Raw genomic sequence first — 66853 nt, 5'->3', positions numbered from 1 at the left:
TAAGGGTCTTGTCAGCTTTGACATGTTCAGCTTGAGCAAGCCGTTTCCATAGAACCATCTGCATCCTTGAAGATGCTGTGGCCAGGGGACCAGGATGAGGTTTATAAGCAGGTGACACACCTGGGAAATCCAGGAACCAGAAAGGGGTGACATTTAAGATTCCAACGAGCTGAAAACCCATTCTCCCTATGGTGAGCTTGCTAGGGGAGCAGGGAAGCCCTTGCTCCATTCCCAATTTCTTGCTCCTTCAACCTTCTCGGTTCCTGCAATTCCACCTTTAGCATGCCATTCGTCTGGGCTAAGCAATGCCAGCTCCCTGATGCTCTTTCAAAGAAGGGAAGGAATAATGGATCAGATCACTCTCCTATTTTGAGGAGTCAGAGATGGGGGAGCAGTCGCTGACAGATGCATCCTGGCCCCCAGAATCAATCCCAGTTCAGCAACTCCCAGCCAAGATGTGAGTCTTCTCTCTCTAACTCCTGGGAGGTTCAAGGCTTTATAACAGAAAGCCTTTCTCTCCCTTCTGTACTAATTTCTTCGTACTTCATTTATTGAACACAAGAAGCAGCATATCTAGTGAAAGAGTATGAGCCACGAAGCAATACAGATGTGGATTCAAATCTCAACTCTTCTCCATACTAATATGTTGTAAGATTCAGGAAAGTGAGGCTAGTGATTGCTGTCATATCCCCAGAGCCCAGCACGGTGTAGGTGCTCAATAAAAATCAATGAAACTTCCCAAGTTTCACCAATATAGAAAAAAAGGTGAAAACAATTTGGAAACGGTGAATTGTAATAGCAGCCATTGTCATAAAACTCGATGATGATGATGATGATAAAAATAACATCAGCTTGTGCTTATTTCTTCATTCATTCCACAAAAATACTGTGAGCACTTTTTGTGTACTAAGCACAGCTCTGGGTGCTGGGGATACAGAGGTGGACAAGATATACACAATCCCTGCCTTTCTGAGCTCACCGCTCAGTAGGGGAACAGCCTTAAGGCAGTTAAACACAGAAATAAATGAAATTATTCCAGATGGCAATAAGTACCCTAATGGATATCTGTGTGGTTCTAGGAAACTTCACCTCTTGAGTTTCAACTTCTTCATCTCCAAAGTTAAGACGCTTTTACGCTTCAGGCTTCTAATGAGGATGAAATGGGATGATGGATGTGGAATTGCCTAAAATCCCATCATGAGTCCAACCTTCCCAGTAAAGCGCTGGGCCCTGAGCATCGTAAACTGCCTGCCATGAACCAGGGGCTCATAGGCTGTTACCAGCCACAAGCCAAGGCTGAGAGCCCCCTTTCCCACCTCCCTGTGTGTGTCCCTGCTCTGTGGCACCAGCATCTGGGAGCCAACCGGAAACTCATTCTATTATCCAGATGTTTGCTCTATAGGTGTCAAACATCTGTATGATGGAAACCAGGGAGAAGATAATCCGGATCCACCTCTCCCAAAGCTAGGCATCTGGGCTCCAGGGACACTTGGGCATCAGGGAATAATTATATGGCTCTGCTTCCTGCTGTAGTATCACCCAGTGCCCAACACAGACCTGCGGCCCAGTTGATTGCTCTATCCATGATTTCTAAGTGGAAGTTTGTGGTCATGGTTGTACCAGCCAAATCCTTAACAGAGTCCTGGTCCGGAAAAGAACAAAACAATAGGAGGAGGGGAAAGAGGAGGAGGGAGGCGTCTGGTTCCTTTAGTTTCAGGCTGCAATTAATCAGACAAAAGGGAAGGGAAAAAACCAAGGGAGGTAGAAGCACTTAATGGAAGCCTCCTTCATTTGTGACCGCTCCTAATGGTACAAGGGAAAGGACCGTGGCTTCTCCACTTCCAAACTAGGTGAACTGGGGCCTCAGTTTCCATGTCTGTGAAATGGGAGATAGTCCTACCCTTTCCAAGTTCCATCAATATGGGAAAAAATGTGAAAATACTTTGGAAATGATGTATTGTAATAATGATTGTCATGAAATTAGATGATGATGATGATGATAAAAATAACATCAGCTTACGTTATTTTTTCATCCGTTCAACAAAATACTGTGAGCACTTTTTCTGTGCTAAGCACCACTCTGGGCGCTGGGGATACACAGGTGGGCAAGATGGGCACGGTCCTTGCCCTTGGAGCTCGCTGCCCAGTAGGGGGACAGTCTTAAGGCAGCTAAACAAATAAATCAAATCATTCCGGATGGCAGGAGGTACCATGATGAAAATGAAACAAGAGATCTGATAGACAGTGAATGGGGACGGAGGCTACTCTAAGTGGGGGAAGGGGTCAGGAAGGACCTCTCTCAGGAGGTGACACTGAAGCTGAGACCTAAAGGAGGTGGAGGAACCAGTCATGCACACAGAGGTCCCAGGATAGCAGACACGAAGGCCAGAAGTGGGAACAGCCTTGGATGTGTTAGCTTTGTTGCCGTTGTTAACCTGCCTCTTTTGTTTTGGGGACGCAGAGAGGAATGCCTGACTGGGGAGCATCACGAGATAAAGATGGAGGAGGTGATGTCAGTCCTCTAGGGCCTTGTAAGCCACAGCGAAAGGTCTGGATTATTGTACTCTGTGACGGATGGATGCTAACTCTGGCTGCTTCGTGGTGAGTGGTTGTCGGGGGGCAAGGCTGGAAGTGGGGAGACCAGTGACGGGGTGGATGCATGTCTAGATGAAAGAGGGCAGTGAGTGTGAGCCCAACACCTGCTAAATGCTTACATGCCGCATCTCCTTTAATCCCCATGGCAACCCCGTGAGCTGCAAGTTCCTATTATACACCTTGTGCAGATGAGAAAACTGAGGCTTTGGAGATGTTGAGTAGCTTGCCCAAGGTCATAGAGCCTTAACCTTAGCCCTAACCCTAGCTGATGTAAATGGTGGAGCTGAGATTCCAACCCACTCATTCTGACTCCTGAGCCCATGTGATCCTGGATCTTAACCATCAGAAGCCCTCTGAGTCAGGGGACAGAGCTGGGCAGGGGGTGCTCAGTCTTTCCTAAGGTCCTGCCTCTTTGGATGGACCCTGCAGAGATTACCCCCCTCTGAGTTGCTCCCTTGAATCAGAGGGAAGCCCCCAAACCTGGGTCTGTCTATGCTGCCAATGCAAGTGGGAAGTCATTCCTGCAGACGCCATGAATTATTTTATTTTATTTTAAAAAATACTTTTAATTGAGGCATAACTTAATTACTTTGAAGTGCATTAGTCTTACATGTACAGAGAAATGGGTTTTTACATATGAAGGCAGCCATGGAACCACCATCTACATCAAGATAGAGATCATCTCTCACCCATACCCAGGACAGTTTTGAAGGGTAGAGTTTATGCCCCAAACACAGCCTGTCTCTGCCCTGTACCAGGTTTTTCCAAGATCTCCTGTTTCCCCTGGAAGGAAGACTCCGCTGGAAACTCCCAGTGACTCCCAGACCTTAGGCAGGGGTCCTTCAGGGCAGACCAGCACCAAAGCCCTTGTCAACAAACTAAGAAGTGAAGAGGGTAGCTTGGTGAATGTCCAGGTCTCTAGAATAATGGTATTTAAAAATGATCCACATGAGCATTTCCACACACATCTCATTTCACAGCAGTCAGTGAGGTAGGAAGGAGGTCCCAATGTTATTACAAAAAAGCCTCAGTTTCACAATCTGCAAAAAGGGGGGATGGGAAGGGATGAACTTGATGAAGCAGAGTTCCTTCCAAACTCAACAACCCTAAGATTCTCAGGCTCAGGAGGAAGTGACAAGCCCACCCAGACACCACTTCCTCCCTCCAAACAAAAAACCAATCTCTCAGATTCTCCCACTCTTACCACCTCAAAATCTGACACTGGAGAGAGAGCACATGCTTGCCATCCTTATCCAGGGAGGAGTCTCTTCAGAGGACAGTTTATGTTTGCAAGTTGCTTTAGGGTCCAAAGAGACTGGGGTTTGAATTCTAGCTCTACCACTTACTAGCTGTGTGACACTGGGCAAGTCACTTCACCTCTCTGAACCTCAGTTTCCTCATCTGTACATGCAGATAGTAATGGTCCTTACCACAAAGATCGCTGTAAGGATTCAATGAGTTAATGACAGGAAAGTGCTTGGAGGGTGTCTGGAGGATCCCCCAGGGCAGAACCCGGTGACCTCCGAGGTTAAACCCCAAGTTCAAGCACTTGGAGTGTCATCTGCTAAAATTCCCCTCAACCACCACCCACAATTGCTGCATTAATATGCTTCCATTCCTCTTAGGTTAATATATGTATTATTTACAGGGCTTTATTATCTGCTCAGAGGGCTCCCCTGAGAAATATAAGTGTGCATTGGGAGGTACATTTGAATAATATTTACAATTAATTTCCATCAATAAAGCAATGCACCGAGGTCTCTCTGCAGCTGAAACGAGCCCTGGGTTGGTTTCCCACTAACTGGTCCCTGGAGAAAGCTTGGGTAGCTTTTAACTATCTCTGGAATAGTCCACTTCTCTCAAGCTCCACCTTGGCTCCCAAAGTCCAGGCACCAGGGCATTCACCTGGATGCCGCAGCAACCTCCCGCTTCCCCTCTCGCCCCTCTCTAGCTTGTGCCCCAGAGCAGCCCTGGGCATCGGGCATCCTTTTAATAGGCAGGTCTGAGCACGTTACTCCCTTAAACATGGCTTCCCCTTCACCCCCATCCCGCAGTCTGGCCCTGTCTCCTCTCCATCCTATCTGGTCCCTATTCATTCTACTGGCTCTGCTGCAGCCTCCACCCCCTTTCAGTCGCTCAGAGTCATTCTGCTCCCTCCCACATCAATGCCATTGCCCACGCTGTTTCCTCCACCTGAAACACCCTCTCCAGCACCTACCCACTGAATCAGTGCCTACCCATCCTTCACATCTCAGGTGTCTCTTCTCCCAGGAAATTTCCTTGGCCTTTGGACAGGGTCACATCCCTCTATAATATGTGGGTAGCATTTACTATGGTTGTTTTCCGTTTGGGGTATGTTTTTTTTAATAGGCTGTCACCACTGGCCAATGAATGTGCTCAGGAGGACAGAGATGGTGTATGTACTGATCATCCCCGCATTCCCAATGCCTGCAGGGCCTGGCAAAGAGGACGTATTAAATAGATGCTTGTGGAGTAGATGAATGGGTGGATTTATAAACAGATGGTTATGGAAATGGATGGGTGTGTGAAAGGATGGCTAGATGAATGTGTAAATGGAAGCATCTGTCCTTGGGTGGCCCGATGCACGGACTTAGGAGTAAGGAGTCCTGGGTTTCAGTCCCTTCTCTGCCATGGCTTGCTATTTTGTCTTGAGTAAGTCACTACCTGCCTCATATCCTTGGTTTCTAGGAAAATTACATGAGTGGAGGGAATTTTTTTCGAGATGTGGATTTCTTGAAGTTCAAAATTTGGGGAATGGGAGGTCGGGAATTTCAGGGCTTCTCCTGCTGTCTCACAACATAGCTGTGTGACTTTGGACAGGACATTTCACCTCTCTGAGCCTCAGCTGGTATTCCACGAGTTGGGCGGGGAAGGCAAGGGTCAGGACCCTCCAGCATGGAGCCCCACGCTTGCTTCAGTTTCTTTATTTAAGAGAAATGTTGTCCTCAAACAGGGGAAGCAAGCAAGCCCCCTACCTCAAGGTCTGACAAGCGGCTTCCTGATTCCCCTGGTCTTGGATACCAGCCCCAGTGGCAATTTTCCAAAGCCAGAGCATCACAGCATGTCAGGGAGGAACGGGAGAGGGAGGCCAGAGGCAGGAGTTGGGGAATCAATGACCATTCCATCCAAGCCAACACCACCTAATTTTGCAGATTTCTCGAAGGGCAGCTCTTGCGACCTCAGTTCCCTCATCTGTAAAATGGGAAAGACCTGGGTGGTTTGAGTTTGAATGGCCCTGTGGCTCTCATGATTGGATTCTCTCTTCTCCCACCCATCCTGGCCCCTAAGCTCTCCAAGCTCAAGGGCTTAAAGCAAACTCCTCCCCCAGCCAGCACCTGGGTTGGTCTCCCCTTCTGAGCCCCTCCCTCTTGTCTTGCACCTCCTCCTTCTTCTCTCCCTTCCCCTCCCCCTCCCCCCTCCCTCTCCATCCTCCCAAGGGCTGAAGAAGCTGGGAATTCAGGCAGCAGACCCAGTTCCGTTTACTACTGTGTGACCCTGAACAAGTGAGGTCCACAATCTGAACCTCCCTTTCTGCACCCCACAAGGTGAGTCTGATGGTCCTCTTCTCACAGGACCGTTTTTGAGGGTTTGATGAGATTTTGTGCCTGACACATGGTAGATGCTTGATAAATGCCAGATCTCTTTTCTTCATTGTCGTTCTCTGTTTCCTTTGTGCTTCCCTCCTCCCTCCCTCTCCCCGACCCTCAAACAGCATCTTCTCCTCTTGTCCCTCTGCCCACAGCCCCGTGCCCCCTCCACCCACCCACCAAACCCAGGAGGCAGCACTGAGGCTCTACTGGCGGGTCCTGGCCCTGGAGGGAGGGCTCTCGGGCACAAAGCGTGTTGGCTGCCTGTGGAGTCATTCAGGTGAACGCGCTTTGTGAACTGCAGGGCCTTTGTGTGTGTGACCTGTGGGGTCGTCAGAAGAAGCTGTAGGGACAAGGTTGAAAAGGGTGTTATGGTGGCACTTAAGCATTTGATGGGGAACTACAATCGGAACAGGAAGACTTGGTGGGGCAGCCAGAAAGAGCGAGCCCTGGCTCCGAGGAGGAAAACAGCTGGTTTTTATTTTGCTCCTGTTCATCAGCTTTTCCAATGACAAAATGATTTCCTGGCTTCCCCAGCCTGGCCTGACCTGCACGCAGCCCGGAAGGAACAAGAAACTGAGCCCCAAGAAACAGCACAATCCTCCCCGAGTGGCTGGTGACTGTCTCTGGGGCCTGGAACACGTCCCACTCCATCTTGTGCCCTGGATGCTTTCCCTGTGAAGTTGGGAAGGGGGGTGACAGGGGCCGCTGGGCAATATTTAAAGCTCCCTTAGCTCAAGCTAAGTTCAGATTGCTCAAAACAATCGGAGGCCCCAGTGGGGTCAATTCAGAGCTGCCTCACAAACACAATGACCCAACAAGGGAAGGAACAGTTTGTCTCTTAATGAGGTGTGATTCCAAACAGCCCGTGGCCTCGGGAACTTGCCGTGCGGCTGTGTATACGTTACATCTGTTCACTGTATGTTGTTGAAGTGGCTTCGCAACAAAGAAACTTGGAAGAGAGCAGAATATGGACACTTGGAGGCCAAAGGGCCCTCCCGCCAGGCCTCTCTCCCCACTGCCCTCCCCCGGAGAGCTGGGGGGACACAGGAGGTGGGAGCCAGGGTGGGTGGCTGTGAATGGATGCCAAGGGAGCTGAGAGCCAAGTACATTTTCTTTGCCACGTTGGATCGTTTTTGAAAACTATTTGCAAAGCTGCCTTTAAAGCCCTTAAGATGTTTACATTAATCTGCTGAGGGATGCATATATATTTATGGTCAAAACCCCAAGCCTCTGCGGCCTTATTTGAGCCAGACAGACCTAGGTTCAAACCTAGCCAGACTCTAACAGAGACCTGCTGGGTGCCCTTGGACAAGTTACTTAAACTCTCTGAGCCCCAGATGCCTCATCCATAAAAGGGAAGTGATAATTGTACTTAACTCAGGGCTGCTGTGAGGGATAAATGAGATACACATGTAAAGTGCTTAACATAGAAGTGCTAAATAAATGTAGGTTACCAGGATAGTCTAGAATATTCTCAGTAGATACATTCTCCATAAAAGAACAGAGTTTCTGGGACCAGACGGAGCTGGGTTCAGACGGGTAACTGTGCCCCTGGCTAGCTGTGTGACGTTGGGTGCGTAACTTCCCTTCTCTGAGCCTCAGCTTTGTCGTTTGTAAATGGGACAATGACATTGCAGCAGAGGGAGGTGTGGATCCCAGAAGAGACAATGTGACTGCACATAGGAGGGGCCCTAGGCCTGTGGGCCCCCCTCGGCCCTGCATCTCAGGAGCACAGTCTAGTGAGCCAGGCTCCAGATTCTGCTTCGAGCTCGGGGACTGAGCCCTCGGACTCAGATTCAGCCCATGAGGTGCTCCCAGGTTGCTTCCTGCAGCTGATTTTGGACTAGCCTCCAGCCAGGCTTTGAGGAAGTTGAGAAGGAGCAGATGTCCCCCACCGTCCTCCCATCTGCCTCCTGCCCTGGAGTGTTTTCTTCTGAGCATCTCCAGCCAGAACCAGTGGATCAGGGAAGAGGGAGGAATCCCTGTGATGGGGTGGAGGCTGCTGGTGAAGCTGCCCACCTCGAACCAGCCCAGGGTGACAAATGCAAAGTGAGAACAGGGCTTGGGGCAAGGGGCTGGCATCACCCCCACCCCCAAAGTAGCTACGGCCCAAAGCACCATCGCCCTGGGTGGTTCGAGGGTGAGTTGATTCATGTCACGCACCCTTTGAAAGGTCTTTTCTTTCTTCATTCCTTCCCCAAAACCCGGAGTCCTCATCATAGCCCTGCTTCTCTTGCCCTCACAAAGAGCCCCATGGCTCCTCAGGACCTGTTGTCTGTCTTTTCAGCTGATCTGAAAGTCAAATGCATGGTCCCGGGAATTCCTGTGCTCATATGTCACCTTCTCTTCCCAGGGAACCTGGAGAAGGTGTGTGCATTTCCACACGCCCTAACCCAGAGGAATGGCTTGAGTGGCAGGATTTCTGGCCAGCTATTGATAGAGGGATATGAGCGAGGCGTGACCTACATCACACTGGGTTTGCTCTGACCTCCTCTGCTCACACCAGGAATGGACCTTGAAAAGTGTTTGTGTCATTCCTGGGAAGCACTCAGGTAGGTAACTGATCCCTCTGTCTCATGCCCATCCCAGTTCATGGCAGTGCTTTTGAGAATTCTCCCTTTTTTTGCTTTGCATCAGTCAAGGCTGGTCTCCCAGGATGCACGGGATGCTGGTCCAAGGCTGAGCCCCGTGGCATGCTCTGTCCGCCGTGCCCCTGGAAGAAAAGAGTTCTGAACCCTGGATTCCCAGTTCAAAACACAGTTCAGCCCCATGCAAAATACAGCGGGCATCTGTGAGTGCCCAAAATGTTCTTGCCGTGGTCTCGAGGAGGCGTAGCTTTGAGCCTCCAAGGTTGGGAGTATCCACGGGGGGGTGTTCCAGGCGAGGCTCAGAGCATGCTGGTCTCCCTCTCGTTCATGGATGACATCTTGGTGAAACTTCTGTGGCTGGGATAGGAGGAGTGGCCTGTGTCCTCACTCAGAGCATTGACCAGACGGGAGAAGAGGGCCACCTTGAACTTCTTGAAGTCCTGGCCCACGAAGACGTACAGAATGGGATTCATGCAGCTGTTGGCAATGGCGATGGCAGTGGCCAGGGGCACACCCAGGCTGAAGACGGAGCCAGGCATGGCGCTGTGATGGAGCTCCAGAAGGTACAGCGTGTGGTAGGGGCACCAGCAGAGGAAGAAGGTGATGATGATGGTCACGATGATCTTGAAGGGCTTCTTGGTCTTGGCCAGGCGGTTGCGCCGCAGCTTGTAGACGATGGTGAAGTAGCAGGCGGTGATGATGAGCACCGGCATCAGGAAGCCGCAGAGGAAGCGGGTGATGGTCACCGCCACGTGCCGGCCAAAGCCCACAGGGTCCGCCTGGGGATGAGTGGGCCACGAGGAAGAGCTGGTGGCGGACAGGCTGAAGTTGTTAAAGCAGGATATCTTCCCGTGCAGATGGGCTGTGTCCCGAAAGACGAGGGATGGGGAACTCAGGAAGAAAGCCAGGACCCAGATGACCATGCAGGCCATGTAAGCCAGCCGGACGCTGCGGTGGTTCTGGGACCAGACGGGGAGGAGCACGGAGATGCAGCGGTCGAAGCTGATGACAGTCAGCAGGAAGACGCTGGTGTACATGTTGTGGATGAGCAGGAAGTTGCTGATCTTGCACATGGCTGTCCCGAACACCCAGTGGTAGTCCATGGCGGCGTAGGTGATGTGGATTGGGAGGAAGACGTTGAACAGGAAATCCGCAATGGCCAGGTTGAGGAACCAGACGGTGTTCACCGTCTTCTTCATCTTGCATGTGGCAATGATGATCACCAAGCCATTGCCCAGGATCCCGAGGAAACAGATGATGCTGTAGACCACCACCAGGAAGATCCTGACCACCCTGCCTTCCAGGGGAGATAACTCCTCCAAAACCACGATGGGGTCGAAATCATCAGAGTACACATACTCGTAGGTGAGGGAGGTATTGTTATCCTCGTCCTCCATGCTCTGCAAGTGGAGGCAGGGGTCATTAGGGGAACTTTGATTAGAACTGGCTTTAAGAGGTTGACCACTGCCAGCGCGACTGACAGTGCCCTCCCTGGCTGTGAGCAAGGCCAGTTGGGTGGCTTTGCTACTTTATTTACTTGACTAACACCTCTCAGGCACCTCCTATATATCGGGTACTATTCTAAAGGGTTGATGTATGTAAACTCTTTTCATCCTCGTAATAACTCAATGAGGCTGTTACAAACCCCATTTTACAGATGAGGAAACTGAGGCACAGAGGGCTTAAGTCACTTGCCCAAAGTCATACAGCTGGGAAGAGGCAGAGCCAGGAGTCAGGCCCCAGCTTCAGAGTCTATGGTCCCTCTGGACCACCATGTTTTTGCTGCCTCTCTGGGACCCTCCCCTTTCCCTTACAGTCTAGTGGGAGACAGATATTCATCAAAAAACTCCTCAAATCATGGAAAAATCGCAACAAAGGAGAGGTGCGTAGTGCTGTGAACTTGGTTCCGACCATATTTCCAAAACCCAGGGACAGCTGCACTGACAGTGCACCCACCTCGTCCTCGTCCCCCACTGATGCCCTTTGGAGAGATGAGTTCAGATCCCGTGTCCCTTACCGTTCACTGTTACGATGTCCAAAGCTCTCCAATGTGGGTCCTTGGCCAATCAGTCCCCAAACACAGCTGGAAACACCTGCAGGGAAGAATGAGGAACAGCAGTTGGCTCTGGATCTAAGAACCAGAGGTTTGGGAGGACCCAGAGCCAGTGGTTGAATGTATCGCTGTTACTCCCACTTTCCAGAGGAGGAAGCAGAGGCTCAGAGAAGCTAAGTGATGTGCCCGAGGTTACCCAGCTGGAAGGTGGTGGAGCCCCCTGAACCCAGATCAACAGCTGAACCCTTCATCCCAACCCCCATCTCCACCGACCCCCCACCCCAGCACATCCAGAGATGAGAGCCCGATTCAGGGGTGGGTGCAGGGGAAGGTGCAGGGGAGAGAGTATGGATGGCTCGATACAAATCCACTGCCAGGGCAGGACCCAGGAAACACCATTTCAGGCAGTGTTGGGGACACAGGAGACAAGAAGAGGAACTGCCCAGAGCACCTACTATGTGCCAAGAACTATAATTCCCTCATCACATTAAATCTTCCCAGAGGTTCTTCTAGGCAGGTGATACTACTCTTGTTTTGGAGCTGCGGAAACTGAGGCTCAGAGAGAAGCATCCTTCTCGCTGGGCATCCTCTGGGCCCTTTGGTACCAAGAATTGGGCCCTGGTGTCACAACGGTACAATGAGACAGACACAAATACATTCCCTGAGCATCTACTGTATGCCAGACTGCCAGACAGCTGAACTGGTACTTCATACAATCCCCATAACAACTTTGTTGGGTATTTTCCCAATTTATGGAAGAAAGAACAAAGATTGGAGAGTTCGCAAGCTTCGGAGGTCTTGGAGGAGGTGGTCTCATGCATTGTTCACACCCAACCTTGGCCACCTGCCAGCTCTGTGGCTTTGGACACATGATTTCTCCTCTCTGAGCCTCGGTTTCCTCATCAGTAAAATGGGAATACTCACTACTTCACAGAAAGGATGTAAGAATGACAGGCAATCAGGAATTTGGAGCATTTGGCTCAGTGCTGGCACACAGTTAACCCTCGATAAATATTAGTGATTACATTGCAACCCAAGGGTAAACAGCTGAATTCCAAGCTAGAATTCAAACCCAGGGCGCTGACAACCCAGAGCCCATGCGCTTTCCACCACCCATGTTTTCCCCATCTGACAAATGGGCTCTAAACCAGATGTCTCAGCCTGGCGAGACTGGCAATCGACACTTCATTATAAATAAGTCCAACCCTCCATATAAATTCATCATTGGTGCTTGATGGGCTTGAGGTGGTATTTTATTGCATAGAAGTCATCTTTTGCTTTTTATTAAATAAAAGCCGCTTGGAAATTTCCATTGAGGACTCTGGTCTCAAAGGAGTGGGCACCATCCCACTCTGCAGCCTGGGAGAAGAATCCAGAGGTGTCCAACCAGGGGTCCCCAAGGACTTCCTGTGGGATGCGGAGAGAAGACGGGGAGGCAGCAGCTGCCAGTTGTGTGGAGTTGTGACTCCCACAACTGGGGGAAACATGACAGGTGTTCACGATAATAATGTATGTGCTGAGCATGTAATTCAGATGGTCTCACTTTGACCCAGGAGGGGCCACAGCGAGGCTGAAGGAGATGAAGACCCTTGCCCAAGGCATCTGGGCAGGGGGTGGGAGAGCCTGGATTTGAACCAGGTCTGCAGAATGTGGGATCTTGCCCGCCACTCCACGCTGCGAAATCGTGATCTCATGACAGCCACCGTGTGTCCTTGAGGAAGGAAGGAGCATGTCCGCGTTCCCTATTCCGGGCTGTGCAGGATCCAGGGACAAGGACATGGCTTCCCAGGGTCCCTTCCCACAGGAGCTCACGGTCAGTCACAAGGGGCAAGACAGAGGTGGTGCTGTGTCCTGAGCAAGGCCAGGCTGCCCCCAGGGAGCCCCGCGGAGGGGCATTCCCTAACCTGGGCATTGGAGGCTTCCTGGAGCAGGGGGGCTATGGGCTGAGCTTTAAAGGACAGTTGTGAGTTAAGACGGGAAGGAGGGAGGAGGGAGGGCATGCCAGGCCGTCTCCCCCGCCCCCGCATCCCCCCCTCATTAGCGGGCGGAGGGCGGTGTCTGAGCCCCCAGAGGAGGGTGAAGAGTAGCAGGGTCTCAGGACCCAGCAATTGGCACTGAAGCAGCTGCAGAAATGCGACGTCACGTCTGGCTCTCCCGCTGGGCTGGAAGCAGCTCGGGGTCAGAGGTCACAGGTCTTTTCATCTTTGAGCAGGGTGGAGGCCAGGCTGGGCCTGCACGGGGTGGTGCTGACATCGCCCGGCATGTCTGTCCGACTACTCCTCACCCCTCATCCCCCCAGGAATGTCAGTGTCCCCCATAGATGTGTGCCCTTCCCCTCCACTCCCCCCTGCCTGAGCCCCTGGGATCTCGCTGCAGGGGGGCGCCAGTCACAGGTTTGCCCTCAGCCTCGGCCTCTGCTCTATCCCGACGTACATCCCTCCTGTCCTGTACTGCCCCCAGCCTGGGCAGTACAGCAGAGCAGTCAAGGACACAGACCCTGGGGCCCAGCCTAGCTACCAGCGTCCAAATCCTCCTCCTTCATGAACTCCCTGTGACCTTGAGCCACTCAGGTATCTTCTCTGTGCCTCAGTTGTCTTACCTATAAAATGGGTATGATCGTAATAGTTCAAATGGTTGAGAGGATTAAATGTCACATGCAAAGTACTGAGAACAGGGCCTCGTATGGGGTAAGCACTATGTTTTTACTGTCATTATTACTGTTGTTATTATTATCATCATTTTTCCCCCTCAGTCTTCTACTCTTAACTCCCTCCTGAAATGGCCTTTGCCATTCTAAAGTGGCGGGAGGGGCCAGGAAGGGCAGAGGACCTGTGCATCCTGCCCGCTTGTCTCCCCAGCTCTGGGTTCAAGGGCAGGTCAAGGGCGATACAGGCAAGAATTTGCTTCTCTAAGCTCCAGTCTCGTCATCTCTCCAGTGGGGTAAGAACCCTTCCCTCATTGCTGTTGGAAGGGTCATAAGAAATGACAATGACTCCCTTGCCAATTGTAAAGAGCTGTAAAATTCTCATTGTTCATATTCCTTAAACCCTCTATAACCAGGAAGCTTAGGAAAAAAGTGGGTATAAGTACATATACACAATATGTGTATACTAACATTGTATACATAATGTTAGTATACATTATGTGTATACTAACATTGCATACATAATATGTGTATGGCTAACATTTATTTGAGCCCTCCCTATATGCTATTGTGCTCTGCGATAGCCTTACAAGGATACATTAGCTTGCAGGTAAGAAAACTGAGGTTCAGAGAGGTGAAGCAACTTGCCCGAAGCCACACAGCTGGGAAATCTGACTCCAGAGCCTGACTTCCAAGGATCCCAAGTGAAAAGTCTCTTGTGTTCCCCCTGCTTCCCTGAGAGATTAGGAGTCCCAATCCCACCTCTCTGAGCTCTCTAAGCCTTAGCTTTGAACCCTGAGAGCCCAGACCTTCATCACATTCTTGATCCTCCCATGGAGCTGCCTTCCCCGGTTTCCCTTTGCCTTGCCTTCAAGGTCCCTACAAGCAGCTGCCACAGGGAAATCACCTCTATGATGCTGTATTAGTCCTGGACAATGATGCTACCCACTGCCTCTCTCAACGTGCCCTTTACGAAGCTCCCTGCCCAGTGAGAAATGCCCTGGAGAATTCAAGGTAAGGAAAAACATTGTTTCCTCTGAGGAACTAGGCTGCTTCCTCAATCTTAATAAACAAAGCTCTACAAAGGATCACGTTTCCCTTTTTGATGTGGCCATAAGGAAGCTCAGAGTCACATCTGCAGGTCAAAGGCAGCAAGCCCATTCATCCTGCTGGTCTGCAGTTTCTGCGTTGGTTTGGGTTGGCTCTGATGTCTACATCTAGCTACACTTTATGTTGGTTTTAGTTCCTTGTGATAGATAAATCGGGGCACACTCTAGCCCAAACATTGTACCAAGCTTTTTAATGACATTCACTCATGCATCCCCAACAAACCCCAGCAGTAGTACTGCTATTACTCCCAATGTAAAGGTAAGGAAGTAAGGCTAAGGCACACAGTCAGCTAGCGGCCAGTTCACGCAGGTTGCTGTGACTCTGTGCCCTGCTCTTAACCATCTTGCTTTCCAGGAAGTGGAGCCCATCTTTCCATGTCTGTTCACACCCTTGCTGATGCCCCAGGATCCCCTGCTCCACCCTCTCGGGAAACCTCCTCTTTGCTCCCCTTTTTTAGCCCCTCAAGGAACCCATGTTCCCCAGTTTTCAGGACAATCTGGCTGAGGTCTGAGGCACAGATGGGAATCGTTTGCCAAAGCTGACATTGTCCGTCACAGCCCAGGCAGGCAAGCGAGCCTGTCCAGACTGTCCTTCTTTCTGCCCTCGGCTCCCCAGGGAGCCCAGGGGACAGATGAACTGTCCTGGCTCGGCTCCCAGATTCTTCCTGTGATCCCAAACTTATACCCATTTGGAACCGGGGCCTAGAGCTGGTCTGCTCTGAGGCTCCTGACACAGACTCCCCAAGCCCGTCTTGGCAGTCCTTTCTTTGGGACAGTTCCCATAGGTCCCCAGAAGGGGATGCCAGGGAGGAGGTGGTAGGGGAGGCAGGAGACCCGCTATGACAACGGAGCAAGTTGCTTCCCCATCTCTGAGCCTCAGTTGTGCCATCTGCAAAATGGGAATGATAATAACCCCTGCCCTGCTTACTTCTCAGGACCGCTGGGAGCACGTGTTAAGGCCCTTCAGCTTGTCCCAGGCTTGGTGAGGATGATGGAGAAGGACCCAGTCTGAGTCAAGGCCCTGGGAGGTCTGAGAGCTCCACTTTGTGGAGAGACAAAGCTTCCCAAAGTGAAGCAACACATTTGCTACGTGGCATCTGCCAAAAATCAAAAGCACTCTTTTTTTCAGAGTATCCCCGTATCTCAGGTCAGAGCAGAATGTGGGCACCAAGTGGGTCCTCAGGATATTGCTGTGTCCTCACGTGGTCTTCCCTGTGTGCGTGTGAGTGTCCGTGTCCTAATCACCTCTTCATACATGGACATCAGGCAGGTTGGATTAGGGCCCACCCTAATGACCTCACTTTTCCCTAATCACCGCTCAAAAACCCTGTCTCCAAATACAGTCACATTCCCAAAGTACTGGGATTTAGAACGTCAACATATGAATTTGGGGGAGGGGATACAATTCAGCCCACAACACCTACATAGTTGTCATTATTGTTAGAACTTAACATTGCTATTTGCTGTTCCTCCAGATCGCTCCCTCTGTACTGGGATTGCCATCTGGAATGCACAGGGAACGCCTTCCTGCAAATCCGAAAAGACAGCAACCCCAGCAGAAAAATGGGCTAAAGATATAAACAGGTAATTTACAGGAGGGAAACCTCCAAACCCAGGTATTAGACAAACTGATCATCAAAGACATGCGAATGAGAACTGTGGAAAGGTTTTAGAAAGCTGGGATGGAGACCCCCTGGGGCTGGCACAGGCTTCATGCCTTGTTGCGGGTACCCGTGAAGCCCTGCGTGCCCCCCAGCCCATGTGCGGTGTTTGGAGGGGCATGCCTTAGCTTTGGTTCTCCAGAAGCAAACCTCACATAAGCCTTCCTGCAAAAAAGGTGATTATTAAGGAAGTGTTCCAGGAAAAACCCAGTAAGGGAGTGGAGAAGTAGGATTAGGAAAGGGAGGAGGTCCGACAAGGGGGCAATGCCAGGCAAAATCCTGGGGAAGGCGGCCTTGGTTCATGCTGGGGTCAGGGAACAATGGAGGTTGAATTCCAGGAGGCTATTTATATCCTTCCATCCTGTCCTAGGAGGGGCGCAGTCCCAGGCCCTCCCAGCGCCTGAGGGGCAGTCCTCTGACAAAGAGCCACAGGTGCGGGCTGTCCTAGCGAGAGCCCACCGGGAGGCTGTGTGCCCAAAAACAGTCAAAGATCCAGGGGTCTCAGGCGGTGCAGAGGCATCTGCTGACGGCTGGAAGCTGGAAGCTGCTTATGTCCGGTGTGGGAGAGGCAAAAAGCTTCGCAGCTGTTAGAGGCAACAGATTAGCAAGTGTACACACAGCAAAAGAACACAGCAATTTAAAACCACCTACCCAAATAGCACGTAAGTACACTGAAAACAAGCATCCAAAAGCAGCAACACTGTAACACACGTTTTGCAAGAACAGGGCCAAATAATGAGATACACACTGAACAGATTAGAATGGCTCCTTGGGAGCGGGGGTGGGAGGGAGAGGGAGAAGGAAAAGGGGAAAAAGGAAATGAATGCAGAGAAGAATGAAAATAAGACAAATGCGGAGGCCTCTGAGACAGATGGGGATGGGTGGAGGGGTGTCATTATGTCAGCCTTCCCTCCCCTCCTGAGGTCCAGAAAAACCCAAAGCAAACAAATACACACCCCAAATTCCTGCCCGGGGTTCAGGCTTGGGCAGTGACCAGCCCATGCCTGGGTCACTGAATCCCTCATAAAGCCACATTGGGCAGGGGAAGGACCAAACAAGCAGCCTTGTCCCTGCCCAGGGCCCTGAGAGCCCGGCCCTGCCAGCTCCCTCCATCAGGCTGGGAATGAAGGTGGACGAGCCCACAAAAGGAACAGCATCAACCCAGTCAGAGGTGGCTGTGCGGTGGCCAAGGCCCGATTCCTCCTGCCGGAGACCAGATGGACCAGGCAGAAGATACTGCGCAGATGGTCCTGCCCTGCCCACCTGGCCAGGGCAGACAGACCTCTGCTGGGGAAGGGGCGGGAGAGCTCAAGGCCACATCTGGTTCCTCCCACCACAGAGAGCAGAAACCTCAGGCAGATGTTCTTTGCTTAGTTTTTATTAAGCAAACGTGTATAGAGCCCTCACCAAATTCCAGGCACGTTTCTAAGCACTATTACAGAAGAGGAAATTGTCCCAGAGAGGTTAAGTGCCCAAGGTCACACAGATAGCTCAGGTACGCAAGATAGGCCAAATTCGTCATTCCAGACAGAGGAGGAAGCTCAGAGCCTGATGAGCTGCCAAACCCACTCTCCTTCCTTGTCCACTGCCTCGCCTCCTCGGGATGTTCCAGAATCCTCTAGTCATTGCCCCAGGGGAACCTCCCAAGAGTCCCCACGAGGTCAGGGTGTGCATTTTATAGGTGGGGCAAGACGAGGCTCCCCTGGGTTTCCCCCAAGCCTCCCTGCCTCTAGGTAATGGCCCTAAGGGGAGCATGTCACATCCCAGGTGCTGCAGGAAAAGCCCTTTGGAGGGGGGGCTCATTCATTCATCCATCCTTCAAGGATGTGTGGAGCCCGCTGACCCCTGGCCCTGGAGAGGAGGCTAGGGTGCCATGGGCATGGCTCTTCTCACCTGGACCTCCCCCTAACCCTGCAAGGTCACTGTCATCAGTCCTGATTTACCGAGGGGATGTCTGAGGCCAGGGATCAGTGGGAGAAGGGTCATTTGCCTGCAGTCACACACCTGGTTAGTGGCAGTGCAGGGATTTGAACACGGGTCCTTAGGAATCCAGGGCCCCACCTCCTCCAGCTGCCACCTGCTGGCCTATGTCCCCTGGGCTCAGGGGACAGCAGGGCTGAGAGCCATCTGGGCGGCAGACGTGGCCTTCAGCTTCCTCTCCGTGTCGTTGCCACGCCCCTCTGCCAGAGTCTGCAGAGGACTCGCTCCCTTTCTGTCCGAGTCTGGTCTCTCCCTGCTTGCTTCTCCGTCAGCCTCTATCTTGGTCTCTCTCCCTTTGTCTCGTCTTGTATTCTCTGTCTGTCCCTGTCTCTGTGTCTCGCCCTGCCTCTCACCACTCTGTGCAGTCTCCTTGTCTTCTCTCTTTGTCTCCCTGTTCCCTCCCTCTCTCCCCACCCTCCCCCCGAGAGGCCAAGCCACCCCTCACCTCCCGGCATCACTCACCTACGTGCCTCGCGGGCCACACCGCAGGCTGCCACCCTCTCTCCCAGCCCGCTGCCTTCCGGCTGCTGCCTCTCCAGCCTATGGCTAACCGTCTCCTGGCCGCAGGCCCCAGGCCGAGGGCAGGGGCTTTATCAGGGCCCGTGGGCGTGGGAGCCCATCGGGGAAACTGGAAACTCTTCCCCCCATGTTTGGCCTGGCTCCTGTCGCCGTCCCCCCCCCCCCCCCCCCATGGCCCACCCTGACAGTCCGCCGGGCCGGGCGGCCCCGGAGGCCTCTCCTCCAGCTTTCTGAGCCTCCAACAGGCTCTCGGGAGCTGGGAGGCCCCTCAGAGGGCATTCTGTTTTGTAGCCGGGGAAACAGAGGTCCAGGGGAGGGACTGACCCTCCCTAAGCCTCAGAGAAGGGGGCCTCAGCCTGTCTTGCACGTGATGTATCCCAGAGCCTGGAAGTTGGCCTGGCGCCTCACACACCTTATGCCTCACCACTCCGCGTCCCCCTCGTGGCATAGATTTGCAAACGAAGCCTCACTCAGAGAGGTGAAGGGACTCGCCCCCGCTCACACAGCCTTTCAGCATCAGCCCAGGGTTTGAACCAAGGACTCTCTGACCCCCAAACCTTGGCTATTTCTACTTGCCCAAGATCACAGCCTCAGCCAGCAGGTGAAACGTAATGGGGCCTTCCAGGCATCATGGTCCCCATCACAAATGGCCCTCCTCAGCGGCGTCCCCACCTCCCCCAGGCCCTGCCAACCAGCTTTGGTCCTGATACCTTGGCCTCTGCCACAGTCCCCTGGCTGGTCCCATCCACCAGTCCCTCATCCTTCAGGGCAGAGAGAAGGGGGCCTCCCAGCCCCACAGCCGGCTCCAAGAGATACTCAGGGGTTACCATCCCTGGATCCCTAGCCCTGAGAGACTCAGGAATCTCGAAACCACACAGCAGCAGCCATTCCAGCCACAGCCCTGGCTGCCAGCGCTAGGACAGAATTAGCTCTGTGTTGGGAGAAAATTTCCTCCCTGGTCCCACGCCCACACCCGGGAGCTCTGGCTGAGTCACCGTAGTGGGGATCGAAGGCACTGGCTGCCTAACAGCCTGCCCCATTTTCTCTGGGTTGGGATGGGGCTGCGCTTGGGCTTAGGACTCTGCAGCGGTGGGCAAAAGCAAGGAGCTTATGCCCTTCGACGTGGGCAACCTGCTTGCTCAGAGGCCCCAGGAAACCTCCAGTGCCTGATGGGAGCACAGAAACAGGAGACCACCTCCCCCCCCCACAAATGTCCACTCCGCTGCCTGGATCCCCCCCATTAGAATGATCCATGCCTTCTCCCCAGTGTGCTCTGTCCTCAAATTCACTGCTCCCTGCTCTGTGCCCTGCAGGCTGAGCTGTAGGAATAATATTATTAACTACCTGCCCTCTGACCTCCAGTTGAGTTAATCCATGAAGGCCCAGCAGGGGCTGCAGGACAGGAAGAAAGCAAGTCGGGTGTTTATTGTCCCGGTGACCTCCCTGCAGGGTCTCCATGAGTCGGTCACAGCTACACAACCTGGGTCCCAGTAACCAGTCCCTCCCTGACCCCTCGGCCTAAGGGCAGGAAGGTCTCCTTGTATCTTAGACCTGGGGTCTAAGATACAAGGATACATCATTTATGCTGTCCACACTTTCTAAGTCCTCCCTTGCCTAAGCACTCATCAAGTCCCCATTTGAGTGGGCCATCTGTTTCCCGCTGAGACCCTGACCCAGAATCCAGACTCTCTGTGTCTCCCCGTCCGACACCCACACGTCTGTTTCCTAAACGGCTCACAAATCTGTCCATCATTTCTGCCCGCCTGGGTGAGTGCTAGAGACCCCTAACCAGCATGTCACTTCCGCTATGATTTCATTTTCCACCTAGTAGCTGGAGAGACCGTTTCAAAATGCAAACCGCATCACAGCTCTGCCCGCTTAAAAGCCCCTGGCAGCTCCCCTTTGTTCTTAGAACAATGCTCACTCCTTACCAGTGTCCCGGAGGCCCAAGCAGTCTGGCCCCTGCCTACCCTAGGACTGAGCCGAGGCTGGCCCCAGAGAGAATCCTGACTCGGAAGCAGATTCCTGGCCCAGGTAGAGTGCGGACTCTTCCTTGCAAACCCAGCCCCACTATTTTACTGCAGACCCAGCAGCTATTCCAGCCACAAAACACCCCCAAGATTATTTGGATGTACGTCTCTCTTTGGACATATGTCCAAGATTGTTTGGACATATGTTGTTTGGACGTATGTCTCTCTTTATTTGGACGTTTGTCTCTCTTTCCAGGCCAAAAAGCTACTCTGGCCCCCACCGTGGGTCCAATGCACAAACACTACGAATTCTCCCGGCCACTCAGCTTACATCCAAAGCGGTCAGGGAAATAGCCTGGGTGTCTCCCCCATAAACAGTGCCCCAGCCCCTGGAGGTGGCCTGTAAACAGATTTTCTCCCATGCTTATAACCCACTGGACTGGGAGGACCGGCACCCCATTCGCTTAATCCCCTGAAGTCTGCCTTGAGTCCACTCACGCAAATAATCCCCGAGCTGTGTACACAGAGTATCTGGAAGGCAGCAGGCACAGGGGTTTTACGTGAGCCGCTCAGGATGTGGTCAGAGGAGGCTGCCAGTGGTGGTCGCCGTCTCCCCAATGCTGGCAATGCCCTCAGTGTTCTGCTCATGGCGTGGGCTTGGAACCCAGACTCTGAGTGGCTCCTGGGTGCCCTGCGAGTTGTCATAGTTCCAGCCCCTGTCCCCCTAAATCCAGGCCAGCACAGCCCACCTTCAGCCCTGAGGGCCAGGCTGCATCTGATACCGCCCCAGAGCATGGCTTCTCCTCCGGGTACCTTGGGATGTGTGGAAGGGAGCAGCCAAAGGAACTGTCCCCATCTTTAGTGCCCCAACCTGCTGTGGGAGAGGAGGGCAAGGAAGCTGAAGACTGGCCTCATCTGCTTCTGCAGCCCTTCTTTGCAGCCCCTCTCTCTCTCTCTGTTACTCTGAGAACCTTACCAGGCCCCTGAAAGTCACTCCTGGACATTCCGGTAAAGAGCTTTTGACCCTAGAATGCCAGGGTTAAATATTATAATAATCACCAAAATATCAATGTTTTATTGAGCACCTACTATATATGCCAAGACATTGAGAAACACCTTATGTGTATCATCTCACACAAACCCAGGGGGATTATTATGGCCATTTTAGAGTTGAGGAAGCCAAGGCCAGAGAGGTTAAGAGTCTTACCCAAAGTCACGTGGCTAGTGAGAGGCAGAGGTAGGATTTGAACCCAGATTAAGAATACAGTGCTCTTTCTTTTATACCTTACAGAATCTACTTGGCAAATGTCTTTAGATAAATCCCTGACCATTTGGGGCCTTGGTTTCCCCAACTATAAAACAAGGAGGTTGGAGTTGATGGTGTCAAAGGCTCTCTTCCAGCTTTAAAATATGCCATAATTGAATGGGCCAAGTGTCTGTCTATTCCCAGCCTTGTGCCCATAAAAAGACAGCATGGCTCAGCTCCACACTGTGTGACCCCAGACAAGTTGCTTTACTTCTCTGAGCTATAGTAGGGTTGCCTATAAAATGGCAATAATAAAACCTTCCTTTCAGAAAATCCAGGGATCTGGATGAAGCGATCTCTTGGGACCCCTTGCAGGTCTAAGATCTCTGGGATGGAAGTTCAAGGTTAATTTACAAGCCTCCCCACCACCAAGACCCCAAGTCTGGGGTCCTTACTGACTGTGACAGTGTTGTCTCAGACTCGCCCCCCCTCCCCCTTCCCAGCTGCACAGTGGCTAAAAGCCCATACTTGAAAGTCAGCCAGACCAGGTTTAAAGGCCCTTCCTCATTCAGTGACTGTGGACATATTACCTCTCTTCTCCAAGCCTCAGTGTGCTCATTGGTAAAATGGGGCTGATATTATTACCTCCCTCCTAGGGTTACAGTGAGCATATCACGAAACGATGATGTGAACGTGGTATCTGGTGCACAGCAGGTGCTCAGCAAACGTTTGTATAGAAAAATCAGATGGTGACGTGTCTGTGAGATCCAGTAGCATCCCTGTCTCATGGAGGGGAGAAAGCCAGGCCGGATATCCAGTTTGCAGATTCTGAACCAAAGCAAAGGGCTGTGTTACCAGGAAGCCCACGGAGCTCAAAGATGAGCCTGGATGGTGTCTGGAAGCAGAGGAGGGCTGGGAACCAGCCAGCGGTTGCTCTCAGCCTCCTCCTTCCAGACCAGATGCCGCCCGGGGCCGGATGAGGAAACGGTGGCTACTGCCATTCCCTCCCCCTCTCGGCCCCGTCTCCCTTCCTGGCATCCCCACATCCTCTGCCAGAGCTTCTGCAAAGCATTTTTCAACTTGACTATAGTCCCTCGGTTAAAACAAGCATTGTCCCACTTCTGTCTGCACAGGGCATTAAAGCTTAACAAGGAAGTGCCTGGGCTATGTGGCCTCGGGCCCATTCTCCACATCTCCAACCTTCCGTTTCCAACCTGGTGCATAGAGATGGCCCAACATACTGTGAAGATGAAGGAAAATGATCTACATGAAGCACCTAGCAAAACAGCCAGCCGCTCATAGGGCCTCAGATGATGCCAATTCCCCCTTATGCCCATTTAACAGGTAAGAAAACTGAGATTCAAACAAGTTTCATGATCTTTCCCAAAGTTACCCAGAAAGTGAGCAATGGGTATAATCAGGAGCTCTAGGCTGGACTTTGGGCTTCTCCTCTCCTGGTTTTCCCTGGGATCATGTTCCATATCACTTAGAACTAGATTTCAATTCCAGCTCCAGCACTTAGAGGCTGTGTGACTTTGTACAGGTTGCTTCACCTCTCTGAGCCTCAGGCTCCTCATCCATAGCATCTTTCTCTAGGAGTTGTGAGAATACAATAAAACAAGGCTGGTAAAGTGCTTGGCATTGTGCCTGCCATGATCACAATCACCAATACTATTAATACCAGTAATTAGTAATATTACAGGAAAGGGGGGGGGGATTTATCTCACAGTGGTGAAACTGGAAAATATGTTTCCACCCTCTTGGTGCGGTCCTTTATTTTAGGATCCAAGGAGAACTTGGCAGGACACAGCCTTTTCTGGAATCCCCAGAATGTCAGGGAATGTTGGGTAAATTGGAGACACCAGGAGGCTGCAGTGTCAGGTCATGGACACCTTTCCAGCCTTCTCCCGTGTCCCATCTGCTCGTCGCCTGAGCAGCCCTGAGGCCCCAGCACATCTAGACGAGAGCAGCCCTGCCCAGGCCCCTCACTGTCTGCCCAACAGCCCTGTTCACTCCAGGCCACTTTGTTTCGGAGACTTCCTGTCTCTGGCCTGGAACGTTCTCCTCCATGGCCCTGTCACAGGAGGAAGTGTGCGCAGCGTGGGCCTGGGGTTCCAGGAGTGCGGTTTGGCACCTTTGCCTGGGAGAGGTCAGAAAACAGAAGCCGTCTTGGAGGGTGAGGGAGGGGAAGGGAGGGCGAGGTGGGGTCCCTTCCAGACAGGCTGACTCAAACCCTCCAGGAGGCTGAGAAACTTCCGACAAGATGGTCTTGACATTGGGCTAATGGAAAGCTTAGAAGGCCAAGGATTCTTCCCTCCAATTCTCCAATCCTCCTCTCTCCCTTCCTCCATCCTTCCAAGAAATATTTATTAAACACCTACTGTGTGCCAAGTCCAGATCCAGATCAAGATCCAGGGGCTACAGCAGGGAACAAAATGGACACATCGCTTCCCTGGAGGGGCTGGCATTCTCAAGGGTGAGGATTGGGTAACAAACAGATAAACAAATTTGTAATAAAGAAGACAAACACCTCTAGAGCCAAACTGCCTGGGTTTGAACCCCTGCCCTGCCACTCACCAGCTGTGTTACTGTGGGCAAGTCACCACACCTCTCTGTGCCTCAGTTTCCTCATCTGAAAAATGGGGGTGATAGCTCTTTCCTCATAGGGTTGTTACGAGGATTAAATGAGTTTATGTTGGTAATGTTTAGAAGCATGCCTGGTTCATTGGAAGCACCATGTAAGTGCTGGAAAAATGAAACGAATATAACAGGTGGTGATATATGCTATGAACTAAAATATAAAGAGGAGTGGGACATAGAGATGGGGGCGGGGTGCTATTTTAGGCAGAGTGTTCCGAGAAGGCCTCTCTGATACGGAGACCTTTGAGCAGACTTGAATACAGGGAGAGGGAGACATATCACTACCTGATGGAAGAGCACTTCAGGCAGTGCGAAGGGTAAGTGCAAAGGCCCTGAGGCAGGAGCAGGTTTAGCAGGTTCAAGAAACAGCATGGATCCATTCATTCAAACATCCATTCAATAAGCAGCTAGTGAATACCTTCTAAGTGTCACACTCCTTGTTGGAGACTGTGGGAGTCTATGCCCCCAAGTAGGGGAGGTGGGTGCGGGAACATGGCATAGTCAGTGCTCTGAGATGTCACCTAAAATCCAGACTTCCAGCAAACCAGCCCTATTGGGCCTGCATCACAGACAGGATGGGGTTCTTGGCAGCCTCCCTATCAACCCCTTGACTCTGGGGCAATGAGTCTGCTGTGATTCACCATGGAGCCTGCCCTGGCTCCCTACTGTTGTCAAAACAAGAGCAAGATGAGAGAAAGATGAACAAAGTCATTCTCACTTTCAGCTTTAACGGGAGAGTGTGGATTTCTTTGTGGAAGTGGAGGATGTTCCGATGTTAGTCAATCGTGTCTCCTGCCTGACCTTGTTGCTGGCTGAGTTTGTGGCCCTGGCTCTGTACAAAGCGAAGGGAAGGTAGCCAGGGAAATCAGGAGAGGCTTCTGGGAGGAAGTGACATTTGAGCTGAGGCTTGAGGGGTACGAAGCCTTTGCTTAATGGAGCAGTGGAGGGAGAAGGCATCTCCGCAGAGGAAACTGTGTGCAAAGGTACAGAGGCTGGGTAACGTGAGGTTAGATTGTGTGTGGGTGTCTGTGCGTGTGTGTCTGTGTGTGTGTGGTGGGGATTTTGGGGGGATGGCAGGAGACGTGGCTGAGAAAAGAAGAGGGGTTCAGATTATGAGACCTCCTGCAATCTACCAAATTTATCCTGTGGGCAATAGGGAGCCATGGGTGGTTTTTAAGCAGAGGGATGTCCATTTTTCTAAACAACCCCAGCTCTAACCCAGATGGCTCATACAGAGACTGCATTGGAAGAGGGGAGACTGGAGGCAAGAGGCTAGCAAGAGACCTGATGAGCTGAGTGAGAATCCCCCACCAGCTCCAGGTCCACTCAGAAGCGGCAGTTTTTGGAGGCTTCAGAAATCAAGGGTCCCATCACAGAGCCGGGGAGTCTGGCAATCTCCCCATTTTCTTGAGGGAATTCTTCCTCAGCCGGCATGGGCACATTTGCCTCAAGAGCCGTTTCCATGGCAACTGCCAATGCTCCAAGAAAAATCTTGGATGAGCAGAGGAGTAGGGACAGGATACACCAAAATGAGTCTTCATGGAAGAAGCCAGGTCACACTGGCCAGTCCCAGGGGCTGAGACCCAACCCCAGCCCCAGAATCCCGGATGCCACAGACGAAATCTGGTCACCATGGCAACACTGATTCCACATCCTTGGGTATCACTGGGGATGGGGAGAGACAGGAGGGAGGAAATGCCAAGGGGCAGCCAGACCAGTAGCTTACAAGGTATGCTAATCCTAGGATGGGTGTGAGAGGCAGGTAAGTGAAGAACATGGGTGCAGATGAAAGAGCAGCCTCTGGGGTCTGATTTTTGGATTCAGAAAGGCATCCCCTACCCAAAAATGATGCCTGGTAAACCCTGTTGCTAAGCCTTGAATTCCACCATTAGAGTTCTACTTTTAACTCCCCCACAATTAACTGCAGTAAAAGTAATAATGGCCTGGGCCAACACCCCCCCCCCCCACCGCCATTCACTGGCTCAGGCTGGTTGGGGGCAAGGCTGGAGCAGTTGTGGGTGTGGAGAGAAGCAAGGGAGAGAATAGTTTATGCTAAATGATGGGGGTGGCGGGACATCTCAAGGATGCAACCTGATCCCCCCCTCCCCGTCTTCCACTCCAGCAAACCTGAGGAGTGCATTGAGGGCTGAGCTTAGAGACCAAACTGACAGAACCTCCCATCGTGTCCCTGGTTTGCTGTGTGACTTTAGGCAAGCACTTTCCCTCTCTGATCAGGCCTCAGTTTCCACATCTCTATAATGGACAGGTTGGACTGAGAGAGGAAGACTTTGGAGTGGAGGAAAGAGAGAGTAGGAAAGCAAAGAAAGTTGGGGTGCAGTGTGGAGGAATTATGGGGGTTGCAGAGCTATGAAAGACAAAAGGCAGAAATGTTGCTATTATGTAATCATTAGCTATTCCTTGAAATAGGATTTGGGGGGAAGGTTAGACATCCAGCCCATCAAACTCAGGCTCTCACTGAGGCCAGACGGTGGAGGGGCTGAGTGCCCAGCTGGGGAACCAGGCTGCCTGGGGTTAATCTCAGCAGTGGGACTAGGGGAGGATCATTTACCTGCCCTCTGCCTCAGTTTCCCTATTTGCAAAGTGGGGGAAATAGTAATACCTCTTGCACTGAACTATTCTGGGATTAAATAACTTGACATACGTAGAGCGCATAGCATAGGTCCTGGTTCTTGTTATCTCACTATTGATGAAATAAGGCTGAAAGGATTTACTTGTGTGCACGTGTGCCTGATCCTGACGTTACCAAGTTCCAGGGAAGGGATGTTAAGGGGAAAAGGCAGCCCAGATCAGGAGGCTGGGTGGAGATAAGCTGTAAAAAGAGGAAGGGAGGGCCCCTGGCTGTGAGCACTGAACTCTGTTCCCCTTAGCCAGCCCGAGGGAGGTCAGCGACACGCACACACCCACCCAGGACAGGGCGGCAGGGTTCATGGGAAGCCGCCGGCTGGGTTCAGGGAGGGGCCGCAGGGGGAACCTTGGACCCCAAGTCCTTCCAAGATGACCCACTCCCTTGTGCCCCCAGGAGCCCAGTGTCCCTTGAACGCGTGGCGGTCAAGGCCTCTGGGCATTTGCTCTTACAGGTTCCTCTGCTGGGGGTTAGAGGAACCTTTTCTTGTCCTCTTGCTCCTCCCAGCCTCACTACGCACTGGACAAAAAGATAGGCAGAACAGAGGGCAAATGGTAAGAGGACAGAGAATGATCCTGCTGGCATGTGCCAGACGTCCGGCTGGATGCTTTGCCTTCCTTATCCCCCCATCGCCTGACCAGCTCCCCACCCAAGGCGGGGATGGTTATTATCCCCACTTAACAGGTGTTGAAACTGAGGCTCTGAAAGGAACCTGGTCAGGATCACCAGACAGCCCTGGTGGAGCCAGGACTTGAACTTGGATCTGTGGTCTCCAGAGCCCGTGCTCCAGTGCACCCCAGCTGCAATCCACACAGCTGTTCACAATGTTCTCCTGTCCTTATCGCAGTGCTTCTAAGCGTCCTGGGTGGGCTGCTAGCCTCTTTCACTGCTAGGCCGTGGCAAGCCTTCAGGCCGCATCCCTTCCTCTCCCTCCTTCTTCCCCGGGTTCCCGGGTGCAGCCCTGGTGGGGGAGGAATCTAAACCACTGAGAGGCTGAGGGTGGGAGGTGGTGATAACAGTGGCCCTTACTTGTCAGGCGCCGACTGTGTACCCAGTGCCTCTACTCAGAACAAACCTTTCAGGTGGGTATTTTCATTGCCATTTTGCAGATGTGGAAACTGAGGCCCAGAAAAGCAAAGCCACTAGCCCAAGATCCCACACCTAGGAAGAGGCAGAGGTAAGATTTGAACCTGGGCTGTTCTGACACAGGGGCCCACATCTTCAATCACCGTGACTGCCCTCGATGTTCTGCGACTCGCCGGCTGGGGACTCCACTGTGTGCAAGGCCCTCTGTTTTTGCGCCCGCTGACTCCCCCGTGCACAGGGCAGGCAGGGGAGCCGTGTCGCACATAGCCACAACCCCACCTCAAAGAGCCCTCAGTGACCCGACTCACCCACCTCTGGCCAGTGCAGTCGCCACACGCCAGGCTCCAGGGCAGGGCAGGGGGCTGCAGAGGCATGTCCAGCCAGGAGGACCCCGGAGAGATCCTGCAGGCCTGAGCCGCCCCAGCCGCGCCCCACCCAGGCTGCCAGCACCAGGCACAGGGCCCCTGGGGCACTCAGGCAGGCTCTGGCCCCTTGGAATTGCCTGGCTCCAGCCCAGGCAGCTGACGGAAGGGCTGGCATTGGTGGAGTATGTAGGAGATCCCCACCCTGTTCCCAGGCTTGGGGGGAGGAGGGACAGGCTGCCCTCCCCCTTGACCCTGTAACTGTGCTGTCACCTTTTCCCAAGGAGAAGCTCAGCCTTGCCCCAGAAAGGGTCTCGCTGGGAAAACTGCCCCCCACCCTCAGTGGAAAAAACAGACAGTTGAAGCCCAGAGGAAATGTCAGAATCCTTAAAAGCCACTGCTGGAGAGGCTATAGGATCGAGGGGTCTGCCACCCCCATGTTACAGAAAAAGGAAACTGGCTCAGAGCAGCGGAGGGCTTAAGCCTCACGTAGCTGCAGCAAAGCCAGGTGCCAAGGCCAGCCTGACCCCTGAGATCTCGGGCCATGACTCAGTCTCTTCATCTGCAAAGCGGGCCGGTGTAAAGCTTACATGAGATCACAAATGCAGGGTATATAGGTTGACCAGTCATCCCAGTTTGGGGGTGTCCTGAGAAATAGGACTTTTGGTGCTAAAACCAGAACGTTCCAGGCAAATCAGGACAGGTAGGTGGCCCTGCCTATATAAAAATCCCAGGTCCAAAAAACACACCCCGTGGCTGTGATGTTTAAAGGAAGCTACTTCTGGAGTCGCATAACACTGAGTTTGTATTCTAGCTCTGTCATCATTTAAAAAAAAGCAACAACTTCGTTTTATTTTTTCATTCAGTTAAATTCGACAAATCTCTGCCAGGCACTGTGCTAGGCGTGGGGATGCTGTAGAGAGCAGAATGGGAAAAACCGGTGCCTGGTAGAGCTTAGAAAGACACAAGACATCATCACACAGGCAGCAGGAAGGGGAGCCCTCCTGGTAAGCTGCTTGGTTTCTGAGGCTTGGTTGCACCTTGAAATGGGGGACCATCCACTTAGAACCTCCTGTCGGGCATCCCCTGGGCCCTCAAGTCATCACTCAGAAATAAAATCATCAGAAAAAAACCTCTCCCTGGGTTCTGCTATTTTCCAGAGAAGGTTGCCCTTCTCTCTCTTCCCCCATCCCCACAGCAGAACTTTTAGAAAAACCCATCAAGTCATTAGAAAGCTCTTCCTTTTTTTACTAAACTGAACTCCAGCAACCTGCCACATTCCCCTCAGCCTGGGTCAGCCCCCTGGAGTCACACAGGATAAGCCAGCCACCTCCTTCCCCTGGCAGCGGCCACTTCCTCACTTTAACCTTGGCCAGCACTTCCTCTGCATCATTCTTAACCCCTTACCTGCTGGTCCCTACAGCTGGGACCGCTCTTTCCCCGGGCAGGGAGATGGGTGTTTGCAGGCTGCTTTTGCTTGCAGGTTTGTCAAATTTTTTGTTTGCTTATGTACCGGCTTGGTCCCAAGGGTGAGATAAAGCTCCAAAGAGGCTCATGTATCCAAGGGAACGTAAATTAAAAGTGAGAGTGGGGGCTTCCCTGGTGGCGCAGTGGTTGAGAATCTGCCTGCCAATGCAGGAGACACGGGTTCGAGCCCTGGTCTGGGAAGATCCCACATGCCGCGGAGCAACTAGGCCCGTGAGCCACAACTACTGAGCCTGCGCGTCTGGAGCCTGTGCTCCGCAACAAGAGAGGCCGCGATAGTGAGAGGCCCGCGCACCGCAATGAAGAGTGGCCCCCGCTTGCCACAACTAGAGAAAGCCCTCGCACAGAAACGAAGACCCAACACAGCCATAAATTAAAAAAAAAAAACAAAAGTGAGAGTGAAAGGAGGAAGGGAAACATGGGTGGAGACAGAAAATGGAGCCAGGGCTGAGGGGAAAAATGCAGACAATAAGTAATGTCCTAAATACTTAGCCTGGGTGGGCCACACAGTGGACTCACAGACTCCTGGTCTGGAAAAGAAAAACCAGTGACAGGAGTCACGTGCCCCTTGGCTCAAAACAAACCCACTTCGGGGAAGGCGAAACCTTCGGGGACCCGGAGCAGAAGGACCCTGCCCGGAGCTCCGTGTGGAGAGGACCCAGCGTGATGTGCAGGCCAGCATCCTCAGCGACGTGCTGACGGACGGCAGATGCAGGCTTGAGGTTCCAGATGTTTCAGGAGAGGCTTCCAAACACTGGCTGCCTGAATACAATACCCCCTCCTGTAAGCTGGCAGCTCTGCCCCAAAAGGCCATTCAGTAGGAGCTGCTTTCCCCAGACGTGCCAAGGAAGGAGTGACTATTTGCTTTGGTCTAGACATCCAGGATTATGCATTGCTGGCTTAATGGGAAGAAATTTCTAGAATGTCTGGGAAAGGGCCTGAAGTGTGTGGCCCTCAAGACATTCTCACTGATGCCGTTTCTCTGAACTGATGTCTTGATACTATAAGCAGCGGAGAGCAGGACATTATTCTCTGTGACAAATGCTAGAACCCAGCCATGCTCTCCACCAGCCGGAGACAGGCCTGGGGTGTCATGACGCTCACTGCCCTGGGCTTGCTTGTCTGTTACCCTGTTCTATGGTGAAAGGATGCTGACAAGGACACTCACGACTCCTACAAGCATGGGTTTTCAGTCATTACCTTCTCCAGAGGATCTCTGTGTCCACTGAATATTAGCCCACGAGGACATATTTCTTTCCTACAAACACTTCATCGAGGGGTCAAGCATTCAAGGATTCTCTTGGAATGAGATGGCAAATCCACTGTGAGACATCAGCTGGACCGGCCGTGGCCACAGGGGCCACTGGGAGCACATATCAGCCACCAGGATGACATGGATGCTGGAGGAAAGAGTGGGTCCTACATAAACCTCAAACAGGACCCTCTCAGGCCAGGTTCAAGGAGACCAGAAGGCACTTTCTCCTTGTGACATCGAGGAAGCTGGAGTCAGGTAGAGTAGGCTTAAAATCCCAAATATGTTCTTGTGGTGGTCAAAGAGATAACGGTGATGAAAGCCACGGACATTAGCGTTTATAATATCTCTTCACAGTGGCACTTGCTTTAGCCTAATGGGCATCCATTCACAATTCTAAGTTGGCTTTTTAAATTTAAATTTTTGACTAAGCTACACAACTCCATCTACTTGGTGATGTTCAAAACTATCTAAAATTATAAAAAGGTTAGAATGCAAATCCTCATTCTATCCTGCCACCATCTACCCAGTCCCCACTGTACCCAAATCCTTTTGTTTCTTATGTCTCCTTCCAGAGTGTCTTTAAACAAATACAAATATATATCCAAGTTCTTCCCTCTTTTGCATAAAAGTTGGTCTATTACACACACTATTTTACAACTTGTCTTTCTTACCTAACAATATACCTTGGAGATAATTTCATATCAGTGTGTAAAAAGCACCCATCCTTTTTGATGGCTGCATAGTATTCCATTATTGGATTTGCCTTCATTTACTTAACCAGTCTCTTGGGCACGGGCACTTGGCTTGTTTCCAGTCTCTTACTGTTAGAGTTCACCATCGTGTATGTGTTACAGTATTACATGAAATCATTGTGTGTGTGTGTGTGTGTGTGTGTGTCATTCCCCACTTATTCTTAATGGTGTCTGGGGCTCTCAAACCCTTTCTTTTATGATGAGCAAACAAGTCTTAAGCCCTTCCTTTGCACTGGCTATGCTGTGATTTCATCCATCAAAAAAAAAAAAAAAAAGCTTCAGAGCCATGTAGACTGGGATCAGAAATGAATTCTGCAGTGTATGAAACTATCTGCAGAGTGTGGGAGACAGATTTAGGCCCGAGGCACCCTCAACAACCCCAAAGGGTAGATCTGGAGCCTGTAGGTTCCCAGAGAAGAAGGCACTCAGGCTAGAGGAGGCACAGAACAGGGTAGTGACAGACCAGTCAGCAGATTTCTGGGGTCGACCCCGAGCTCAGAGCCTGGAGCCTGAGCCCATGGGAAGCCCTTTTCTGGAGCTGGCTTGGCCGCCTTGAGCAGCCCCCAGCAGCTGCCGACTTGAAGCTGTTTTCTGCTTTCATTCTGTTTTAAAATAAGGCCGTGATCGCATTCCTGGAGTGTGGAGAAACCTCTCCCCTCCATGAACGGGCCCTGGCCATCTCCGCCCCTCAGGAAAGGATCCAAAATAATTTTCCACCCATTTCTCATGAAGAACAAATCTTGGCGGGCAACAGAGTGCCCACCCCACGCCCAGGCACTCCTTGTCTCTCCCTTATAGGACTCACATCTTCCCAACTTGGGACGGGCCCCAAGTGGCTGACAGAAGAGCCTTTGTCTCCCTCATCCCTCTTCCTCACCCTCCTGCCAAGAATCCTGGCAACGTCTCACTGGTGTAGGTTTCCAAGGGCCCCCGCAGTTTGTAGCCACAAGTGGGGACCCTTGAAACCGCCGTGATGCTGAGCCGTGGGAACCATCACCGTGAGCCCTCAGGATCCTTCCCATCTCTCACTTTGCTCCAGCCTCCCAAGGGCCCTGATACTACCCTCACCTCACAACTGAGGAAACTAAAGCTCAGAGGGGGTCAAGCAACTTGCCCAAGGTCACACAGTTAAAAAATGGAGGAACCAGGACTTGAACCCAAAGCCATGCTCAACGTGTGATAGTGAAGAGGGCAGGCTCTGGAGCTGGGCCATCCAAGTTCAAATCCCAGTTCTTCCACTTACGACTTGTGAGACTTCTTTGTCGCCTAAATTCTCTGTGCCTCACTTTCCGGATCTGCAAGACTGCACAGTAATACTACATACCTCACAGAGTTGGTATTAGAATTAAATAAGAGAAGGAATACAGAGCATCCAGAACAATGCCTGGTCCACGTTAAGTTCTCAGTAAATAATCTATCACTGTTTCTATTATTAGTGTTGTCAAGTATGATTACGATTCTTACGATTGCCTGGCATTGCCCCAGACCTGAATGTGGTACAGTCATAAGGGAGTGTGAGTATACAAAACCTCGTCTCAGAGCTTCTTTCACACTGAGGTGTAAATATCTGCTCACAGATTACATATTTCTCATTCATACATTCAGGAAACCTCACGGAGCCCATATTATCTGCCAGGTAGCAGGCAAGCAGCTAGGAATACAAAGATATAATTCCAAGTCCTAAGAAACCCAAAGCCAGTTTCCTCCTCCCTCTGCTCCTCTTTCCATGGCCAGAATCATAGATACTTACTCCACTTTGGCCTTCCTCTCCCCAGCTCCCACCTTCTAAGGAAATGAACGAGCAACTTGAAATGAGCCCACCCCTCAGGTGAGGTCCACAGCCACACTAGCTCCGCCCACCATCCTGCTCCCCTCCCCCCAAGCCAGGACACCCTCCCTGCTGCAAGCATTCATTCATTCATCCATTCTATAACAGGAATAGAAGCTGCGCCCTGGAAGCTCTAGCACAGTCACATTCAAAGAAACAGTCCAGCAGCCATAAGCACTTCTAAATAATTCAAATTTTACTGCCATCTCTCAAAGAACCACAAAGAATATTGTAGTAGGTGTTGGTAGCCCAGATCCCCTTTACCAGAGGGGGGTATCCATCCCACAGCTGCAGAGAACGCTAGATATCACAGCTCACCGTTGCCCCCTTCTCCTGAGAACTGCCCTCAGCCAAGCAGGAGCTGCTTCTCCCCGACTGCCATGGGGTACAATTCAGGCTCCAGAGTCCACCCACCCCCCCGGTATCAGGCTGAGGCTAGTCTCCACCTGAGACCGTATTCTTGCTGACCTCCTCCCTGTGCCCAATCCTTGAATGCAAATTTAAGGGTGTGCCCCCCCAAAACCCACTAATCAGGATAAATAATACTTTCATGCAGTATTGAAAAATCAAAGCTAATGCATAAAAGGCACGATGAGCAAAATATCAAAATGTTCAATAAAGATGAGATCCAACCCTGAAATGGCATGACCCTACCTCCCTTCCCTCACCAAATCCCAGCCCTGCCTGAGACACACCCTCACCACCTCCCCTTCACCAAATCCTCACCTCAGGCTCTGCTTCTGGGGAGCCCCTGCCTAAGACAGATATCCAGCTCAGAAGCCACAACAAGCCTCTTGGGACTGTCTTTTACTCATTCCTCTCCTGTGTATCCACCACCTCGACAGAGGCCCTACGACCCCTTCTCAACTCCTCCCCACTCAGCCCCCTTCCCACCAAAATCTCGCCCTCTGTCCCAGCCAGAGCAGGCTCCCTTCACCCCTTCCCAGCCCCCTCCTGTGTCCTTCTGACCCACGATCAGCATCTCCCCCTTTCATTCTCTCTCCCCCAGTCCTCTCCCTCCCCGCCCACTGCCTGGCCTCTGAGTCATGACGGAGGCCTCACATGGCAACCATTGCATCCTGCTGCCCCCGTAGGGAGCCCATGGTGTGCCAGGTGCGTCCTCCTCTCTGAAGTCCAGCCCTGGCGCTGGCAGCCGGAGCCTTCATCTCCATGCCCAATTTCTCAGTTCTTTCTGGGCGCCCCACCTCAGCTGCACCCGTGCCCTCCCTCACCTCAAAGGAGCCCAAGAGACCCTCTGAGCTCAAGCGAACTCCTGAACCAGTTACATTTCCCAAATGCTTCTGAGACTGTCCTAGACTTACCACTTTTCTAGGTTTGCCAAGTAAGGGCACGGCAGAATTAAAACTGTCTTTGACCATCTTCACCATTTCAGAAAACAAACAGTATGTTAATACTGACAAAAATCGATGGGACATGGACTCATCCTTCTCAGCTGAAAATATTTCACTTTGTGAAAAAAACAATCACCCGATTGTCTGTGTTCTCTCTTTTCGTTTCTCTGCAGGCTGGTAAAAAGTTGGCCACAGACAGGTTCCAGTGGGCCGGGGTTCTCAACCCCCCTTTCGACATCAGGGGAAACTGAGACCCACAGAGCAGCTCTGTCTTTCCCGTCCAAACCCACGTCCTTGAATCTTCCCCAGAGGGAAACCATGCTGAGGTAGGAGGCCTGGGTTCCAGGCCCAACTCTGCTCCTAATTTTCAAAGAATCTGCACAAATCTCTTCCCCTCTCTGAGCCTCGAACCTGTAGATATTTCAGATGACCCTGAAGATGCCCTCTGGTCCAGCATTGAGGACATGGGACTCAGACCCTGCCCAAGCTCAGGAGCCAGCACGGCTGAAGAAATGGTCTGGACACCCAGGCTTCTTTCTCTGACATCATGTTTGGGCCTCAGTTTCCTCTTCTGGGAATGCAAGTGTTGTGGTTAATGCTGTCTGGGTTCAAACTCTGGCTCTGCCTTTACCAGCTGTGTGACCTTGGGCAAGTCACTTAACCTCTCTGTGCCTCTGTTGCCTCACCTACACAGCGGAGAAGCAAGGGAAGAGGACTCAATTGTCTGTGAGTGTCCCCCCTCAGACCTGACGATCCATGCATTCTCTACCCCAAGTTTCTCCAAATGAACCACAGAGATAGGAATCAGGTGAGGGCCCTCTCCCTGGAGCTGAGCCAAAGATTTCCAAGGGACACAGTTTTGGTCTTTAAACGGACGGGAATATTACGATGTTGAACACAAAAGTCCCATGCTTTTTTTTTTTTTTTTTACAAAGTGTATGTCCTCAAAAGAATTATGTGTGTTTTAAAAATAAGGCACACGACCGCAAAATAACTTTAGTCAGGGTTGGTTTTCCGTAAGGGAAAGAGGGGGCTTCAAGTGATGCCCCAGATCCTGTCCCCCAAAATATCAGGGGGTGGCCCTCTGCTGTTGGGGCTCATGTGTTCATTCCCTCACTAAGGGTTAATGAGGGCCCATGATTCAGGGTGCAGGTAAGTGCTTGGTTTTGCCCAAAGATGCTCCATCCACTCCAGCTCTGGAAGATGTCCATTGGCTCAGAGCACTGGCTGCCGAAGAAAGGAGGGGGGAGGGGAGAGGAGTGGAGGGAGAGCCAGAAGGGCTGGAGGGGTCCCGGGGGCAGGAGGTGCATTGAGAAGGCAGGGGGCAGGCAGCCAGCCTTCTACTCCGTTCCCCACAGTGGCCCTGCTCTGCACCCCCTGAGCTTCAGAGACCCCTAAGGAACCTGAGTGTCTGGGGTGCCCCCAGCATTTCCATATGACATCCTAGGGGAGAAAGAAGCCAGCCACCGTCCCCCCACCCCGACCAGGGGAGCCAGATGACGCCCAAAGAGGCCTTTCAGATGCTTCCAGAACTGATGGCTGCCCCAGGGCCAGGGCCGCCTTTGACGTCAGCCCTGCATCCTTACAACCACCAGAGATGGAGCTGATGCAGCCCCAGTTTTCAAGAACATGGCTCTCAGCGAGGCACAGCGACTTGCCAAAGCGCCACAGCAAGAAAGCAGAGCTTCTCACTAAATCTGCCCCATCGCCAGGGACACGGACACCTAGAGACAAAGTCGTGAACGCCACATGCTTACCGAGCTCTGGGCCCCCAGCTAAGTGCGTCCCCCACATGAACGCCCAATTCCAACTTCCCCAACCCCAGGTTCTTTCCTTTAAACAAATGGCATGGCAAATACCAAAATAACAAAGATAAAAAATAAAATAAAATGTGCCCTCCCCTAGATCCATGTCCCCCCCACCAAAGGCCCTGTGAGGCAGTGTCGTTCCCATTTCACAGATGAGGAAACCAAGGCTGCAGAACTAGGAAGGCGAGGAATTTGAAGCCAAGTAGTCGGATTCCAGAAGCTCCAACCACCATACCATCCTGCCTCTCCAAACACACCTTGACGAGCCATGCTTCTCCCCCTGGTCTCCCGGCACCGGCTCCAATGCCCACACAGGGAAGGAAGGATGCCCGAGTGAGGGAACAGTTTTACCAGTTCAGCAGAAGGTGACAGGGACCCCAGTCTCTTCTTCCAGGTCACAGGACACAGCCTTAACCACCCTCAATCACCACGGCCCCTGGGCTCTGGCAGAAAGCCGCAGGCAGGCAGGCAGGCAAGCAGTGTAGACATGGGTGTGCCAAGATTGCAACACTTACCCTCATGGCCTCCCAGTCCTGCTAGGTTTCTCTGAGCTCTGATGATGTGCAGCTTTGTCACGTTAAAAAAAAAAAAAAAAAATGTCAACACAATTCTACAAGAAAAGGGAGGAACAGAGAGGTCCCAGTGGAGGTATGAGGAAGTGGTAACACAGACGTCTATGGAACTGACTCAGTCACTGCCTGTCATCAGGTCCTTGAAGCAGGGGAGGCTGCCGCTTACTAACCTCCAGGAAGATCCCGGGCCAAAGGCTCCCCTCACCTGTGTCCACAGAGCCTGAGGGTCCGCCACTGTGGACACGCTGTGCTGGCTTAAGGCACCAGGCTCACAAACCCCTCTCCTGCGAGCTGTCATCAGCTGCAAACACCTCAGGGTGAAGGAGTGGATCCCTTTGGTTTTCAGTGGAACATCTGGATGAGAAGAGTCTTCTGAGGGATGGGGCATGAGATTCATAAGTTTTGATCGAGCTATCAAAGATAAATGAGATAACCCTGACTGGTGCAGGGAGAGTCTGTGGCATCAGTGGAAAGGCCTGGAAATCACAGAGGAGGAGGGTAGGTGAGCTCTGGAGAAGGGACCAGGAGAATAGGAACAGCCCTTGTGGTGTCCAGGTAAACGAAGGGCGCGGCATCAGGAGCCTGACTCCTTTCGTTGTGAGCTGTGTGGCCTTAGGGAGCCAATTAACCTCTCTGAGCCTCAATCTCTGAGCCTTATCCTTCACAGGAAAAAAATAGCTGCCAACAGTCTGGGGTTTGGAGCAGAAAGGGGTGATTAAAGAATTCAATCTCATTTCAGGAAGTATTTACCAAGGACCTGCCACATACCCCATTTTCAGGGCCCAGAAGTCTTTGCAGGGACCCACTAAGTGTGGGACCGAGTGCTAAGCCCTTTACATGGATTATCTCCTTTAATTCTCACCATACAACTCAGGGCAGAACCTGCCAACACTCTCATTTACAAGTGGGGAAACCAAGGCTGAGAGAGAGGAACCGACCCGAGATCACCCAGCTGGTCATCAAGCGACTCAGGATTCGAACCCAGGTCTGCCTTACTCCAAACTGAATCATTACTCTGAGGGCCCCATCAAAGCACAAAAAGCCAGGGCCACTGGAGACGGGACGTGTTCCCAAGGCAGAGAGGGAGGCTGTGAATTAGGGAATGGAGGAGGGGTGAGCACACATGTTTTCTCCAGGCCTCAGTTTCCTCGGCTGTAAAATGGGACCGTTTGCCCCATCTCCCACATTTCTGACGGGTCTGTGTGATACCAGGAGAGGAATGACTGGCCCCCGAAGAGGATCTTGGAGGCGGGAAGCAGGATTGGGCAGAAGTCCGGCGTGGTCTTGGCGAATGAAAGCTACCTGTCCCTTCAGACCACTGTCTGAAACAATACAAAAACTCTTGGAAGGAGAAATTTGGGGGCGCTGCTGGCTTCCCAGCCCCCTGGAAAGCGTGAGCTGCCAGAGCTGGGAGAGGGCCGAGAATATGGAGCAGACAGGATGCGTGGAGCGAGGGCCAGCCCAGTGGGACGGGGAGGAGGCCCCGGGCCCCAGCCTGATGAACCCCCTCCCCCCCGGCCCGCTAGGAGTCAGTGATGGGGAGATGAGCAGCACCGCCCAGCCAGGCTCAGGGAAGCTGCCCTACCCTTCTCCAGGGCCCTGGTGCTGATTTCCCTCGTGTCTGAGGTTTTTCACAGGAGGGCAGGGAAACACAGAAAAACAAAGGCCCATTTAAGCCAGTCAGGCCCCACTGGTCCCAGGAAAAGAGAGACCTGTGATCTGGGGTCTCTACCCAGACCCTGCCGTGTTTTCAGGCCAAGCCGGGAAGTGGAGGGGAAGCTTGGGGTGAAGCTCCGACCCTGACACCATCCACACCTGCCATTTCTAGCCTCTCACAGCTCAGGACTTCCGGCCCCCGCTGCTCCGCCCACCACCTGAGCCAGCCCCTCATGCTCAGGCCGCATTTGGTCTTCAGCCCCAACTCTGTGCCACTCTGCATCTCACGTAAGCCAGCCAACACCCCCACACTCCATGAGGAAAACCCTTTAATCACCCCCAATTTACAGTGGAGGAAACAGGCTCAGAGAAGTTAAGTGTCCTCTCCGAGGTCTCACAGCCAGCGAGGGCAGAAGTGGGTTTCAAAACAGGTCCGTGAGCTGGCAGAGTCCCGCTTCTACCCCGGGTGGCCGTTTCTTTCTTACTCAAGGGATGTCGTTTTTCTTCCTGACCCAAATCCCTGACCATTGAAGAAGGCCCCCTGTGAGTTGCATCTGTCATAGAAGAGACTGAAAATTGCCTGAACTCCCCGAAGACCTGCTCTTGACGTCAGTCAGCTCTACCCCCCGGCGATGGCGGGGGCCAGCGGACCCTTCAACGCCCAGCCCGGTTCATCTGGCTCCAGCGGGCAGTGGCCAAGTCCCTCTCCCCGCAGTAAACATACCCCAGGCCGGCCACAGGTGCCACCCTAAGCCAACTCTCTTCAACCCTGAAGGAAATACCTCGTTTCTCCCAAGTTCCGCGCCTACAGCTGTCAGCAAGTCCTGGATGTGCTAGGAGAGGAGACCCAGCATTCAGCCAGGAAAGCCACCAATGCAAAGAAATATTCTCTCCTCCGAGCTGGTTTCTGGACCAGACAACCAAGGAGATGAAGCCACTAACCAACATGCCCTTCTGCCAAGTTGGAATTTCAAACTCAATTAACTTGAGATTGTCTGGAATCTTCACTCATCCAGATGTTCGAGTTTAAGCACCAAGTTTGGCGAGGGCAAGGTCTGGGGACAGCAAGATGCTGTTCCGGTGAGATGGGGCATACTGGACCACCCAGAAAGTTGCGTGGGACCTTCAAGGCCCTGCAGAACATCCGGGCTCCCTCCGGCTGTGCCCTGCTTCCATTCGCCTCATCAGATACTCCTCACTCGTCAAACCTCCAAATCTCTGCTCACGTTGCTCTCCCAGCCAGAAATATCTTTTACTTCTGGCCAAGTTTTCCTCCAGGCACTCAAGGCCAACTCATCCTTGGAACCAGCTCAGATACATGCTCCCTTCTCCAGACACTATTTCCTGACTTCCCCGATCAAAGCTACCCCCTCTTTGCTCCCGGGGTAGTTTGGGCGCTGAATGCACCAGGCAGGCACGGATGGGAGTGTCTTCAACAATCGAAAAGGCCTGGGTCGAAAAGGCCCAGGTGAAACTCCTTTGAGACTTCTGACCTCCAGAAAGGTTTGATTGTAAACGTGTATTGTTTTAAGCCACAGAGTTTGCAGCGGTTGTTATAGCAGCAGCGGGCTCATACACTGACTATCTGAGCAATTCGTTCATCCCACACCCCGGAATTCATAGATTCTGACAACTGTTCAAACAAATTCTGATAACAAGGGATGGGCGTATTTTGAATGTCCCCTGGCCCTAATTACCACCCCCAGATCACTGATTGAACACTGCAGAACTCAACAACTCTGAGACAAGCGGAAACTGAGGCTCAAAGAGGTCATGTGACTTGCTCACCCAGGTGGTTGGTTCCCAAGACCAGAACCCAGGTCTGCCTGGCTACACCCCACCAGGCCTCCTGTGTCTCTGACCCCTGAGCTCCAGGAGGAAAAACTGAGCACGCTAGCCACTGTTTCTTGCACCAGTCGCCCCGCCACCCACCCAACCCGCCTCCTTGCACAAGAGCTGCTCTCAGCGGGATCCCAGGGCCAAGATCAGAGGACCCAAGTCACGTACCCCAAGAAAGCAGAACCGATTCTGACATTCTGCCTGGATAGCAGCTGACCCTTCTGCTGAGTCAGCTGCTGATACTTCCAAGGTTGCCAGAGTGTCTATGGTGGGTGGGACACCCCCCACTGCCCACGGAGCCCAGGACTCCCCCATGGGGCAAGCCATGAAGCCAGGAGACTGACCGAAATGACCTTTTCTCTCCTGGGAACCCGAGGTCACAGGGCACAAGATGCCCACATCAGCCCCTGCGTACAAACGTGAATATCAGTGCCCACTTCCCCGGCAATAAAAATAGAAGCGCCTTCGTTGAGCTGGCCATGTGCTGTGCTCGTGTATATTTTTATGTATATTAACTCATTTAACCCCCAACAACCCTGTGAAGTAGTAGACCCTGAGAGTATCCCCCCCCCTTAGAGATGAGGACTCGGAGGAGGAAGGAGGTTAAAGGGCAGAGACGGGGTCTGAACCCTAGAGCAGGTGGTTGCGGAGTTCATGCCATGTCACGCTGTCAGCCGATGCCAGCCTGACATTAATGTTTCTTTCTTTGACAGCACCGTGTAGAATTAACATGGCCTCTGGCTTCCATCCAGCAGGGCAAGAAATTCTACTCTTCCTCTATCATGCTTGCGCCCAACGCTGCAAAAATATAGAGGTTCCAAAAGAGAAGTATTGTAAATTAACTGGTGTCCTAATTTTGCCTGAAAACAGCACGTCCTGGGAGCCAGAAGCCAACCCTGCATCCCAGGCCCAAGGCTAGGGCCTCACCCTCAGCCAGGGGCACATAAGGAGTCCTGACCTGGGAACCAGAGCCCCGGGTCTTAATCCTACCAGCTGACCTTGGGAATGTCGCTCAACCAATCAGGGCCTCACTTTCCTCAGATCTAATACGGGGGCCAATGTAACTACCCTCACTGCCCCGCCACAGTCCCACGAGGGCAGGAATCCTGTCTTTTCCATCACCCTGACTTGTGGAGTGCCAGACACAGAGCAGGTGGTAATAAATGTTTGTTGAGTGACTGAATAAAAGTCTATGTGACACGTTTGCCTCCCCTCCCCCAAAGGCCTTAAAAGCAGGACTGGGCTGACCCATCTTAGGCTCTTGCACAGGTACAGCTTTCACTCCTCTGTGGGTTTATTCACACAGGAAATCATCCACAAGCACCTACTACGTGCCCGGCCCAGTCAAGGCCTCGGTGGCATCCAGGACCCACACACAACCTCAGCTGGTGTCCTCACACGCCACCCCCTTCTCTTTTTTCTGGCCAGTGACTATGATACTTAGTCACAGTGGGCTTCCTCGGCCCAAGACAACGACCTGGCTGCCTTCTAAACAGCAAGCTTGGCCCATTCTGGGGACTTGGACAATGATTCCTTCACTTCCACTTCCTTATATCCCGCCCTAGGGAAATACAGCCCAAGGAAAACCGCTACCCTAACCCCATACATGCACTGACACACACATACACACGCATCCTTGCACACATGCACTCCAATGTGCAGTAGGACCCTAGGACAGAAGGTGGATTTTCTGAGTTCAAATCCCAGTTCTTTTGCTTATGAGCTGTGTGACTTTGGGCAAGTCCCTTTACCTCTCTGAGCCTCATTTTCTTCCTTTATAAAAAGGGAATGCTAATCATGAAGCCTTTCCATGTAGTGTTGTAGGGAGATTCAATGAGATAGTGGATACAAAAACCTTTGGTTCGTAAATGTGATTCGCTCAACAACATTGTTATTTTTGTTTCCTTTTTCCAGGAGGGAAAGAGAATGGCAGTTGGCTAGGTTTCAAGGAAATCCATGTTTAGGGGCCTGGAATGTGGGAATTTACTCAGTCTATTTGATGGGGATTATTTTGAGGATAGGAAAGTATTTGTGGGTCCAACATCACCATGTTATCTTTAAGATTAACTAATGAAAATTTAGAATTTAGAATCAGAGACTGGAAGAGACCCAAAGGTCACCGTATTTGTGGCAGAGACAGCTAGCTGTCCACAAAAATTCGTTCTCCCTTCCACAGTACACAGCCATAGATGGGAAAGAGCCACCCTTGCCAAGAGCTACATTTCACAGCCTCCTTTGCAACTAGATTGGTCACATGACTAGTTCTCATGTGTGGCAGAAAACAGTTAAGAAGCAAACACGCCCCCTCCATGCTTTCTTTCCTCGGTGATGATGTCCGAGGGATAGTCGGAATGTGAGATGGCTCACTGAATCACTGTGTGGAAGAGGACAACCCTCCACTCACAAGTACCTGCCTTATAACAAACGTCTGTTTTGTTTGAGCCATTATACACGCTTGGGTCTATTTGTTACTGCAGCTTCTACCCTAATACAACATTCAACCTCCTTATTTACAAATGAGACGATTAGGGCCAGAGAATGAGAGTACCTTGCCTAAGGTCACACAGCAAATTCAGCAGTGGTTAAGAACTTTGGTGTCTTAACAATTTGGAGTAGATTTTGCAGTTTTCAACCTGCCCCCGAGAGCCGTGAGGATTCCGAGAGGCCCTTCGGCAGTGAGAGTGAGGTTCAGTGAGCTGCCATCTGGCGTCCTCCACTTCTGTTTCTACTAGAAAAACATCACTTTTATCTGTCTTCAAATTGCACTTCTCCATATATTTTCATCGGAAGAAAGGGCTCTGTGGCTTAAACTAACGTCAAAGCCCAAATGCTGGATCACGTGGTCTGACTTTCTGTGGTACAAGACCAAGTTTTGCTTCTTCTCCACCATTGTCTCCTGGCCTCAGCTGCTGACACAGGGCGTGTAGACTCGCAGAAGGGCATAGATATTTGCTTAGAAAGGAAAAAAAGACGCCTCATGTGCAACAAAGAACCCAGAAACTTGGACAAAGGGCAAAAAGAAAAGACGCTTAGCTCAGTGGTTCTCAAATTTTAGGGTGTGTCAAAATCACTGGGGGTGCTTGTTCAAAATGCAGACTCCTATACCCCATCCTCAGAGATTCTGACTCAAAAAACTGATGCTCGTGGTCCCAGGATTGCCCTTTGAGAAGTCCTGAGTCTAATTCGACTCAGTGTAATTCGACAGCAAGAACTACAGGGAAGATTGGTCTTGAAAAGGAGGTCAGGGATGACAAAAAGGAAACTGGGGGCTGGGCCCTTGCACGGAGAGAGAAGGTAGACCCAAGACTCAGCCACTTGCTCGCTGGCCCCTCTGAACCACATAGGCCTGAATGATCAGACTGACATCAAGTAACAGTTACTTGAGTATAATGATGTGCTATTTGCTCATAACTTTGCCAAACACTGGTCCAAATGGCTCACCCATTTAAATTGTGCTGATTTGAAAGCAGAGAGGGGAGTGGAATGTTTTCAACAGATACCACTGGCAAAGGGTTCATATCCTTCATATACAAAGAACTCTTAAATATCAATAAGAAAGGAGACAAACATGCCAGCAAGGAACAAATGGGAATAGACTTGAACAGGATAGTCATAAAATGAACAATAAGATTATAAAGGTTATTCAGCATGAATGAAGGAATGCAAAGTCAAGCAGCCAGATGTTATTCTCACCTTTCCCATCAGGGAAGTTTTAGGAGATGGGTAGCAACCAGTGTGTGTGAGGCTGTGAGAATATCACACCCCAATACTGTGCCAGGGGAGTGCAAGCCGGCACAACCTTCCAGGGCAATAGCCTCAAAAGACTTAAAAACACGTAAACATTTGAGCCAGCAATTTCACCTTAGGAAAGGTATCCATAGGCCCAAACACGCAAAGATGATGTACTAGGAGCAGCCTTTGCAGTGCTGTTTATAATAATGAAAAAAAAAAAAAAAAAGAGGAAGAAGAAGGAAGCAACCACATGGAGGAATGATTAATAAGTCCCAAGTCACCCTCTCTGTGCAGCCGTTAAAATGTATATTGGAGGAACATAGAAAATACAGATGCAGGTTCATGATCCGTGGTTAAGGACAAGGTAAGGTACCAAACGAGATGTTGGAAAAGCATGTGTGTGTCCACATTTAGATACTCCTATGTGTCTGGTACATTGTAGGCACTCAACAAACATCATAGGTCAAGTAGTGAGAGGGTGAGTGAGAGTGCTACAGAGAGGCACCTGAAGGTTCACCTCTGGGTTAGGAAACCCTTCTTTCCTCTCCATAGCTGAGCGGTAGGACAGTCCAGCAGCTAAGAAGGTGGGCTATGCAGACTCTCATGTCATTTGGATCTCAGCACCCAGCCCCGCACCCCCCAATCTGACTCTCAGTTTCTTCACCTATAAGATGTGGACAATGAAAGCATCTCCCTCGTAGGGTTGTTGCGAGCATTAACCGAAGGGAAGCACTGAGCTTACTGCTTTTATAACTATGGTGACCTCGCTGTTTTTTTACAATGAGCATGCATTACTTTGGAAATCTGAAAATCATAATAAAGCTATTTCCATTTTGACAAAAATTACATTTTACCAAGAACCAAAGAACTTCTCTATTACCATTTCCCCTTTCCTGGCGCCTCTGGGTGATGTCAGAGCCGAGCGTGATACCTTGTGGCTGGTCTCCGCCCAGGTCTTCCCAAGGGTTCCGTGACTTCAGGCCACTCGAGGTTGTGCAGGAGACCCGTGTTCCCCGACTTCTCTCTTGAAATCGCACTGTCCTTTGGCTGTGGCCGTTTGCCCAGAAAGCGGTTCATCCATTCATTCAAGGGCCTCTCAAATAGCCCAGAGTTCAGCCCCCGCTAGAACATTCTCATTCCCCTGGAGGCTCCCAGGGAGACCCCGGTCTGTCCTGCGCTCTTTGCTCACCAGGGCTGCTGTCCTGAATGGGACAGACCTCTGCCAGAGAAACAGCTGGAGGGAGGAGAGAGGGAGGGGCAGGAAACCGGGCTGGCCCGAGGGCGGGGGCGGCCAGCTGCGTGGAGCGGGGCTGTCGGGGGTGGGGGTCTGCCTGTCGTGGGTGGTGGCTGGAGGCGAGGCCTGCTGGGGACGACCCGCCCCTCTGGGAGCTGGGAGCTGTGCCCACCGTCTGAGCACAAACCAGGAGCACATGTGGGCCCCGGGCAGCTGTGGGAAGCACGTCTGCTCCCAGCAAGGGCCTCCGGAGCTCCAGACAGACTACGTACAAGCGAGACTAGCTGCCGGATATCCCACCACCTTGGGTCACCTCCTCACCCCAGGCGTTTGTGCGTGCTGTTCCTTCCACCTGGATGCCCTTCCTGCTTCCTGCCCCTATTCGTGGCCTGATGACCTCCTGCTTCCTTTTTTTGGGGGGTGAGGTGTTAAATTAAAATAGCAATGTGTTTTTTTTTTAAGTATCAAATGAACAAAGATTAAAATGTTCTGTAATATTTGATTTTAGTAAATGTTACAGGGAAGAAAAAATCTTATCCATCATTGGAATATACATACATTCATGTACCACTTCTAGAAAGCTAACAAACTACATCAAACCTTTAACTAAGTTCAGAACTTGTGTTGTTTAAATATAAATTCGGTTTTCATCCTAAACCCAGCTCTCCAGAGATGAAGATCATTAACATGTTGGTATGAACACATGCACATATATATTTTATATATAAACGTAAAATGGCTCAGTCATGCTCTGTGTACCATATTGTAACCTGCTTTTGCATTCAATGATTATATATATAAAATATATGTGTGTATATATATATACCTTACCATATTTTATAATTTTTTTTAATTTTTATTTATTTATTTATTTATTTATGGCTGTATTGGGTCTTCGTTTCTGTGCGAGGGCTTTCTCTAGTTGTGGCAAGTGGGGGCCTCTCATTATCGCGGTGCGTGGGCCTCTCATTATCGCGGCCTCTCGTTGCGGAGCACAGACTCCAGACGCACAGGCTCAGTAATTGTGGCTCATGGGCCTAGTCGCTCCGCGGCATGTGGGATCTTCCCAGACCAGGGCTCGAACCCGTGTCCCCTGGATTGGCAGGCAGATTCTCAACCACTGCGCCACCAGGGAAGCCCCCTTACCATATTTTAAAAGTTGCTGATTACTTCATTTACTCAATGTACCGTAGTTTATTTAATCAATACAATACTTTGAGGGTGGATGATTAGGTTACTTTCAACTTTTCGACTATAGTGAGCACACCATTGCACACTTGTCCAATTACTTTATTATACAAATTTCCTACGAACATGTTTATTATTCAAAGAGTCGCCCACTCTCTCTTGATGTCTCAGCTTGGGGCCACCTCCCAGGTAAGACTTCCCTGCCCCTTGGGGGACTGCTCTGGGCTCCCCCCATCACAGCACTGATGCAGTGTTGTCCCAGCTTGTTAGGGTGTCTCTTTCCCTTGCACTAGGAGCTCCTTGGGGAAGGGTCTGTGTTTTGTCCCCTGCTCTATCCCCAGCGTCAAGCACGGTGCCTGGCAACATCACCATCATCAGTGAATAATCTAAATAGCTGACAGCCAGGCAGTGTGCTAGAAACTTGGTACTTAATCCTTATGAAGGAAGGAAGCAGGCACTATTTCTGCCCCCATTTTGCGATGAGAAAATTGGGACACAGAAAGGTTAAGTCACTTGCCCAAGGCCACACAGCTAGTAGGTGTCAAAGCTGGGATTCCAACCAGGCCATCTGGCTCCAGAGCCCCGCCTTTAGCCCCCAAACTAAAGAACTAACAGAAGGGCCCACTGTGTGCATTGCCCTGTGCCAGGTGCTTTCCGTGGAGTAAGTAGTGAACCAACAACGCTGCAGGAGGTGAAACTTGCCCATTTTACAGATGAGGATTCTGGGGCCACGGAGGGAAAGTCATTTTGCCAAAGGCGCCCAGATCATGCCAACAGGGGCATGACTGAACCCAGGTCTGTCTGATTCCAAAGCTGGGGCTGCTGAAAATAACCTGTGAAAAAAGGAAAAGAGAAGGGGAGGGGTGGGGGAGGGGATGGGAAAAGGTAACAGAGAAAAAGGGAAGGAGGGGGCATAGGAAAGAAGGAAAGGAAAAAAGGAAGGAAGGGAGGGGAGGGAGGGAAAAAAGAAAGAAGGAAGGGGGAGGAAGGAAAGGAGGGAGGGAGTGGGAAGAAGGGACATCCGCTCTTCTTGGGCCTCCAGAAGTTTGGCAAGTGGGGAAACATGTCCTTCACCATAGGACCAGCCCGAAAACCTCATCTTCTCTCCCCACCATCCTCAACCCTTAATTCAGTGAGATTTACACTTAGAAACTATCTGGTTTAATGCTTTCATTTCAGAGATAATAACTGGAAGCACAGAGAGGTTAAGTCACTTGCCCAAAGTCACACAGCTTCCTAGGGTCGGAAGTCAGACCCAGCCTGACTCCAAACTCCTCTCCTCCCCACTCTGCCAGGCTTGCCCATGCAAATCCTTACTGTACAGATGGGAACATTGGATCCAGAGAAGGCAAGGGACTCACCCAAGGTCACCCAACAGTTAGCAGTAGGGCAGCAGCCCCAAGTCTCCTGGTTCAAAGGAGAGGAATTTCCACCATGCAAGGGGGATCCTATACATCACCATCTAAAGGTTTGTCACTAATACAGACCAGTGGTACTCAAAGCATGGATTCTGGACCAGCAGCAGCAGCCTTGCCTGGCAGCTTGTTAGAAATGCAGGCTCTTAACAAGCCACCAAGGGATTCTGATGCTGGCTCAAGTTTCAAAACCACTGATACAGACATTTCCATTAAGAACACATTCTGGATCCCAGGACAGGTCACCTTCTCAATCCACAGAATCGTAGTTAAGAACGGAGACCTTGGGATCAGACAGACCCGATTTGATTGAATCCCTGTCTCCACCACTGTTAGCTGTGTGGGCAAGTCCTTTCACCTCGCTGAGCCTCAGTTTCCTCATCTGCTCTGGATGAAGGAGCAGGGGACGGGGAGGGGGGCGCGGAGGAGGAAGGGGGAGGAAGTAGAGGATGGAGGGGAGAAGGAGAGGGAGGAAGCAGCCTTCCAGGAAGATGGAGCACACTGGGGGTGGGGGAGGGGAGATCCTGAAAGAGGAGCTGGGAGAATCCGGCCTCTGGATGGATTTATGGAAATTGCCTTTTCCTCCTTCCTTGAGTGCGGGCTACTGCAGGCCCCCAGGAGGCCTCTCGCCTCCGGAGCCAACCCAAGGCTATAATAATGAGGCTCAGGTGTTATCAGCTGGGAGCCACGCCAGGCTGAGGGACGGCGCTGGGTTCCCAGCCAGCCGGGCCTCTGAGGCCGGAGGCCAGAGGTGGAGGTCGGAGCTCACAGCCCCACCCGGCCCAGCGAGGAACAGGCGGAGTCGCGCTGCTCCGGCCAATCAGAAGCCACAGTCTTGGGCCACCATTCTGAACATGGCGGGGAAGTTTGGCTTTTTCTTCCTTGGAGTGATAAGCCTTGCGGTGAGTTTTTTCACTTTTTGTGTTTTTTTTTTGTTTTTTTTTTTTTAAGTAGGATTCTGAAATCTAAGGCCTGATATAGGGATACTGGGGCCTGAGAGAGACGTGGAGCTCTTCAAGGCCTGCAAAGACGCCTCTGTTTATTCCCATAGAAACTGTCGTTCCAAGGTGGCCGATCAGGCTTCATTCTTTTTTTTTTTAATTTACTTTATTGAAGTATAGTTGATTTACAATATTGTGTTAATTTATGCTGTACAGCTAAGTGATTCAGTTATACATACATATGCATTCTTTTTCATATTCTTTTCCATTACGGTTTATCACAGGATATTGAATATAGTTCCCTGTGCTATACAGTGGAACCTTGTTGTTTATCCATTCTATATATAATAGTTTGTATCTGCTAATCCCAAACTCCCAACACTTCCCGCCCCAGCCCCCTCTGAACAACCCACAAGTCTGTTCCCTATGTCTGTGAGTCTGTTTCTGTTTCATAGATAAGTTCATTTGTGTCATATTTTAGATTCAACATATAAGTGATATCATATGGTATTTGTCTTTCTCTTCCTGACTTACTTCACTTTAATCTCTAGGTCCATCCATGTTGCTGCAAATGGCATTATTTCATTCTTTTTTATGGCTGAGTACTATTCCCTTGTATATATACACCACACCTTCTTTATCCATTCATCTGTCAATGGACATTTAGGTTGTTTCTACGCCTTGGCTATTGTGAATAGTGCTGCTATGAACATAGGGGTGCATGTATCTTTTTGAACTATAGTTTTGTCAGATCAGGCTTCATCTTGATGCCCGACTCCAGTTGGTTGGTTCTGGAATCCTGGAGCTCTCTGTTTAAGGGAATCTGAGGCCACATCCAGGCCTGGCTGGGAAGAGCACAGTGATTGATTAACAATGCCTGCCCTGGACGGGAGTGGGGTGAGGCCGTATTGGCTTTCTCATCCCACACTGTCCTCCAACAAAAGTCCATCCCATTGGACCAGAAGGCTCAGGGGCTGGTTCCAGCTCTGCCCCATTTGTTCCAGGAATTGGCAGATCCTAGTGTATATCTAATCTGTATCTCAATTCCCACACTCCTTGGTATTTGTTTCTGATTGATCTTTACTGTTCATGGATCCCTAATATCCTAGTTAAAGCTAAATGATTCCTCTATCTTCCTGATCATCAGTTGCTAAAGCAGATTCACCAGAGAGGCTCTCAAACCAAAGGTAGCCTTCAAAGATGCTTTCTGTGACATGCAGGATTCTCTATAAAACCAAACTGTGCCTATTTTGGACTTTCTTTAAGGCATAAACAAGCCACACCGAATGAGAACTCCATTTCAGCCTTGGGCTGTGTGGCCTTGGGCAAGTCATTTATCCTCTCTGGTTCCTTCAGTGCTCATGAGATTAAATTACGGATGTGATTAAGTTGTGAATCTGGAGATGGGAAGATTATTCTGGATTATCCAGGTGGGCCCAGTATAATCCAAGGGGCCTCAGAAGAGGAAGGCAGGAGATAAAAGGGAGGAGAAGACAGTAGGGTGATGAAGGAAGCAGAGATCTGAGATCACAAGCCAAGGAATGCAGGCAGCCTCTGTGCTGGAAGAGACAAGGAATGGATTCTACCTTGGAGCCTCCAGGAGGAACCAGCCCTGCCAACATCCTGATTCTAACCCCTTAATACTCATTTTGAACTTCTGACCTCCAGAACTGTGGGAGAATATGTACTGTTTTAAACCCCTAAATTTGTGGTAATTTGTAAAGTGGCAATAGGAAATGAATACAAGGGCTGTTCCAGAGAAGACCAGAACACTGCCCTAGGTGGCAGGCAGGTCTGGGCTTGAGTCCCTGCTCCACTTGCTAGCTGTGTGGCCTTGTGCAATTCCTAACCTCTCTGAATGTCAGCTTTCTACTCTGCACACGAGAGTAGTAAAGAACCAACCTCAGACTGTAGGGAAAATGATATCAGTTGATACATACCACATGCTTAGAACAGAGTCCGGCACACAGCACTCAATAAATGTTGGATTTTCCCCCTTCTTTTGGGCCTTAAGAGGCCTACATTCCCAAATACAGGCCCTCTAATCTCCCCTGGGATGCTGCTAGAGCCACCTTCCTGATGCTCCATTTCATTCAGTGTCCCTCCACTGCTCAACAACATTCCATGGCTCCCCAGTACAATGTCTTTAATCTGGTTGATCAAAATCCCCCATAACTGGGCTTCTGCCAGCCTCATCTCCCAGGAAGGAGAAAACAAAGGGATAGCAAAGCTGAGAAGAGTTTGAGGAGCCAAACCTTCAGATGTCAATTGAAACGTCACTTTCTCCAGACCCCCTGAGACAGGTCAGCACCCCTGTTGTCCATTCTTGTAGCATCCTGACCTCCACAGCAGTACCAACCTCAGTCATAATGTGATGATCATTTGTGCTGGGAATATACCACCCATCTCCCCCTCCACAGGTAAACTCCATGGCGGCAGAGACTGGTGCTAGGCATGTAGTCCCTTCTCAATAAGGATTTGTTAAATGAATGAAGAGATGGATGACCAGTCAGCAACCTCCCAGGCCAGCTGGGCTGAGGACCCAGAGTTTTTCCTGACAGCCAAGTTCTGGTTCTTAACCACTGAGAGGACTGCAGAGTTATCAAGACAGGAGAGTTGAGCACTGGGCCAAGCATCACTAGACGCTTGTCACACCCTCAGCCAAAAATTGTATTGCAAACTTGATTTGGGTTCAAGTAACAGCGAGAGTTCATTCTTCTTGGGTGAAGGCGGGTCCCTCGAGCTGTCGGAGATTGTCTGAGGTGAGATGTTGAATTGGGAGGGCTGAAAAGGAGGAAGAGATGGGAGGATGCTAACAGCCCAGGTTTCTGTCCACTCAGCAAGCATCCAGGCCCTGGGCTTTCATCCGAGCTGGGAAGGGTTAACAGCGCTAAGCGGGGCCTGGGTGGGATAAGGAATGAGGAAGCCTCAACTCTGAGACCAGGGGAGGGGACCGTCCTGGTGAGGGGTCGATAAGGCCCACCGCTCCCCCGTGAGCCATGGAGACCCCACCCGCCCAGCTCCTCCTGCTGGAAGAGACAGTTTTCCTCTGCAGTGGAGGGGGGGACCACCCCAGATGCCTGGAAGGGCTGGGAGGGCCGGCAAGGTTGTTCCGGCCCATTTCTCCAGGATGGGGATGGGAGAAGCTTGGAACTCCCTTGCCTGCAGTTCCCCAGCTCTCAGGTGGTGCCTGACAGCATGTAGCTTGATTCTGGGAAAGCTTCCATTTTCCAGGGGGTAGAACAGAGGCCCAGAGAGGGTTAGCAGCTGCTCAGAGCCACACAGCAAGTCCTGAGCAGGCAAGCTTCCCAGTTCCCAGAGAACCCTCTCACCTCTGCTACACATGGCGCGTGCGCGCGCGCGCACACACACACACACACACACACACACACACACACACACAAACAGGGTTTCTATTATCTTGCCCCTGCGCATCTCCCCAGCCACATGGCCCACCTCTTCCCCTCCTTCTACTCTGACCCCATCGTGCAGTTTCAAATCCTGGCACCTTTGCCTGAGCTGCCCCTTCTGCCAGTAATGCTCTCTCTCACCGCCCTGTGCCCAGCCACCTGGTAACCTGGTCATCTTTCAAAACCTAGCTCAATTGTCCCTTCCTTCAGTCAGCCTTCCAGGATTGTCCCTTCTCTTCCCACCTACCTGGGAAAGTTGATTACTCCTTCTGCCAGGTGGGTCTGTACTTGGCCAACACATCCATCCTTTCTCAAATCACACTGCTTTTTCATTCTGCCATGTGCACACCTGTCTCAGCCTCTGGACTTCTGTCGCTCCAGTTCCTGACACTAGACCTGACTCTTACTGGAAACGTTTGATGGATTGAGGTAGCCCCCATGCCTGCCCATCCCTCCCCAAGGCCAGCTGTCATGTGAGCTACTAGAAATGGATCAGATACACCAAAGCCACTGCATATTAGGGCAGTTCAGCCTAGTGTTCAGGAACACAGCCTTTTATTTATTTTTTTTAATTGAAGTATAGTTGATGTACAATGTTGTATGAACACAGCCTTTTGAGGCCAGAAAGATCTGGGTTTGAATCCCATCTCTGCTACTTTCTTGCTGTGTGACCTTGGGTAAGGCACTTGCCCTCTCTGGGCTTCCCTTGTCCTTTCTGTAAAATGGAGAACATAATCTCCACCTCATAGGGCTGGTTGGGAGAATTCTCCGAGATGATACATGTCGTATATACGGCATGGGGCTCAGAGCAAGTACTTAATACATAGTGTTGCCATAACTCTGTGGGTTATTTCTGGAAGCCCATTTCCCCCCATCCTCCCTCCTTGCTCTGGCCTTGCATCATTCACCAAAGTCCCTGTTCTTGCTGTGTTCTTTTTTTTTTTTTAAAAGGAACATTTATTTATTTTTTGGCTGTGTTGGGTCTTCGTTGCTGCCCGGGCTTTCTCTAGTTGCGGCGAGCGGGGGCTACTCTTTGTTGTGGTGTGTGGGCTTCTCATTGTGGTGGCTTCTTTTTATTTATTTATTTATTTATTTATTTATTTATTTATTTATTTATTTTTGGCTGTGCTGGGTCTTCCTTTCTGTGCGAGGGCTTTCTCTAGTTGCGGCAAGCGGGGGCCACTCCTCATCGTGGTGTGCGGGCCTCTCGCTATCGTGGCCTCTCTTATTGCGGAGCACAGGCTCCAGACGCGCAGGCTCAGTAGCTGTGGCTCACGGGCCCAGTTGCTCTGCGGCATGTGGGATCTTCCCAGACCAGGGCTTGAACCCGTGTCCCCTGCATTAGCAGGCAGACTCTCAACCACTGCGCCACCAGGGAAGCCCCTGTGGTGGCTTCTTGTTGCAGAGCACGGGCTCTAGGCCTGCGGGCTTCAGTAGTTGTGGGTCGTGGGCTCTAGAGCACAGGCTCATCAGTTGTGGTGCACGGGCTTAGTTGCTTCGCGGCATGTGGGATCTTCCCGGACCAGGGCTAGAATCCGTGTCCCCTGCATGGGCAGGCAGATTCTCAACCACTGCGCCACCAGGGAAGTCCCTCTTGCTGTGTTCTTAACAGGGAAGAAGTAAAGCCACACTGGGTCTGCCACAGCCTGGCTGTGTGATCTTGAGGAAGTGACTTCACCTCTCTAAGCCTCAGTTTCCTCCTCTGTTACATAGGGATGGTAACAGTGCCTGCCTGGAAGGGTATTCTGAGAATCAAAGGGGTTAGTGCTTGTAAAGGACCTAGATTAGCACCTGGCACGTACTGAGCCCTGGCTGGTAAAGACTCAAACTCACCATCGTCTTCTGCCACTTCTTCCTCCACGTGTTTCTCCTCCCATTGCCCACCTCCTTCTCCTGCCTCACCCACAATCTACAGCCAGTGACTTGGCCTCTTTTTCCTTCACTGTTAGGAAAACCCAAGGCCTCCAAGATGGCTGGACAAGATCCTTCATGTCCTTAGACCTGCCTCCATCCTCAAGCACTTCCACGGCCACTGGTATCTGGCTTTTTCTTTAGAGAACCCTCTTCTTCCAGAAGAATCTGGATCCCCAAAATATAAGGCACATGAAAATGGACGTGCTTGGCTAGAGGGGTCAGGGGACAGGGAGCCACACCCCTCAATTCCCTGGTTGTCCCCAGGCTCCATCTGAGCACAGCCCCAAAGTTCCATTTAATCCATTGACCCTGCCCCCTCCCACCTTGGGTGGGGGGACGTCTTCATTTTTCATCTTGATATAATGTTTCATTTTTCAAATTGAAGTATAGTTGATTCTTTAGAATGTGCTAGTTTCCGGTATATAGCAAAGTGATTCAGTTACACATATATATATATTCTTTTTCAGATTCTTTTCCATTATAGGTTATTACAAGATATTGAATATAGTTCCCTGTGCTATACAGTAGGTCCTTGTTATTTATCTATTTTATATATAGTTGTTTGTTCCTGTTAATCCCAAACTCCTAATTTATCCCTACCTGCCCTTTCCCCTTTGGTAACCATACATTTGTTTTCTATGTCTATGAGTCTATTTCTGTTTTATAAATAAGTTCATTTGTATCTTTTTAGATGCCATGTATAAGTGATATGGTATGATATTTATCTTTGTCTGACTTACTTCACTTAGTATGATAATCTCTAGGTCCATCCATGTTGCTGCAAATGGCATTATTTCATTCTTTTTTATGGCTGAATAATATTCCATTGTGTATACCACATCTTCTTTATGCATTCATCTATCAAGGGACATTTAGGTTGCTTCCATGTCTTGGCTACCGTAAATAGTGCTGCAGTGAACATTGGGGCGCATGTATCTTTTCGGACTAGAGTTTGTGTCTTTTCCAGATATGTGCCATCATTCTGATATCCTTTTAAACTTGCAGAAAAGTAGCAACGGTAGTGCAAGGAACTCCCTTATACCTTCACGCAGATTCTCCAATTATTTATATTTTGCCCCATCTGCTTTATCTTTCTCTCCCTCCCTCTCTCTCTCTCTCTCTCTCTGTGCACATCTTTTCCTGAACCACTCCCATTTTGCTTATGGGAAAACTGAGACCCAAGGAGTTGCTTCTGGCCTCTACCTCCATGGTCCCACATTAGAGGCCCAGAACCCTGAGATCTACAAACCTGTCAAGGGCCTACAGAGATATTTGAAACCTGAACTCACAAGCAAATCGACCCCAGAACACCAAAAGGCAACTGCAAACTCAAAATTAATAAATGTCTGATTAAATGTCTACAACATGTTAGTGAGTCAACTGCTATCCAACGGCACTTGTGTTTAGAAATAGAAAAGCACAAATCACAAGGACACGAAAAATAATTTATTCTTCATAAACCCCATATATATGAATTACTTTAACACCTTTTCAGATACTTTTGTCAAAAATGCGTATGTGTAATGGGATCTGTAGGGACATTTTGAGGTTTGCCATGGTGTGGGGTGTGGTCCCCATAACGTCAGAGGTCCCGGAACCTTCAGAGGCCTTAAAACAAGCTCTCTTGGTCCATAGTCCCTTGAGTCTCACTCAAATTGGGCATAAGATGAAGATTTTTCCATGTATTTTTACAAAGAGGCTGTATGTACCTTTTTATGTGGGTCATAAAAAAAAATTTTTTTAAATTTAAAAACATGGAGCAACACGAGAAATTCGTCATAGCAACGGGGCTGCCTCTCCTATTTTTAAAAAGTGAGCTGTTCCCTCCTCCTCTTAGTACAGAAAGTTTATTTTCCTGCTGGGGCCTCTGACTCAGAGGCAAGCCCAGAACTCAGTCTGCTGCCTCTGAGGGAGGGCTGGGGGTCCTGCTGACACTCAGGAGCCCCAGGCCGCAGGTCCCCTTCGACTGGCATGTCCTCCAGGCACCCAGATGCCCCTGACATTCCTGGTCACCACCCGGGCTTCCCTCCCTGTGTTCATCCACATACTCCCACCTAGGAAGGCTTCTTCAGAACAGCCCACCTTGTAGGAGCACAGCTGGACGTCTTGAGCTGGTTCTGTAAATATCAGAATACTTCCTGGCCAGTTGGGAAACCCCAGCTGCACAGGACCCTCTCCTAGGACCACACTCTGATCCAAGAACTAAAGGGGTAACAACAGGCAAGCGGGGGGCCCAGAATCTTGACTCAGGGCTGCCTTCTAATTGGTCAGAGCCCACGTCCTCTCAGATGAGAGAGGGGATAACCCCGTAGCCTAAGGACTTTGAGACAGCAACTGAAGGAGGTTGAGAGCACAGTGTGAGTTTGAATCCTGCCCTACCACTGATGAGCTGTGTGACCTAAGGCAAGTGGCTTAACCTTTTTGTGCCTCAGCTCCCTCTCACGGGTAATAATAGTGACAGTGAGTTGTGGTGGGGATGACTTATGTTAACCCAAATAAGGTACTTAGCATAGCACCTGGCACATAGCAGACTCTCAGTAAATGTTTATTATTATTATCATCAACATCATCCTCATCTCCTACCTCCTATCCTTCATAACACTTTCTGTGACCATCTCTTAGGAACAAAGCAATAAAATCAGAATCTATCTCCATCAGTTACCAGCCGAGTGACCTTGGGCAACTTGCAACACTAATTTCTCATCTGTAAAATAGGGATAATAATAGCCCATAATATATTATATTATTATAATATAATAAAACATACTCAGATCTTGGCTTATGGTGAGTGTTCCTAAACACTGGCTGTTATTATTATCAGGGGTCAGAAAACTATTACCCATAAGCCAAATATGTAAATAAACATATTTTATTTTTGTTTATTTATAGAAACACTGCCTGTTTTTGTAAATAAACATTTAATGGAACACAGCCACACCCATTCATTTATAGATCATCTCTGGCTGCTTTGATGCTATAACCACAGGGCTGAGCAGTTGCAGCAGAGACTGAATGGCCCACAGAGCCTACAGTATTTACTATCTTGCCCTTTAAGAGAAAGTTTGCCTGATTTGTATCATTCATACCTTCTTCAACAGCAATAATTACAGTACATATACATTTTGCCTCCCTCAGTGGACGATGCATGTTAAGATTTGCTTTCCAGGGATCACATAGCAACCCACGGTTGGGTTCCAATGGTCCAAAACCCTCATCAAGTTATTCGCAGTAGTAACGTATGGAGAGAGGGTCCCATGGCTTTCATTGGCTACTCAAAGCCTGTGACCCGTGAGAAGGACACAATCACAGGATCATAAGCATTTGAGGAGCTGGCCCGGGTCTAAATCAACACCCTCCTTTATCTTCCCGGGTTTGCCTGTTCTCAGACAGTCCTGCTCCAGGGCACGAAGACATCGAGGCTTCATTACTAAGGTTTCTCTCTGTGCTGCTTTATTGCCTGTTCTGAAGCAGCTGGCTGCCCCCTGGTTCAGAACGCTTCGTGTTCCTTTTGTGTGACGTTGGGGTGAAAGAAAGGGGGGCCCAGGATCTCATTTGGAATTTGACAAAGGAAACCTGTTAATTATTCACCCCAGAAAGATGTCTTCCTATGTCTGACTGGATTCACTCCTTTGGAGGCAGATGGGAGAACCTGCCATTCTCATCAGTTTAACTGGATTTTGGTGATGTGGTATGGAAAACCGCACACAAAGTAATTTGTGGACCTCCCAGATCTGGAGGATCTTGGTGGCCACGCTCCTTGGCTTTGTTTCATGCCCACAGATGTAACGCATTGGTTTTGGTTTCCACTGTTTGAGGCGTGTTGGTTCCCAAAACCCTAACTGGGCTCTGATGTCCATCTAAAACACCAGGCAGGACTCAGCAACCCGCAGCCCCTGCCTTGACTGGAGGTCATCATACCTGGTGAAATCCAGGCACCCTGACACCACCGCCACCTGCATGTCCCCTCTTCAGTTCTGTCACCCTTGTTTCTTCCTGACATGCCATCAGTGAGAGCCAGAGGACAAACACCCTGCTGAGATTCAGCAAATGTCCCCAGGGTAGCCCAGGTCAAGTAAGGACAGAAGTTCCTCCCCCAGATTGCAGGCTCCATGAGGGCTGGGACCATGTCTGTCAAACTTTCTGCTAAAGCTGGAGCATCTCAAACAACCCCAGCAGAGAACCTAGGAACCGATGTTCAGATGGCAAAGTCTACAAATCCTGCAGTATGGGGAAGGAAATCCTTGATCCGGAGTCAAGCTTCAGGGTGTTACATAATTATAATAACACAAATATGACATGGCGTCTTTTTTTTCTCATTTACTGGAGTATAACAATAACTCTGAACTTGGGATCCATGGCCCCCCTAGGAAATCCATTGGTGGTCTCTGAGGTGGACATAAACACATAAAATCACATGTGTGTGGGCACAGGTTTTTCTGGGGGGGGGTGGTGGTTGTCCAACATTTTCATCAGATTTTCAAAAGAGTTCCAGAACCTGAAATGGTTGTAAATATGAGATCACAAATCTGATGCATAGCTCCGTCCCTACTGTCTCGTACTGTAGCCAGTGCATGATAGGTGCTCAAGACATGTTTGCTGAATGAATCATTCACTGAATGACCGTTTCAAACCACGGGTTGCCGAACTGTCTGATAATCAGATTTTTCCAATTTTCCAATCTGGAATTTGGGAATCACTTGAATGGATTCTTTTTCTGTCGCAGGAAGGGAGAGGTACGTTAATGATGCAAAGAAGAATGAACAGCGAGTGACATTAAAGGGTACCCACCGCCGGCCAGGAAAGCGTTCTCAGAGCTGCCATTTCCTGCTCCAAGCGCTGAAGCAGCTCCCCAAGGAACTTTACAAAGAAGATGCTTTCTCATCCCAGACAGGTGTCTGCACACAAAAGTAATGAAACTGCATCTCTTTTTTTTTTTTTTTTTTAGAGGAAGGCTTGCCTTTTTTTTTTTTTAAGTATTTGTTTATTTATTTATTTATGGCTGTGTTGGGTCTTAGTTTCTGTGCGAGGGCTTTCTCTAGTTGCGGCAAGCGGGAGCCACTCTTCATCGCGGTGCACGGGCCTCTCACTATCGTGGCCTCTCTTGTTGCGGAGCACAGGCTCCAGACGCGCAGGCTCAGTAATTGTGGCTCACGGGCCCAGCTGCTCCGTGGCACGTGGGATCTTCCCAGACCAGGGCTCGAACCCGTGTCCCCTGCATTGGCAGGCAGATTCTCAACCACTGCGCCACCAGGGAAGCCCGAAACTGCATCTCTTAAAAGACAGTCTGGGATCTAATTAGCCATCTCTTCTACCTAGACTTGCCTCTGATCAACCCCCAAATTTTTTCTCCAGACCAGCTAGAAAATACACATCTTAAAATTCAGTGAATTCGGTAAAGAAGTCTTCCTTTGTAAGTAATAGTACCAGAGGCTGCATTGACTAGGCACTCGTATGCCCTACAGGGATGGGTGGTGGACAGAGGAAGGTACACGGGACCATGAGTTTTTTGGAAAGCAATCTTGTAAGAGGCGTCAAAGCATTCACAATCTTAGGCAGAATAGTTGCCCTTCCAGGACGTTGTCCTAAGAAGAGCATCAGAATTGTGGCAAAGATTTCTTCACAGAGACACACAGCTTAACATGATTAAGAACAGCAAAGAAACTGAAAACAATGCAAGTCTTCAGCAGCAGGTGTTAGTTAAACAAATTGTAGCATACTAATATGAAACATTAAATCAAGTAAAGTCATGTCTTGAAAATACTCTTGAAACTTCATAAAAATTTAAAAATTTTTGTTCTTCAAAGGATATCATCAAGAAAGTGAAGACAACCCACAGAATAGAAGAAAATATTTGCAAGTCATATCTGGTAAGGGACTTGTATCTAGAATATTAAAAGAACTTTTATAACTCAATATAAAAAGACAAATAACCCAATAACCCAAATTAAAGATGGGCAAGTGATTTAAATAGACATGTCTCCAAAGAAGATATACAAATGGCTAAGAAGCACATGAAAAGATGTTCAATATCATTAGTCATTAGGGAAACGCAAATCAAAACCACAGTGAAATACCACTTCACACCCACTAGGATGACTGTAATAACAAGTGTTGCAGAGGATGTGGAGAAAAAGGAACCTTCACACACTGCTGATGGGAACATAAAATGATGCCACTACTTTGGGAAAATAGCCTAGCAGTTCCTCAAAAGGAGAAACAGAGTTACCATAGAACCCGGCAATTCCACTCCTAGGGATACACCCAAGAGAAATGAAAATGTATGTCCACACAAAAACTTAGACACAGATGTTCATAGCAGCACTATTCATAATAGCCGAAAAGTAGAATAAACAAAATATGGTCTCTCCATACAATGGACTATTGTTTAACCGTAAAAAGGAAATGAAGTACTGATAACTGCTACAGTGAGGGTGAACTTTGAAGGTATTATACTGAGTTAAAGACACCAGACGCAAAGAGCCACATAGTGTAGGATTCCATTGATATGAAATATCAAGAAAAGGCAAATCTAGAGACAGAAAGTAGATTAGTGGTTGTCAGGGGTTGGAGGAAAACGGAGAATGACAGCAAATGCATACAATGTTTCTTTTTGAGGTAATGAACATGTTCTAGAATTGCCTCTGGTGATAGTTGCACCAAAATAGTATGTTTTGTGAACATACTAAAAACCAGTGAAGTAAACATTTTGGGCGAATTGTATGTGAATTATATCTCAACAAAGCTATTTTATTTGTATTATTACACAATGAATATCATTTATTAAGTGTATTACATATAACTGTATATTGATAATATAAATATAAGTATAGATTAAGTTTATATATGTAATGTGTAAATATATATTAAGTAAATGATGCTTGGTGAATATTATATAAAAACACTCTCTTGAAATAGCAGACTGATACTTCTCAGACCTACCCATCAAATGGTAAAGAAGAATGAATGCACAGCTCTGAGGGTCTGGGGTAGAGCTTAAGCCACTGGAACATTTTTCTCGGAAGCTTCATATTTTAGTTACAAAATTCCAGCATATTTTGCCTTCCACTTCAAAATATGGCCATGTTAATTTTAATATAAAAAATTATTTTCTCCAAATCCATGATAAAAGCAGATATAAAGCTGTGTGTACAGGATGGGAGTACACAAGGGGGTGGGGGAAACAGAAATGCATAGGTCTGGAGAGAAAAAAGACTAGAAGGAAATATGCCAACATGTTAGCAGTGGTTATCTCCAGGTTGTGGAATTGCAATTTTTTAAAACTTCCTGACACCTTTTTTCCTTTTCCATATTCACAATGGATGTTGCATAATATTAAAGAGTAAACATTTTTTTTTAGTCCAACAGATGACACCCGGGAGGGAAGACGTCAGGCAATGTTTTTCTGGGGATGCTTGGCCTGGCCCTCCCTCTGGTGAGAGCACACTCACACCCCTGGGATCAGAGCTGGGCCAACTGGAATAACACGTGCCCTCATGGAGGCTCCCAGCATCCCTTGCATTCTGCAGGTGCTGGTGGAGAATGTGGACTTCTTTCCAGAGGAGAGATGAGACCAGAAACTTTGCAAAGTTCTGGGAATAAAGACAAGCAAGATCATCGTTATGTGACAAGAGCTGGAGGAGGTAAATAAGGACTGGACCAGATGTCAGGGACAGAGCTTTGAACTGGGTGGTCACCAGGAGACAGATGTGAGTTCGAGCTCCTGCTCTGCTTCCAACAGGCTGGATGACCTTAGTCAAGCAAGTCACCATCTCTCTCCAGGCCTCAGTTTCCCCCTCTTTAAAATGAGGCCACTGGGTCCTAGTTCTGATGGTTTGTGATTCTCTGGTCTCACATCTGCCATCTTTCTTTCTACCATCCATGTAACAAACAACTGGAAGCTCTTCCTATTGACAGCCCAGTACAGCCCCTGCCCCAGGAATCTCAAGGGCCATTCTGCCCCCAAAGGCAATCTCTAAATTGAGTGACACTTTGCAATCCACCTAATTGAAGAAGTCTTTCCAAAGAAGGCAGTGTGAGCAAATGGCATCCCCACCCTCTGCACCCCTGAACCTGGTCAAGCGTGAAGATATTTCTTGAGCATCAACCAGCACTGGTTCTGTGCCAGTGAGTAAGACAGACACTGTCCTGTTTTCTCGGAGCATATAGGATCAACCATAACTACCAATTACAGACCCTCTCTCCTGCTCCAGAGTGGGATTCACGTACAATACTTTTTTTATACGTTTTCACATCAACACTTGGAGGCTGATACCATTATTCACATTGTACAGCTAAGAAAATTGAGGCCAGAGAAGTGAAGTGCTTTGCCCAAGGTCACAGATCAAACAAATGGTAAAACCAAGGTTCCAACCCTGGTCAGTTATACTTCCAAGGTACCTGTGATTTATCAGTGCTTCTTTTTTCTTTCTTTTTTTTTTTTTTTTAATTGAAGTATAGTTGATTTACAATGTTGTGTTAATTTCTGATGTACAGCAAGTGATTCAGTTATACATATATATATTCTTTTTCATATTCTTTTCCATTATGGTTTGTCATAGGATATTGAATGTAGTTCCCTATGCTATACAGTAGGACTTTGTTGTTTATCCATCCTATATATAATAGTTTGCATCTGCTAATCCCAAACTCCCAATCCATCCCTCCTCCAACCCATCTCCAGATTTAGCAACCACAAGTCTGTTCCCTATATCTGTCAGTGGTTCTTAGCTTTACTGTTTAGGCAGAACAAAAGACCCTAAGACCCACCTGATCTCAACCTTGGTAATGTCGTAAGAAAGACCTGGAGAAAAACAAAAATCAGTTACAATAAACTTGATGCTGAAGCATCAGACTTGCTACTGACTTTATAAGAGCAAGCTATGAGTTCTTACAAATGAATTTACATGATAAAAAAATACCCTATAATATGAAAAAGACACAAAATACATATGGAATCACAACATGAGGAAATTATTCTTTCCAATTCTCTTTCAACCCTTCTAATTACACCGAGGAAAAAGTCTCCATTTGGTGCTAACAGGTCTTCAACATCTTCTCCAACACTTGCCAATTTCCCTCTATAACAAACAAAGAGCAGGCTTCAGGCTCAGAGCCCACAGGCAACAGTATCCAGCTAACATTTAATAACATTGTTTTATTGTTTATGGGGGGGCGTCGATATTTTATGGTTACCTCCTATTCGAGGAAAGTGATAACTGGTTTTCTATTTACTGTGGTCATATAAATTTTCCTTTTGAGCTACATTTACTGATTTTTTAATGAGTAACTTTACTTACATTTTTTAATGAGTAGATTTAAAGAAAAATATTAAATTCATGACACCATAGAGATGGTATACAAGCAGGGCAAAAATAAAAAAGGTGGCATTGGAACAATTGAGGCTTGAGAACCACTGCCCCATGAAATTAAAAATAACCCAACCATGTAATTTTATTGTCCTGAAAGTATATTGCAAGTTACCTAAATAGCACAAATTCACAGTAGCCATCCTGATTAAAGCAGATTTTTGAAGGCTTACGTATGCAGTTTCTGTAGCAACAGAGATATAACTGAGTCATATTCAAACCACTAGACCTATGTGCCTGAAAGTCTAATTATTGGAAAATTATAGACCTAAGAAACACAGCTATGCCTCACCGCACACCGCAGGTTTGACCGAATACCTCATTGTAATTGGATAAACCCCATCTACATAGAAGCCATGTGGAAAGGAAGAACACTTCCCCCCAACTGTGGCACCCTCAACCACCTGTGTATGTGGAATTACATTTATTCATTCACTCACTCATTCAGTCGTTCAACCATCCATTGCAATGTTTACCTAGCCCCTGTGATATGCACTGGAAATACAAGGAAGGACTGCAGCAAGCCTCCAGTCCAGAAGGGGGCGCCAGACATGAAGCCCAACTTCACATGCCTGAGCGCCTAACTGCCAAGTGGGCTCTGAAAAGAGCATCATCCTTTGAAAACAAGTAACAAGGGAACTTGCCTACCCTATGGGTAGTCAGGGAAGGCTTCCTGGAGGTAGTGACCATCAAGTTGCAACCTAAAGAAGGAATAGGAATTAACTATGGGAGGTGGGAGAAGAGAGGGATAAAAGGGCAGGTGTGTCCATGTACGTGGATGAGCTTTCAGGTCCCACGTGCCCCTCCCAAAGTGAGCATCTCACCCTGGTGCCATCACCCAAGTGTGATCCTTGGGTTCAAAGATACGTATTTCATGTCTTGAGCCTAAATGCAAGCCAGCAAGTGTATCTGTTCTTCAGTGGGGAAACGTCTATCCAATCCCAACACTGAGGAAAAACTGTGAGATGGTGAGTGGGTCTCCAACACCAGGCTCCCTGTGGGATTTGAAAGAGTGATTCTGACCACTCAGAACTTTTATCATAGGCAACAACATGGTGGATCTCAGCCAGGGCTACACTTGGAACTCTGGGAAGTTTTCAAGTCTGCAAGCCCAGGCCACGCTCAGGCACAACCAAGCCACGCCCAGGCTATTAAGTTAGACTCCCTGAGTGTGGGGTCTGGTGACCAGTAAAGTGCAAAGCTCCCCAGAGGAGTCCAACTTGTGGCCCAGGCTCAGAACCACATAGGGAACCTAGCCTTATGGAGGATTCAAATCTAGAAGAACTTACTGAGCACCTACTACGCACCAGGCGCTGGGCAGGGGGCAGGGTGGAGGGTGGTGGGTGGTGAGAATCAAATCCCCCGTCATTTAAGAATCACTACGGGGACTTCCCTGGTGGCGCAGTGGTTAATAATCCGCCTGCCAATGCAGGGGACACGGGTTCGAGCCCTGGTCCGGGAAGATCCCACATGCTGCGGAGCAACTAAGCCTGTGCACCACAACTACTGAGCCCGCGAGCCACAACTGCTGAAGCCCGCGTGCCTAGAGCCCGTGCTCTGAAACAAAAGAAGCCACCGCAATGAGAAGCCTGCACACCGCAACGAAGAGTAGCCCCCACTCGCCGCAACTAGGGAAAGCCTGTGTGCAGCAATGAAGACCCAACGCAGCCAAAAGTAAATAAATAAATTTATTTAAAAAAAAACACACCAGCCTTGGAGGCTCTCCTGCTGTGAGCCCTCGTTTCTAATTAATCACCCGTCCTTGGCAAATCAATTGTGCCTGTTTCACAAGCAGTACTCCAAGGGTGAGAGGTGGGGTGGGAGCTGGAGCAAGAGGTCATTGGAGCTGACTCCCAGGGTAGTGAATTCGTGGGGAGGGGACAGTGGGGTTAGCCCTGACTCATTCAGCAGGGCCAGAACGGAATGGATCAGGGGACAGGAATGCTTGCAGAGGCCAGGCTGCTCATAGGACCCAGTGGACGGGAGGGGTGGGGGGATGGGGGGTTAGTAGAGACCGCCCTGGGGACTAGGGCCAATTGGACACTGTTCCACCCAGTAGGTTGGCAGCTACTCAGTTCCACTGCCAAGCAGAAATGTAGACCCATTTCTGCATTTCTGGAAGATGTGCTAGGGCTTCCTTTTTGTTTTTGAAAATATGTTTTCTTTAAAGATGAACTCTCCTGGCTTATAGAAGTTGGCTCAAATTGTTTTGAAACATCCTGCCATCCATCCAAATATGTCTTGGAGTCACATACGGAGTGCACACTGCCAACGTGTAGCCTCTGAGAGAGTGGACTGTAGGAATTACGTGGGAAATTAAATGGCCTGTGGGTGTGGACGTCCTCATGGGGCTCAGAGCAGGAGAACGTGGGTGGACAACTTCCAGAACACAAGGGAAG

The 66853-nt window shown here is 50.0% G+C and overlaps 1 protein-coding gene across 8 annotated transcripts; it reads right to left on the bottom strand.

The window, feature by feature from the left end:
- Positions 1 to 6402: 6402 nt before the first annotated feature.
- Positions 6403 to 46176, bottom strand: CMKLR1 (chemerin chemokine-like receptor 1). 8 transcript variants are annotated; one of them, XM_036823909.1, is made up of 4 exons: positions 45919 to 46176; positions 37704 to 37755; positions 10812 to 10887; positions 6403 to 10194 (listed from the first exon to the last, which is right to left on the bottom strand). In XM_036823909.1, exon 4 carries the CDS (start codon positions 10189 to 10191, stop codon positions 9094 to 9096), a length of 1098 nt encoding a protein of 365 aa, XP_036679804.1. In that variant the 5' UTR covers positions 10192 to 10194; positions 10812 to 10887; positions 37704 to 37755; positions 45919 to 46176; the 3' UTR covers positions 6403 to 9093. The 8 variants fall into 8 exon arrangements, with proteins under 8 accessions (XP_036679804.1, XP_036679807.1, XP_036679808.1 ...); XM_036823912.1 differs by lacking the exon at positions 45919 to 46176 and adding an exon at positions 45868 to 45880; XM_036823913.1 differs by lacking the exon at positions 45919 to 46176 and adding an exon at positions 40199 to 40228.
- Positions 46177 to 66853: the final 20677 nt, after the last annotated feature.

Source organism: Balaenoptera musculus, chromosome 14 (genome assembly GCF_009873245.2).
Source record: "Balaenoptera musculus isolate JJ_BM4_2016_0621 chromosome 14, mBalMus1.pri.v3, whole genome shotgun sequence".
Lineage (NCBI taxonomy): Eukaryota > Metazoa > Chordata > Mammalia > Artiodactyla > Balaenopteridae > Balaenoptera > Balaenoptera musculus.
The sequence above is the reverse complement of the archived record's forward strand: the minus strand, read 5'-3'. Positions and strand labels throughout refer to the sequence as shown.

Coding starts and splice junctions, on each gene's coding strand:
- CMKLR1 (XM_036823906.1), bottom strand. CDS start 10,191: ATGGAGGACGAGGATAACAATACCTCCCTCACCTACGAGTATGTGTAC.